At 34.3% G+C, this 72,089-nt stretch overlaps 3 protein-coding genes across 12 annotated transcripts in view; all 3 read left to right on the top strand.

Moving 5' to 3' along the window:
- Window positions 1-32,944: 32,944 nt before the first annotated feature.
- On the top strand, window positions 32,945-51,695 carry LOC132707034 (phospholipid phosphatase 3-like). 9 transcript variants are annotated; one of them, XM_060678683.1, is made up of 4 exons: window positions 32,945-33,441; window positions 48,205-48,382; window positions 49,946-50,427; window positions 51,167-51,695. In XM_060678683.1, the coding sequence occupies exons 1-4, from the start codon at window positions 33,379-33,381 to the stop codon at window positions 51,455-51,457; spliced, it is 1,014 nt and encodes a 337-aa protein (XP_060534666.1). In that variant the 5' UTR covers window positions 32,945-33,378; the 3' UTR covers window positions 51,458-51,695. The 9 variants fall into 9 exon arrangements, with proteins under 9 accessions (XP_060534666.1, XP_060534680.1, XP_060534671.1 ...); XM_060678697.1 differs by lacking the exon at window positions 32,945-33,441 and adding an exon at window positions 38,496-38,654; XM_060678688.1 differs by lacking the exon at window positions 32,945-33,441 and adding an exon at window positions 42,457-42,507.
- Window positions 51,696-54,363: 2,668 nt separating this feature from the next.
- LOC132704086 (phospholipid phosphatase 1-like) lies at window positions 54,364-61,152 on the top strand. Its single transcript, XM_060673844.1, has 4 exons — window positions 54,364-54,454; window positions 55,552-55,711; window positions 56,235-56,722; window positions 60,852-61,152. Exons 1-4 carry the CDS (start codon window positions 54,425-54,427, stop codon window positions 61,104-61,106), a joined length of 933 nt encoding a protein of 310 aa, XP_060529827.1. The 5' UTR covers window positions 54,364-54,424; the 3' UTR covers window positions 61,107-61,152.
- A 5,163-nt stretch (window positions 61,153-66,315) lies between these two features.
- LOC132702169 (putative phosphatidate phosphatase) overlaps window positions 66,316-72,089 on the top strand; it is a 17,690-nt gene continuing 11,916 nt past the window's right edge. Inside the window, exons 1-2 of one of the 2 annotated variants that reach the window (XM_060670648.1) lie at window positions 66,316-66,447; window positions 66,603-66,690. In XM_060670648.1, the coding sequence (XP_060526631.1) occupies window positions 66,364-66,447; window positions 66,603-66,690 (172 nt within the window). In that variant the 5' untranslated portion in view covers window positions 66,316-66,363. Of the gene's footprint in view, window positions 66,448-66,602; window positions 66,691-72,089 lie in introns of those variants that run through there. The other variant, XM_060670665.1, reaches the window with a different exon arrangement.

Here is a 72,089-nt window from a genome sequence, read left to right as displayed (position 1 = left end):
TAAAGGAACACTAGAACATCGATGAAAAAAAAAGTATGTTTTTCAAGAATTGAAGGAGAAGTTTGATCAAACAAAGGTTTATGTGTTCCATATTTCGCTTCGAAATGTTTTTTATATACCATATCGACACTTTTGTCCAATAAATCCTATTAACTGAACTGAAACTGAACCCTTTTGCAGACTTTATTTCTCGTCCAAACAAATAGAACAGCTAGAACATTTTATTTACTTATAAAAGTTAAATTTTAAAATCACGAAAATCGATTTCGATGGCACATCGCCATCATCGTCGCGTCCTCCCGTCTCTCTGTGGTTTGCATTTGCTATTCCCTATGAGGTTCCAGAACCGTACTTAAGTATTTCGTGCAGCATACAAATGCTGAAAGCTGGCGGATTTGTGTAGAGTTTTATCGATGAGATTCCCCAATTATTAGTAGATGCAGTGAAAAATGTATTCTTACTTTAAAATGTTTATTATAAATATAAATGAATGAGTAAATTTAGCTATTAAGCAATGTTGGAATATTTATAAAATAAAAAAGTTATTCTATATATAAATAATTACTATCGTCAATGGACTCGTCCCCCACATTAATAATTAATAACTAGTAGCAGATATTGTTTCTAAGGGGTGTTTTTTTTCGATGTATAGAACTTTAAGTTGCAATAAAACAACTATGGATTATTCGATTGACATGAATTTTATTTATGCGAAAGATAATCTTGTGGCATTACATTTGAAATATGATTTCTGGCATATGACCGCCACGGCTGGCGCGGATGTCGTCCAATCTGGACGTCCAATTTTCGATGACTTTTTCCAACATTTGTGGCCGTATATCGGCAATAACACGGCGAATGTTGTGTTCCAAATGGTCAAGCGTTTGTGGCTTATCCGCATAGACCAATGACTTTACATAGCCCCACAGAAAGTAGTCTGGCGGTGTTAAATCACAAGATCTTGGAGGACAATTCACAGGTCCAAAACGTGGAATTAGGCGGTCACCAAACGTGTCTTTTAATAAATCGATTGTGGCACGAGTTGTGTGACATGTTGCGCCGTCTTGTTGAAACTACATCTCCTGTACATCATAGTTATTCAATTCAGGAATGAATTGAATAACCATGATGAATCAATGAATGAATCATAGCTCTATACCGATCACCATTGACTGTAACGTTCAGGCCATCATCGTTTTTGAAGAAGTACGGACCAATGATTCCACCAGCCCATAAAGCGCACCACACAGTCAGTTTTTTTGGATGTAACGGTGTTTCGACATACACTTGAGGATTAGCTTCGCTCCAAATGCGGCAGTTTTGTTTGTTGACTTAGCCAGTCAACCAGAAGTGCGCTTCATCGCTAATCAAAATTCGCTTATGAAAATAGGCAACAACGGCAATATCGTTTTGGGCCCATTCGACGAATCTACGCCTTACTTGATGATCGTTTGGCTTAAATTCTTGCACGAGTTGGATTTTGTAAGCACGTAAACCAAGATCCTTCCGCAAAATCTTCCATAAAGTGGATGGACACAGATCCAATTTCTGTGCTCGATGGCGGATGGACTCATTCGGGTCTTCCTCGATACTACGCTCTACAGCAGCAAAAGCTTTTTCTGTACGCATCGTATGACGTCTCTGGGGATCCGAGTTATCAATAAGAGTAAACGTAGTGCGAAAACGTTCCATGGTTAATCGAATTAACTGCTCTGATGGACGATTTTGTGGACGATAAAATGGATGTAGTGCGCGATAGGTATTCCGCACAGAACCATTATTTTCGAAATAAAATTGCACTATTTGAATTGAAATTGATCGCCATTTTGAACAGTAATGCTAACTTAAAGTTCTATACATCGAAAAAAAAACACCCATTACTTTCCGGATCTAAATTTCGGCGAGGTGTTGTTTCTTCTTAAACTGGATCTCTGCTGTCTTCATATCAGTTCTATAGGATTTAAAATTGCAGTGATATGGTGGAAGACGGACAACAAACAGCTTCTTTGTGCAGTAAACAATTTTGAATGACTTCTTTTGTCGATGTTAAATTCCGTATTTTTACAGCTTGTGCGGAATGGTAGCTGGCGTTGTCCATCACAACACTGTTTGGTGGAATATTGGGAAGCAAATTTTTAGAAACCATTTTTCAAAGTCTGCTGTCATGATTTCCTGGTAGTCAACCTTTGCAGTAAGCAACAAAGGGTTATCTACCCAACCACTTTCAGAGTCCCCATGTACCATGATAATTCGAACATTTCCTGCTCTCATCATCAGTCCAACCTTTCTTGACGGTATCGTGACTATCAAATCAGATCTCATCCATATATTTGATCGGAACGTTTTCCGCACGAATTTCTCGGTTTTCTCTCAAATATCTTGTCCTCCACTCCGAAATTCTTCTTGAATTCACCAAAACTGGTCTCTTGATGGTTTTGTAATAAAAACCAATTCTTCGTACGGACGTACCCAAAGTCTCTTGGCAACAGTCAATATTCAAAACACTACGTTACTCTTCATGTAAAGTTTTAATTGTTAAAACAATATTCTTCTGATACTCATCATATATCTTCGAAACTTCCTTAAACAGTCTTAACACTCAAACTAGGGACGGGGTGCGATCGGAATGTTGCAATATAATAACTAATTACAAAAATAAATTCAACAAAAAACCAAAAAAAACAGATCAAAATAAACAAAATTCAAAACTATGCGCTAAAATTAAAAAAACCAAACGTTTCCTGAAACAACATAAAGAACTCAAAATTTTGATACCAGATAAAACAAATAAAACAGTTATTATGACGGACGCTCAGTATGACAAAAAAATGCTAGATCTACTAAAAGACAATACCACCTACAGAGAAATGAAAAACGACCCAACAGCTATTTTTCAGAAAAAGAACAACGACTTAGTGTCCTCCTGGGAAAAAAAGTTATACATTTCCCATAGCACAGCGCAAAGCTTAAAAATTCTTAATTCTCAGCCACCCAGAATTTATGGATTATCCAAGCTTCACAAGGAATCCATCCCTCTAAGACCAATAGTATCATGTATCCAATCACCATTTGAAAAACTCTCAAAATTTTTAAAGAACATCTTGCAAAACGTTATACATAAAAATAGATACTATATTAAAGACTCTTTTGATTTCAAAAACAAAATTAAAAATATTTCTCTACCCAACGATTACATCCTAGTTTCATTAGATGTTGTTTCTCTATACACCAACATTCCAATAAATATTGCTAAGCAAGTAATCATCAAAAAATGGGATAACATCAAAACCTTTACCGATATTCCGCTCCATGACTTTTTAGAAGCACTCGAAATAACACTAAAATCAACCTATTTTGCATACAACAAAGTTTTTTATCAACAAATCGACGGATGCGCCATGGGAGTCTCAATTTCCTGCGCCATCGCACAAATTGTACTGGAAGATTTGGAGGAGTCGGTCCTTAGCAATGCCCTTTTTGACATACCTTTTTTCTACAGATACGTAGACGATTGCATAACAGCAATACCAAAAAACAAACAACACGAAATTCTTCAACTCTTCAACAGCTACCATCAGAAATTACAATTTACAATAGAAATAGAGTCCCAAAGTAAAATCAACTTTTTAGATTTAACCCTTCATAATTTAAAAAAAGGAATTAAAACCGAGTGGTACACTAAAGAGACCTGGTCTTCCAGATACGTTAATTTTAACTCCCAGCACCCTATATCGCAAAAAAAATCCGTAATTATTGGCTTGGCTGACCGTGCAATTAAACTCTCTGATCCGGATTTCAGAGAAAAATCGATTACTAAAGCAAAACAAGCATTAAAACTAAACAACTATCCGGAACGATTAATTAACACCATTTTCAAAAAACGTATACACCTATTCTATAACCAAACTAAACAAAAAAGCAACACCCAACAAAAACAAAAAAATAATTATCTTTCGCTTCCTTATATACCCAGTATGTCCGAAAATTTTAGCAAAATTTTTATGAATTACAACATTACTATTGCTCACAAAGGATACAATTTGGAAAAAAACATTTTCAGTAAATTAAAAGACAAGATACCGGATGAAAAGAAGAGTCACGTCATTTACGAGATACCTTGCAACGATTGTGAGGGTGTGTACATCGGTCAAACAAGCCAGTATCTTAAAAACAGAATTAATGGTCACAAATACGACAAAAAAAATATGACTGCCCTGAAGAGTAATTGCGCGGAAACCAAGCATTCTTTCAACTTTGCAAAAGTAAAAATTCTAAAAACCGAAAATAATACAAAAAAAAATGGAAATTCTGGAAATGGTTGAGATCCAAAAAAATAAGAACTCCATAAATTCGAAAACAGACACCAACAATCTCAGTAAGTTATATCGCAACATTCTGAAATAAAACAACAATGAAAGATACAACATAGGAATATATTAATATAAAATTATAATATATAAAAATAATACAAAATAAATAAAAGAAAAAAATTATAAATTAACAAAAACACTCTGTATATCCTCTGCAATTTGCACCAAAACAATTGTGCATCGTACGATGTTTTTACAGTAACGTCGACGCGAGCAAACCTCGCGTATCGGTATTATTGTTATTATTATTTTTTTAAACTCTTATATATATTTTAACTGTTTCGTTAAATTTGTGTGTATTATGTGTGTGAGTGCCGTATACAAATCATTTTCTGTTGGACTTTTATCTTTTATCAAGGGTATGACTTTTTTATTCTCATAGTTGGGAAAAAACCAAAACAATAATATTTCTAGGCACTATGACAAAAGCAAACGCTTTTAAAGTATAAACTTCCATATGATGCTACCTCTTCAATTTTAAGATTTGTGTTTGTCTCTTTTTGGTAAGGTTCTTTGTAATTCCGTTGTGTATATGTAAAAAAAAGAACTGTACTATAACATGATTTTAGACTGTATCCCTTTCTGAAGAAGGTCATAGAAGACCGAAACGTCAATATATGGACAAAAAATTTTTAATCGCTTTTAATACAAATACTCCGTGGATCAACAACGCAACGTGAATACGCTACTCGGTGGCCGAACATTACATTATCTGTGGTTTAACTGAAAAATGTTACAGTATATATTGCTTATTTGTTGTGTATCAGACTTGTAATTAATTGAATCTTTGTTTTTGTTAATATGGCACATTTCAAGAAACAATCGGGCTTTATAATTATTGACACATTGCAAAATTTTTGGATTGCTGTAGTCAAATTCATGTCCTGTTTTTATGTAATGCTCAACCACTGCACAAGTATTCTTATGAATACGGCAATCACTTTTGTGCTGTGTTAAACGTTGTTTTAACCACTGTGAGGTCTGTCCAATATAACAGCCTTGACAACCCAAACACGACAATCGATATATGACATTACAGTTATATAGTAGCGGAGTTGGATCTTTCACTCTAGAAAAAAGTTTAGAGACTTTTTCAGTATTATATTTAGCAATTTTTATTTCCTTGAATTCTTTGAAAATATTTATGATAGATTCTGTGAGGTTTTTAATATAAGGTATCTTTCTGTAACACATCCGAGCGTCTGGTTCCTCTGTTGGACCGTCAAATGTGTTGGAGTTATAGATTAATCTCTTAAGTATATGTTTTGGATATCCGTTATTGACAAAAACGTTGAAATTTTTTTTCAGGTTATTTTGAACAAAACTGTCATGGCTCAAATGTGTAACTCTGTTTTTTATGCCTACAATTGTATTATATTTTTGGTTCTGTGGATGAGAGGAATAATAATTAATAAATCTACCTGAGGCAGTTTCTTTCTGGTACCAATCCAAAATAATTTCATTTTTGTTAGTTCTAATAACCTTGGTATCTAAGAAGGGGACATAGGAGTCTTTTTCATGTTCAATTGTGAATTGTAGTTTGGTGTTGAAAGAATTAAAAATACTCAAGGTTATATCTGTTTGGTCACATGGTACCGCACAAAGAAGATCGTCAACATATTTATAAATAAAAGGTAATTTGAAAGGTAATTTGGGTATAATTTGATCTAGTAAATGGTCCAATACTAGGGTAGCAATTATTGGACTGATGGGAGAACCCATTGGGGTACCAAAAATTTGTTTGTAGAATTTTGAATTGAAACTAAAATAGGTGTTATCAAAAATAAATTTTATAAGTTTGAAAAAATTTGTCTTTGTAAGATTAGTGTGTTCTTTTATCTTTTTCCATTCATTATCCAAAATCTGATTTACCAATTCGAGAGGAATATTAGTAAAGAGCGATACGACATCCAATGAAATCAAAACATAATTGTCAGGGAGTACGTAACCGCTGATCATGTTGGCAAAGGTAAATGAATCTTTTATATTATAGTCATTTGTGTTTGTAAACGTAGTTTTAAGGATATTAGCCATAAATCTCGATATGTTGTACGTAACAGAGTTAATCGAGCTTACTATTGGTCTCAGGGGGATATCTGCAACCTACAATTCACAATTGAACATGAAAAAGACTCCTATGTCCCCTTCTTAGATACCAAGGTGATTAGAACTAACAAAAATGAAATTATTTTGGATTGGTACCAGAAAGAAACTGCCTCAGGTAGATTTATTAATTATTATTCCTCTCATCCACAGAACCAAAAATATAATACAATTATAGGCATAAAAAACAGAGTTACACATTTGAGCCATGACAGTTTTGTTCAAAATAACCTGAAAAAAATTTTCAACGTTTTTGTCAATAACGGATATCCAAAACATATACTTAAGAGATTAATCTATAACTCCAACAGAAGTGACGGTCCAACAGAGGAACCAGAGGATGTGTTGCAGAAAGATACCTTATATTAAAAACCTCACAGAATCTATCATAAATATTTTCAAAGAATTCAAGGAAATAAAAATTGCTAAATATAATACTGAAAAAGTCTCTAAACTTTTTTCTAGAGTGAAAGATCCAACTCCGCTACTATATAACTGTAATGTCATATATCGATTGTCGTGTTTGGGTTGTCAAGGCTGTTATATTGGACAGACCTCACAGTGGTTAAAACAACGTTTAACACAGAACAAAAGTGATTGCCGTATTCATAAGAATACTTGTGCAGTGGTTGAGCATTACATAAAAACAGGACATGAATTTCACTACAGCAATCCAAAAATTTTGCAATGTGTCAATAATTATAAAGCCCGATTGTTTCTTGAAATGTGCCATATTAACAAAAACAAAGATTCAATTAATTACAAGTCTGATACACAACAAATAAGCAATATATACTGTAACGTTTTTCAGTTAAACCACAGATAATGTAATGTTCGGCCACCGAGTAGCGTATTCGCGTTGCGTTGTTGATCCACGGAGTAGATTATTTTGATGCCCTTTTTTTGTCATTATTTAGATCGATTGTTTTTTCTTTTTTTGATTGTTTTTTTTTTGTTTTTTTTCACTACCCCCGTTAGTGCAACTTTTGCCTACCATTATTAAGAATTGTATACTAAGTGTTTATCCGTTTGTTTCATTATGTCGCTTCGTTCATTTACCTTAACTGTAAAGTATGGTTTTTGAGGAACTATGTGGTAGACTCTAATTTTGTAAGTATTTCTCACGATTGTTTTAATTGTCTGTTATATAGTTTGACCTGTTGTTTTCATAAAATTTTAGTTCACTCCTGAAGAAGTCAACAAATAAATTGACGAAATATTGAGTGTTAAAGAAAAAAGGAGCTTTCTATTCTAACCACGGACCGCTACCCGATATCCTTTGAATTCAATATATATATATATATATATATATATATATATATATATATATATATATATATATATATATATATATATATATATATATATATATATATATATACAGGGTTTTTCACTTAAAACTCCGCACGCCAATAAGTCCAAAACGAAAAGAAATATTTAATTTATGTAAAAAGTAGTCAAAGTGTGGGGTCAAGTAGATATTTCCTAAAGTATAAAAAATTCGACGCCTGCAAAGAGCTGGGCGTCGCGACGCGTCGAAAAATTATTCGATTGCAGAGACTTTGGAAATACGCGCATACAAAAGTACATATTATTTAAAAACTTTTTTGTTATTTACTCAAACTTATTTACTTTACCCGTTTCTAAGTTATACCGATTTAAAGTAAACATTTCTTGATTAATAAAAAATGTGATTAACGCTTATTTTTACAAGTATGCCATGAATGTCAGTTATTATGGCAATCATTGTTATGGCAGTTGTTTTAAGTGCAATTACAAACGTAAGTTGTTATTGCTGTATCAAAAAATCGTCACATTTTGTCACAAGAAATATCCAAATTTGTTCGGTTAAAAAAAAACTAAGAATTATTATGTGAAAATGGTGCAATTTAGCAATGAGGAAAAAGTAGACATGTTACTGGTGTTTGGAGAATGCAGATGCAATTGTAGAAAAGCAAAAAGAGTTTACGCACGGCGTTATCCGCATAGAAGAGTCCCCGATGCAACAACCTTTTCAAGTTTATGTAAAAACTTAAGAGAATATGGCAGCTTCATAAAACCTAAAAGAGATAGGAACAGGACGGCTACAAATGATGAAAATACTGCTGCTGTAATTCAGCAGGTTGATAATAACCCCAAGATATCCCTATCAGAGATAAAAGAAAATACCGCTGTTACCATAAGTTCTTCGTGGAGAATTCTACATAGAAACTCTTTTCACCCGTACAAAAGTAAACTAGTTCATAAACTAGAACCAGGCGATTATGCTAGAAGAATGTATTTCTTAGTGACATTGTCCGATTTGTATAGCCAAGATGCAAATTTTCTCTCGAAAATTTTATGGAGCGACGAAAGTCGATTTCAAAATAATGGAATCGTTAATAGACACAACCGTCGTTTTTGGCCCGAAAACCATCCTCGTTGGATTACAGAAAGAGGTAACCAACAAATTTTTAGTATCAATGTTTGGTGCGGCATATTAAATGGATTCCTTATTGGACCTTACCTTTACGAAGGAACTTTAAATGCAGATCGCTATTTAAGATTTCTTCAAACTACACTTCCGGAACTATTAGAAGAAGTGCCTCTTGACACTAGAATGAATATGTGGCTACAGCAGGATGGAGCGCCTGCACATAATGCCCAAATAGTAACGAGGTATTTGAACCGAGAATATCCCAATAGATGGTTTGGTACTAATGGACCGGTAAGGTGGCCGGCGAGGTCCGCGGACATTACACCACCAGATTATTTTCTTTGGGGCTACCTAAAAAACGTTATCTATGAAGAACCTATCGAAGATATGGCTGATCTCATTAACAAAATTAGTGCAGCGTGTGCCGCTATCACAAGAAGGACTCTCCTACAAGTGACCTAAGCTCATCTGTTAAAAGTTTTTGATAGTTGTGTTCGAGCAGATGGACATAATTTTGAACAAAATTTTTGAAATGTCTTATTATGTAGTAAATTGCAATAATAATTCTGGTTATTAACTTGTAGGTATTTTACTGTTTTTTCATTTATCATGTTATCAGAACTAAATCGATAAAAAATAATAAATAAAATCATACTAAAATAGTTGAAATCTATTGTTTGTAATTGCACTTAAAACAACTGCGATAACAATGGTTGCCATAATAACTAACATTCATGGCATACTTGTAAAAATAAGCGTTAATCACATTTTTTCTTAATCAAGAAATGTTTACTTTAAATCGGTATAACTTAGAAACGGGTAAAGTAAATAAGTTTGAGTAAATGACAAAAAAGTTTTTAAATAATATGTACTTTTGTATGCGCGTATTTCCAAAGTCTCTGCAATCGAATAATTTTTCGACGCGTCGCGACGCCCATCTCTTTGCAGGCGTCGAATTTTTTAAACTTTAGGAAATATCTACTTGACCCCACACTTTGACTACTTTTTACAGAAATTAAATATTTCTTTTCGTTTTGGACTTATTGGCGTGCGGAGTTTTAAGTGAAAAACCCTGTATATATATATATATATATATATATATATATATATATATATATATATATATATATATATATATATATATATATATATATATATATATATATATATATATATATATATATATATATATATATATATATATATATATATATATATATATATATATATATATATATATATATATATATATATATATATATATATATATATATATATATATATATATATATATATATATATATATATATATATATATATATATATATATATATATATATATATATATATATATATATATATATATATATATATATATATATATATATATATATATATATATATAGTATTATGTAGATAATTGATTTAAAATGGATATTTTCCCAGTATTTTGTTTGTAATTACCAACATACTGTTATTCAAATGTTTTTCAATACTCAGTGTGCCATTTTTATTGAGGTACCATATACATTTTATTACAATTTATTTCTTACCAAATGCTAACATCATCCAATTTTGTTAGTCACCTGCGATGTCCAGCGACGAAGAAGTTGAGTTTGTTGTCGATGACTTAATAATCGTTGATGATGAACATCCGTCAAATTCAATTGGATCAAAGACTCGGATACATTTAACGGTTGCTGCCAAAATTATAATTTTAAATATGTTTCTGTTTCTGAAATCGACAGCTGGGGAAAGCGGAGCGATAAAATTAACGTTCGAGATGACTATAACACCGTATGCCACAGTACGTGACATAGTTGTGAATGGAGTCCAAGACAAAAAACGCTGAAAGATCGTGGGGTCCCAAAAAGTCTACTTGACATGCGCCATGCCGGAATAGTGAAGGAGTGAGGATGTGAGTGAGATATATGATGAGTATCAGAAGAATATTGATTTAATAATTAAAACTTTACATGAAGAGTTACGTAGTGTTTTGAATATTGACTGTTGCCAAGAGACTTTGGGTACGTCCGTACGAAGAATTGGTTTTTATTACAAAACCATCAAGAGACCAGTTTTGGTGGAATCAAGAAGAATTTCGGAGTGGAGGACAAGATATTTGAGAGAAAACCCAGAATTTCGTGCGGAAAACGTTCCGATCATATACTTAGATGAGATCTGGTTTGATAGTCACGATACCGTCAAGAAAGGTTGGACTGATGATGAGAGCAGGAAATGTTCGAATTATCATGGTACATGGGGACTCTGAAAGTGGTTGGGTAGATAACGCTTTGTTGCTTACTGCAAAGGTTGACTACCAGGAAATCATGACAGCAGACTTTGAAAAATGGTTTCTAAAAATTTGTTTCCCAATATTCCACCAAACAGTGTTATGATGGTCAACGCCAGCTACCATTCCGCACAAGCGGAAAAAATACGGAATTTAACATCGACAAAAGAAGTCATTCAAAATTGTTTACTTCAAAATATATTTTAAAGATTCCTGCACAAAGAAGCTGTTTGTTGTCCGTCTTCCACCATATCACTGCAATTTTAAATCCTATAGAACTGATATGAAGACAGCAGAGATCCAGTTTAAGAAGAAACAACACCTCGCCGAAATTTAGATCCGGAAGTAATGGGTGTTTTTTTTTCGCTGTATAGAACTTTAAGTTGGCATTACTGATCAAGATGACGATCGATTTAACAGCTGTCAAGTGATTTATTCGCAGTTTGGTTTGGCAATTCATCATGAATAGACTCACGCCTGAACAACGTTTGCAAATAGTGCAATTTTATTTCGAAAATAATGGTTCTGTGCGGAAAACGTTTCACGCACTACGTCCATTTTATCGTCGACAAAATCGTCAATCAGAGCAGTTAATTCGATTAACCATGGAACGTTTTCGCACCACGTTTACTCTTATTGATAACTCGCAACCCCAGAGATGCCGTACGATGCGTACAGAAAAAGCTTTTGCTGCTGTAGAGCGTATCATCGAGGAAGACCCGAATGAGTCCATCCGCCATCGAGCACAGGAATTGGATCTGTGTCCATCCACTTTATGGAAGATTTTGCGGAAGGATCTTGGTTTACGTGCTTACAAAATCCAACTCGTGCAAGAATTTAAGCCAAACGATCATCAAGTAGAGGCGTATATTCGTCGAATGGGCCCAAAACGAGATTGTCGTTGTTGCCGATTTTCATAAGCGAATTTTGATTAGCGATGAAGCGCACTTCTGGTTGACTGGCTAAGTCAACAAACAAAACTGCCGCATTTGGAGCGAAGCTAATCCTCAAGTGTATGTCGAAACACCGTTACATCTTCAAAAACGATGATGGCCTGAACGTTACAGTCATGAATATGTCATGGTGATCGGTATAGAGCTATTCATCATCATGGTTATTCAATTCATTCCTGAATTGAATAACCATGATGTCCAGGAGATGTGGTTTCAACAAGACGGCGCAACATGTCACACAGCTCGTGCCACAATCGATTTATTGAAAGACACGTTTGGTGACCGCCTTATTCCACGTTTTGGACCTGTGAATTGTCCTCCAAGATCTTGTGATTTAACATCGCTAGACTACTTTCTGTGGGGCTATGTAAAGTCATTGATCTCTGCGGATAAGCCACAAACGCTTGACCATTTGGAAGACAACATTCGCCGTGTTATTGCCGATATACGGCCACAAATGTTGGAAAAAGTCATCAAAAATTGGACGTGCAGGTTGGACTACATCCGCGCAAGCCGTGGCGATCATATGCCAGAAATCATATTTCAAATGTAATGCCACAAGATTATCTTTCGGATAAATAAAATTCATGTCAATCGAATAATCCATAGTTGTTTTATTGCAACTTGAAGTTCTATACATCGAAAAAAAACACCCCTTAGAAACAATATCTGCTTCTAATTGGAAAAGAAAATGTTTACAGAAGTCGACTAGTTATTAATTATTAATGTGGGGGACGAGTCCATTGACGGTAGTAATTATTTATATATAGAATAACTTTTTTATTTTATAAATATTCCAACATTGCTTAATAGCTAAATTTACTCATTCATTTATATTTATAATAAACATTTTAAAGTAAGAATACATTTTTCACTGCATCTACTAATAATTGGGGAATCTCATCGATAAAACTCTACACAAATCCGCCAGCTTTCAGCATTTGTATGCTGCACGAAGTACCTAAGCACGGTTCTGGAACCTCATAGGGAATAGCAAATGCAAACCACAGAGAGACGGGAGGACGCGACGATGATGGCGATGTGCCATTGAAATCGATTTTCGTTGAAGCGAAATGTGGAACATATAAACCTTTGTTTGATCAAACTTCTATATATATATATATATATATATATATATATATATATATATATATATATATATATATATATATATATATATATATATATATATATATATATATATATATATATATATATATATATATATATATATATATATATATATATATATATATATATATATATATATATATATATATATATATATATATTGAATTCAAAGGATATCGGGTAGCGGTCCGTGGTTAGAATAGAAAGCTCCTTTTTTCTTTAACACTCAATATTTCGTCAATTTATTTGTTGACTTCTTCAGGAGTGAACTAAAATTTTATGAAAACAACAGGTCAAACTATATAACAGACAATTAAAACAATCGTGAGAAATGCAAACCACAGAGAGACGGGAGGACGCGACGATGATGGCGATGTGCCATTGAAATCGATTTTCGTTGAAGCGAAATGTGGAACATATAAACCTTTGTTTGATCAAACTTCTATATATATATATATATATATATATATATATATATATATATATATATATATATATATATATATATATATATATATATATATATATATATATATATATATATATATATATATATATATATATATATATATATATATATTTATATTTATATATATCGAACTTGAAATCGAGCTACTTCAAGTAGGGACTGTTTTAGGAAGGTTTATGAATTAATATAACAGTTTAATCAAAGAAAATTTGCCTATTCTTAAAATACAACAGTCCGCACGGAACAGTTCTTGTCGGGTTCTCCAATACGGCCCTGGCTTGTGGTATACGTGCTGAAAAGAATGATCTGTTCCGCTTTACAACAGGCGGGTTTTAAACTCATTCTTAAGTCAAAACCATAAAAGGTTGTAAAAACGGTATATCGTTCGGCGAACTTTACCCTTTCATCGATTCCCAAAACAAGGACCACTGCACTAAATGCATTTTTTTTTATCCATAGATGGACAAAGACGATCTGCACGTCTCCATTTGGCCCATTTAAAGGAAGTCTCAGACACAGAATTCATGAGAAAGTCCTCCGGTTTATGGTCTAGTAGTGTAAACTACAGACTTTGTGAAGGTCATAAAACTAGTATCTAAAGACAATAACGGCACATATAAATCTAAAAGTGGATCTAAATAGTAAAGCAACATCTTACAAACGCATTCGTTTTGCTTTTAACGAATTTTTTATGTCTACCCACCGAGATCGTTTCAATCTGTAAAAAATGTTCCCGTATACGAAGTGACCTAATTTTCTAATTCGACCAACACGATTTGACATGCTTGGCAATTGTTTAGAGGTCCGTATAATTAATGGTTAGATTATTTTTGTTATTTTGGTAGCGTTCTTGACCTACACACGCGGCCATTGTCTACAAACAACAGCTAAGGTCCTCAGGAGTTGCGGGCGTTGATGTACTCCGATTTTTTCCGAGAAATCGTGCTTACAACTGGAATACAAATACACTCCTTCAACCAATCGAGCGTTCTGGTTATATGAGATTCACCGGAATGTCAAACGTTTGACTGGCCGACTGCCATTTGAAACCAACCGTACGAGAATTTCGAGATCGTTACGCGGCTCGCTTTACACGCAAGTGGATTTTATTTAAACGGAAAAAAGATGGTGCCACACATTTGTGCGCGGAGCATACCGTAAATGGACCGGTTGCGAACGTGATAAGCTGAACAATGGAACGATTTTTTTAACATAAATCAAGATACGAGAAATAATGTTGATCTATCCGAAAATGGTACGAATAGAATTTTTTGACCGCTAATAACAATACACATACCCTTGGCGATCGTCAAACGCTAGCCATATTTATTGTTCTTCTCAACGAGTGAAAATTGTCGAAATGATGGTCCTAAAGTTATTTTTCTACAGCTGGCAAAAAATGGTGACATTTTTTAATAGTTGTCAGTGTGACAAATAGGTCATTTTTACATGCAATGAGCGGAAACAGAAATATAGAGGCCATTTCGAAATATAACGTTTCAATGCAAAATAATGTGTTCCGTATGTTTTTCTACTCCTGTCTGTAAAATGCCTAATTACACACCTATCTAGCGTGCGGAAAGCGTCACTTTACCACGTCAGTTTCGTTTCCCACAGATCCGAGCCACTTCGGATATATCCGGGGTTTTACCGCACGGATCTGGGAGCAATCGAATGTTTTCGGAAATATTTCCCACGCTTTGAATTTTAAAGTTGCGCTCTGCTCGTGTCAAATAAACCCATGACCCAAATGCCGTTTGCCGCACTTGTTGTATAATACTATTAACAAACCGAAACACATACTAATTGTATATTATGCAACAAGTGTGGTAAACGAGTGACTTAAAAAGTTTACCGAACGTGTTGCATACAATACTTTTTCTACGGCCGTTAGTTTTTGGGTACATTTTCGCAAAACACGAATACATTCACTGACATGACCGTCAGAATTCACAAACGTCAAAATTCAAAGCGTCGGAAATATCTCCGAAAACATCCGATTGCTCCCAAATCCGTGCGGTAAAACCCCGGAAATGTCCGAAGTGGCTCGGCTTCATGGGAAACGAAAATGACGTGGTAAAATGACGCTTCCCGCATGCTAGATCGGTCGGTAATTAGGTATTTTACAGACGGGAGTAGAAAAAATGTTTTATACAACGTGTGAGCGAACAAGTTTCAAGCATTCGACTGATATTTTGACTCATCTTCAGCTCAAAATACTTTCAGTCTTACGGGCGAAATTCCCGCCATAGTGACATACCGTGACTCAAAGCTTAAATGTTGCAGTTGCTATAGCTAAAACTAACTGGTCTGAATGTCTCTCTATTTATTCGGCAAAAAATAACTTATTGAAATTAAATAATGCAAAAACAATAACCGAGGCAAAACTTATAAATTAGAAATTTACCAACTATTACTGCATTTTTTTTGTTTAGTTTGACATTTTAAAAAACGATTTTTTTTAAATAGGTCGTCGGACTACAATTTCTGAGAGAAATTTATTTATTACTCATCACAGAAATGGATACAACCAAAGAGACATAGCCAACATAGTAAACAAATGTCCTCCAACTGTTAAGCATATCATTGAACGTTACTGTAACGAAAATAGGATCGAGTCAAGGTTAGCTCCAAATAAGATCTTTAATGTGAGGAAATATGGATTGTAAGAGAGGTATCGAATTATCCAAAAAAAAAGTGCTCAAAGATATGTGTCGAGGTGGAAAGACAGTTTGGAAACAATTCGACGAATCCTGCAAAAAAATAATTTACATAGTTGAACTGCCAGAAATAAGCCTTTCGTTAGCCGAAGAAATAGACGCGTGAGGTTGGCATTCGCTAAAGATTCCATAAAGATTTGAACTTCTGGAATTCAGGAATATTTGCCGATGAGACCAAAATAAACTTATTTGAATCCGATGAAAATATATTAGTATGGAGAAAGTCTAGGGCAAAATTAAAACTGAAAAATTTAAAAGCTACGGTAAAGCACGGTTGAGGTGGAGGGATGTTATGGGGCTGTATGTTATCTGCAAGAGTAGGAAATATGCATTTTATTGAAGGAAATATGAACCAATATGTGTATTTGGATATATCAAGACAGCATCTGGTTGCTAGTGCCCAAAAATTAAATATGGGTAACAATTATCGGTTCTATCGGTTCTATCATGACATCCAAAGCACACGTCATTTCGGGTCCACAATTGGTTGCTTTATAACTGCCCAAATGTTATTAAGACACCAGTCCAGTCACCAGACTTAAATGTAATTGAAAATTTGTGGTTGACATTAAAAAAAAAGTAAATAGTGATTAAAAGTAAAAATTACTGAGGTATGGAACGCAATTTCTCTGGAGTATACTAGAAAATTAGTTGAATCAATACCCAGCCGTTATCGATAATGAGGGAGACCCGACTAAATATTAGCAGGAGTATTTCAAATTATGCAGTTGTTTTTCTCTATTCATTTGGTTATATTTTGTTCTGCATCATTTAAGCTGTGAAGTTAATAATGTATATAATTTAATTAATTCTTTATTGTTAACTAAGTAAGGCAAGTAATTCACACATTTTTAGAAAGCTCTTTACTAACTTAATTATTTTTGTTAAAAATACTTTTAAAAATCCTAGTCCTCGCATCGCTTGCAGAATTTTTACCACTTACAGTCTGGAACCCATCGCTATTACGTAACTGTGATGTGCTGGAAAGAGTGCAACGAGCCGCGCTGGCCACTTCAACTTAGACATACACCTTACGATGACCGTCTCAAAATACTTAGTCTGCCAACATTAAGTCAGCGTCGGCAATGACCAATTTCCATCTGACGTGCCCTTTGCGGTCTTAAATAAGTAAGGAACAATTCAGGACACATCGTCTGCATTTTATAAGTAACAGGACTTTCGATTATTGAAACGGAAACTGTTTGTTGTGTGTGCACCGAATTTGTCTATATTTAAACGTCGCTTGGACAGTGTATTATTTCACAGCAATAACTAAATATTTATTATATGTATAACATTCTCATGCTACTAATTACCAATCTGCATAATAGGTTCTCCTCTGCACTTAATTCTTTGTAATATTAATAAATAATAATAATAATTATTATTATTTCAATAGGTTGTTTTTTTTTGTCAAATAAATAACGAGATATTCAGACCAGTTAGTTTTTGTTATAGCGACTGCATCCTTTATAGAAATAACTGTATAGAAATAACTATTTTCCAACAAGGTCAAAAAGAGGCATTTTTTGATAACAATGTGCGAAGTAACCCACTTTTTCCTATGTTAGCATGACACTACAACCAGGGATGAATTTTTGTGGTCCTCGGTCAAGTAGAAACCTAAGAAATTTTTTAATAATTAATAATTTTCACAAATTCGCACCATCTAAACTTATTAATGGTACAGCCAGTACGCGAACCAATATTTATTCACAAATCAGATAATTCAGATTGACATTTCACAGTCTAAAATTTTATTTGATATTTGAATTTGAATTGATCGAATCTTCCGCGTGTTATTCGGCCATGATCGAAGGTCTACGCGCCGCTTCAAACTTCAAAACAAGATAAACATGTATATCCTGGGCATATTGGAAATCATAAGAGATACAAAGTTGGTTAAATTAGAAAAAAACTTTTAGCAAAGTTAATAAGGTGCTAATTTAAAAAAAAAACTTCCACAGGCTACTGTAATACTTTTTACAAAATTTCTAACATTTCGTCAATCATCCTTTTGGCTTCTTCAGAGCTGTTGGAGACTGTGAAATAATCTGTCACGCTTCATGACTGTAAAATTCCTCGTGTCTACGGATTCGCAAAGATTCACAAACCAGAATTACCCCTTCGGCTTATTGTCAGCATCATTGGTTCTCCAGCATATTCTTTAGGAAAATAAGCTTCATTATTAAAACCCTTTACAGGGAAAACTGATAGTTTCGTACTTAATTTCTTTCACTTCATGGAACCATTAAAAAACATTACATTAGATACACAAGATATTCTGATTAGATTCGACGTAGAATCCCTCTTTACTAAAGTTCCTATTCCTGAAATTCTCAACAGCATTTCAGATATATTAAAATCCGAAAATCTGGAACCAAACCTTCTGACTTTAATTGGAAATTGCTTATCTGGAACATATTTTTCTTATAACTGTCAAATTTTTGAACAAACGTCGGGAAAAATGATGGCTTCTCCACCGTCACCAGTCATCGCGAATATATTTATGGAAGCCTTTGAGAAGAAAGCTCTCGACACCTTCCATCTAAAACCAAAATTATGGAAACGCTACGTCGATGATACTTTTGTTATTTGGCGTTATGGTCAAGAATCCCTAGTAGATTTTCTTAGACATTTAAACTCTATAAACCATAACATACGTTTTACCATTGAATTAGAAACTAATAATAACCTCCCATTCTTAGATATCAATAGTTATCAATAGAAAATCAGACCTAACATTGAGGCATCACCATCCGACCCAAAAATCATCGGTTATTAACTCTCTATTAATTAATTAATTAAGCGTTCTATTAAAAAATACACGTCACCACAACTTTCCAATAGCAATGAGGCTGAAGGCAATTCCACACTTGCCACTGTTGTCCTTCCTTACATTCAAAACCTCACTGACCACATTTCAGAAGTTCTAAAGAAATATAACGAATTAGGAATTATATGCGGCAATGAATACATTAGGAGCGACCGGACAAAAATATCAACTAGGCTCAAAAAACATGAAAGCTCCTTAAGGCTAAGACAAATTAACTCATCAGCATTTGCCGAACACAATAAATAAAATTAAAGTTCTCGCATGTAATCAATTCTACTACCAACGAAAAATCTGAGAGTCTATAAAGAACTTAACAATCTTTACCGCGAGTCAAGTCTTTACCTCTCACCAATATGGGAAGCAGTCACCCGAGCCGGTTTTTGTTGAGTCGAACTTTAGCAAGTTCGACTCAACAAAAACCGACCCAGAAGGAATTCAGAAGTTTTGTAAAAAGTGTTAATATCGTGCTGTTGAGAAAACTAAGACCATGAAAAAACTATACCATGTATTAAGAAGCTCTTTTTCTTACCAATGCAACGATGTACGACACAATTTGGTTGTTTAAAACGCAGAAAAGTGATTTTATTAAATTCTCAATATTTTGGTGTAGTAGGCGCTAATATGATGGTGTGGAGAAAATGTGAAAATAATTTTATTATGGTAAATGTCGTTTTTTAATGTTGTTGCGCCTTTTTTGATATACAAAATGGAACGGGCTTTTTCATCTGAGAATAGTTCGATATGCTACAATGTTATACTTTATACTATAGCAACGCCGTTATTTAAATAATTACCCAGAGAGGAGACAAGAAAAAAATTTTGGAAGATAAAGTACAAATCATTATGGTGCGTTTATGAAAAAAGTTTTATGCAGTAAAAAAGATCTTTTAATGAATAAAAAGTAAAAAAATATAAAATGTAGTGTTAGTTGTAACTGAAAAACCGGCAACATCTGTTAGAAAAATAGAAGTACTGGAATCGCGAAATCTACTGCTCATTTTATTTTGATAAAACATAAATTTCAGGCGTTCAACGCGTTGAAATTTAGAATTTGTCAAACACTCAGAACTGGTGATGAAGAAAAACGAAGAACATTTAACAAATGGTATACTAGGCAGTCGTAGAAAGATGAAAACTTTCCAATAAGATTATTTGGTCAGACGAGAGTATGGTAAGAAATAATGGAATTTGTAAGCGGCGGAATGCTCATTATTGGATAAGAGATAATCTTTGAGTACACCGAAAATCTAGACACCAACATCGTTTTGGGTTTAATATGTGGGTTGGGATTTTTCGAACACATTTAATAGGCCCTTTTTTATAAAGGTTCTCTTAACTCCGAGCTTTACCGCAATCCCCTGGAGCACAGTGTAAACAATATATAAACATATTGTGTCGGACATCGTTGTATTCGTATTAAAAAATGTTATTTAATATATGAATTAGTAATTTCACACCATTTCGCTGGAAAGAAACGCTATAGGGAAACAGCGTGCAAAATGTTATGTGAGTTATGTTAAAGTTATGGTCAGCATAAAAAAAAAGATGAACAACATTTTTCACAGACTGAACTTATATTTGTGTAACGTAGTATGTTTCCAGGATCATATTAAACAAAAATCAAAATAAGCAATTACGGTTTATTTAAAACAGTAAATCATAAAACTACATTTGGTCCATTTTGCCTTCATATTAAGGTACAACGGCAACCGCATGTACCTCAATACAATACAGCGCCAGCGAAAGAACAGTGACCCCAACGTTTACAGCCTTCCGTTGACGTTGAACACAAATAGTGACAATACGAACTCTCTACGTCTTCTTCTTCACTAGAAGAGGACTCGTTTTCTTCGAAAAACTTCTCAGCCTTCTTTTTTTTCTATTTTTATTATATTTTACACCTGCATTGTGAAAACTGATTTTTCGTTTCACTTGTTCAGCGTTTACTTGCGATATTTCCATTTCTTTTTGATAGGGCGAGGATGTAATCATGGCGGTCTTACCTCTTTTTCGGGTCACTCTTTTTGCTTGTTTTGTTTTTGGTACCGGCATGATCTGTTCAGGCGAAACGATAAAGTTTTAATTACAGAAGTCTGGCAGATGGCGAGGAGTGCAAGTGGTTCATTGTCGAAATCAACACTTTCGTCCTGGTTTGGATTTGGAGCGACAGTATCAGAAAAATCTAGCCGCTTTGGTACCAAGAAATATGCTTCAATAAATATATAGGGGTCTGTTGGCTATATTTCAGTTGCGCGAAACGAATTATGCGCAGAAGCTGGTTTTTCAAAAGCCTTTCCCACAAGTTCTGCTATTTGAAATTGAGTGACCCCCGCAACATTCTGAGTCGCCGCTTCACCACATCAGCAAAATACGTAAACAGTGGTTTCATAAAAGGAACGTCCAATGGCTGCAAACGGTGGGTAGAGTGTGGTGGAAATGAAAGAATATGAACACCATGGTTTCGCCCCAAATTAATGATATCCAGATTTTTTGTATGACTGCCAGGTCCGTCTAACAAAATCAACATTGGATATTCCAAGGAAGATATGGAAAATTTAATGAACTTCGCAAATCAAATAAGCAAAATACAGTAGTTACTAATTGGCCAATATCTTCCGATGTTAATACACCAAACTTGCTTTTTACCTTTTGTGCTGATTATTTTCGGCAATGTCTTCGACACCGCAGTCGTGCCCGTCTCGTCTACGTTATATATTCTATCTGGTGTTAGTTTATACTTATCAATAGCTTCAACTAAAAGTGAAAAGAAGCTGCTAACAGAAACTTAGCAGCAGCAGGTGACCTCTTGTTTGCTAAAACTAAGATCGGGATTTCCATTTAAAAAATGCTCAATCCAGTATCCTTGTACTTGTTCAAAGTTATGCTGAATGTTATTTCGTTCTGCCAAGTGGTACACTAAAGATCTCAATTCTTTTGTTGGAACGCCAAAGAACATGACCTCCATATTTTTTACGTTCGCACTTTCTCCTGAGTTTTATTAAATACCGTATCAAATCTCCCCACTTTCTGGTTGTTGCTGTATCAATATCTTAACTGTTTTCGTGGTAAAGCTGCAGGCGACGTTTGAATGTTGTCCTAGGTACATTGTCATTTTCAGAAGCCTTTCTAAGTCCCACGCCTTAGTTGCAACTTTAATTATTGCTTGCTCGGTCTTTCTTTTATAGTTCTAGCCATCTGAAAATATTAAAAGGTTTGTTTAAAAGAAGTTCTTTAGGCAAAACGGAAAGGGAATTCAAAATGGTCCAAGGGGTCCATTTTGCCCAGCCTCAAAGAAATATGAATAGTTTGCCCTTAAAGACTTCGACCAGAAATATATTGCTTTTAAAACCGACCTCGTGATTAACTTTGCCTACTGTTTATTACCCCAAAACTGCAGCCCGTTAGGGAACACCTTGCCGAGCAGACCCTTACCCGTAACCATTCCAGGACCGTCCTAGGAATTTATCTACCTAGACTAACAAGCGGTATATAAGTATGTTTACAATTTTTTTCACCTTTCACGTTTTTGGCAGACAAAAATAATGCAGCTTCCACGCAACTATTTAAGGACCCAGCATGAAGAATTATTATTCATTTTCCATGTGAAAGCTGTACGTCTAATGCACACTTGTTATTGTTATCACACCATTCTTTTTTTAATGTGCCGTGCGTGTCGAACCACTTTTCGTCTAAATACATTATTGGCCCGTTTCACTCTCGAAATTTTTCAATGGCATTTAAATAATCCACCCTCGATTCTTTGAGATGCCATTAGCACTTGACGTTTATTAATTGTTTGGAACTGAAAATTCATTTTCACAACTAATGTTTAAGTCTGTCAGTACTTTTTTATGCAGGTTTCACTTTCACTTTATAAGGTAGATTATAAGTATAATTAGACTTGCGTATTGCTCTTTAAAAACTCGCAGTACCAGCATCTTCTCTCAATTTCCTGTTGACTATCCCATTTGCAACAATTTTTCTTACAGTTGACTTCGTCACTTGTTTTTATTGCTTCTCCTACTGAATTTCTTATAAAATTGTAAACATTCAAAACAATTTATTTAGCATCCGAAGACAAATGGATCCGATTTTTATTTGCTGATGTAGTTTGCCTTCTAAATTGTCATTAGGTTCGACTATCATCTCCACTTCGTCTTCAAATGTTGCGTTCTTGCGTCATTTTCCAGAAGAATGTTGTTCATCGGCAGGCTCACAAGACAAAAACGATTATTTTCAAACTTACCTGTAAGATAAATAGAGCACAGGTACTTAGCGCCTTTAAATTATCCAGTGAAAACAGCCCCGCAGGGTCAAAGCTCGAGAATCAGGTACATAAATACGTGCTCACTGGAAGGATCACAGTCAAATACATACCTCCGTAATGTATACGAACATATTGCAATTTATTTGAAAATACCCCGCAGCATCAATCAATGCTGGTTTTACCCCGGTCCTGCGAAGGTTTGCGGTTGAGGTAGTGTAAAATACTTTAAACGTCAAAGCAATAAATAAATGCGCTACATTTTTGGTCGTATTATATCTACGCACATAGTATAGAAGTAAAAAGTACAGGCATTCAAATATTGTTTCATTGCCGAGTTGTGGCTTGTGCAACAAAATTTGATGTTAACAACTTTGTAGAGATGGTGCAAATAGTATTTAAAGGATTTTAGTGGACCGTTTTACCTGCAGGGTCCGCCATGCCTCCCTTTCCCCTACTTAAAATCTCTCTACGCTATCTGGTAGAGTTCAAAAAGTGTCAACGAAAAAGTTACCTTTATTTTAATTTCTCTTTAAATAACACCAGAAAAATAAAAACGAAATCGGCATATTTCGGGTTTTTTGGCGTGTCTTCGGAAGTGATGAGAATTGTTTTGTTTTCTCAACAGCACGTTATTAACCCTTAAATTTTACAAATTGTTTTTCATTTAACCATCTCTTATAGTTTCCCATATCCCCGTGGTAGACATCGTTATCTTGGACGCATTGGTCCCATTTGGTCATTTGCAATACATGTTATTGCCACAGCTAGATTAAAACGTGTCTTATTTTTATGCTTTAAAAACAATCGACGACTGGTCGCGCAACAAATATCTTATTATTATGAATACTATGAATACTAAATCTTGCAAATAATTAGCAAGCAGATAATCAAAAAACTATATGAAATTTGAAAAACTTAACTAACGCCATAGATAGTTTTTCAAAGAAAAAACAGACTACTGTAATACTATTTACAAATCTTCTGGATTCTTAAAAAAAATTCATCTATAAAAAGAAAATAGAAATTTTGTAGCCTAGTCACATATCAAATACGTTTTTTTCTGGTTATAAACGTAAAACCAGATGACCCAACGTATTTATTATTCTGCATTTTTGTAATTTGAAAAATCATTATTACTAATTTAAAGGATTTTGATATAACAACGCTTGACTAGAGGGAATACACAGCATGGGGGGGGGGACATACTTTGGTTCTGCTGGAACGAACCCAAAATGAACGAGAATCCCAGATTTCCGAACCGCGAATAATAAACCTATTCCAAAATTCACTAACAGTTTTGACAGTTCACCTATACGTTTTTGACGGAACAAGAAACAAAGCATTATCTAACGGTCAGTGACTCGGGACGAATCTCCCTTCTCGATATTACGCATAATCCTAGTGATGTAAGAAACCGTTTTGGACTGCGGATGGAACGAACCTAATATCTGTTAAATGCGGTTTGCAACGGATGCGAAGTGAGTAAAACAATTTCATTTTCTAAATACAGGCGTGACCGAGCATTAGCATTCGCGATATATTAATGGAGATAAAGGCTCGAAAATACGAAGAGGAAATGCATTACGCGACGCGAGCGACGACGATGACTCTCGTTTTATCAGTTTCATTATTACACTGCCGCTGCACTTCAATGGTCTGTCAAGAGTCAAGGGACGGGCTTAGTCACCAGAGGACAAAGACCTGGTATCGGGAAGCGGACTTGGATACCGCGAGGGAGCTAAAATAATGCGTTCGCTTGTTTTGTAAATTTGCACATTCCCGATGTTCATCACTCTCTCACTCTTGTATAAAACTGATTTTGTTTTTAAAAAATAATCACGAAAACGGATAAACGGCATTCCGAAGTCTCTGAAATCGAATTCAAGCGTAGCTTGTTCAGTTCCAATTTTAATCTTTTAATCGTATTTAAAAATCATATAAGCTTTTACCTATTAAACTTGAAAAAATATGGGTAAAGTTCAATAATAATGAATTCGTTGACCGATTTTATTTTACGATAAAGTGTAACTTCTTTAACGGACGACGAAATAATGGCTATACGGCGGTGCCGGTGTGTAACATTTAACAGCGATAATTATTACGAAAATTTCGTCACATCTGGTCGCTTGCCATATGCTGAGCGATCTTGACGATTTTTTTGTTATCACTTCTTTTTTCAACTTTAAATTTATTGCATAAAATTTGCGCTTTTAGCGCTCGATTGTTCCTTTTAATGACTTTGATTTCCTAAGAATAAGACGGTGATTATTCAAAGGGGTGACACTATATTAAATTGCTAATGAAACTTATATACTGGCCATTTTATAATGGAAAAAAGATTTAATGCTAATATTTCGAAATCTACAGTTTTTTTAATTAGGGAACATTATACAAAGTCACCTTCTTTAAATGCTAAATATACTAAAATTATAAAGAAATTATAAAAAAGAGGCCTTTTAACGTTTTTTATTGTAAAAATTTAATGTTTGTTTTTGAACACCCTGTATTTATTTATTTTCCAAACACCTATACAGACCACCAAAGTGTAACCAAACAAAATATAACGAAAGCAAACTCAAATATATTACAAAAGCTTTCAGTTGAGAAATCGATGGATATGTTTAGATCGGCAAACTTAATTCCTGACAAGCATACAGAAAATTCTGCACAAGAAGTGATGTTGATTGGAAAGAATATCAAGCTAGGACAACCAGAGCTACTTCATTAAAACCTACTGACGAAAAAAAATACTACGAAAGAACAATAGTTAAACGTAATGTGGTGAACACTAGAAGGTCTGGTAGGGAGAAAGAGACAAAGCACAGAATTATCTAACATAGACTATGGAAATTGCAATGTACAAAAAAATTTGAACAAATTTTATGCCTATAGCCTGAGGGAGATTTGTATAAAAGGGCAGTGGAACTTAAGTGTAGAGAAAAATTTAGTACATGGTTTATTAAAGTTTAGAACTGTTAGCTTATCAAGACAGATAACATATGGTTTTAAAAATAAAAGCACCGGTGATGATTCGCTTAATACTAGGTTGGTAAAGGATCTGTTCTGCGTCATCGGATGTCCGTTTCTGTGCATATTAAATACTTCTCCAGTTACTGCCAAAGTATCCAATGTAATTATAAATTAGTGTTATCATTTCTACACCAATAGTGCCTAAACCAAAAGTTCCCTCAGAGTTCAGGCCTATAAATTTGCTATCTGTTGTCGACAAAATAATAGAAAGAATCATTTGTCAGCAGCTCAAAAACTATCTAGAAACTGATAATATCTGGCTTTTAGAGTAACCATTCATGTGAAACGGTTATACACTAAGTTTGCGCAACATAGAGAAAACAATTAAATGAAGACAAAGTGGTGCATACTATGTCTGTGTTAATTACTGTTCCTCTCTGTTGATCTCATGTACTTAAGAAAATATACTTAGATTACAACTTCAGCAAAATAAAACAATGCGTGAAATACAAAATTGCAGTAGATATCTAAACGCATTGAATTGGTTAACTGTTGAGCAAAGCGTTAAAAGGGCGAATTTAGTTTTGATCTACGAAATAGAACATCATATTTTAATACATTTTTTTATAAACCGATCTGGTTTGCATAGTCACAATGTGCGTTTTAAGCAGAACTACAATAATGAGACGGTGCGAACAGCTTCTCGACAGTAATCTTTGTTTTTTGAGGGTGTTTATCTTTTTAATGCTCTCCCTGAGGAGAATGAAAATGTACCTAGTTTAAAGGTATTTAATAAAAAAGTCCACAAATATTTAAAAGATCTGGGTGTAGCTAGCTACGAATATACTTTGTCTTTTTCTTTTTTTATACTGACTAGCCAGCTGCTAAATAAGCAACTTATTATTATTATTATTATCATTGTTATTATTATTATTGTTATTATTATAAAGTTCAAAACATGAGGCGGTGTATATAGAATATGTCTAACAAATTCCGAGGAAATCAAAAATTATTATAAAATTAAAGTTTAAATAAGAAAGTTGTTACTTGTCCGCCAAAATTCAAACATCCTGTATATATAAGGTCATAAGGTCTTTAAGGTAAGTAAGTAAATCCAAACAATTTTCGTCTTTAAATTTTTGTTGATATTTTATGCAGGTATTTATGTGATCATCCCATGATAAAATAATAAAATTGTAAAATTGGCAAATAAACTATTTCAATCCAACAGCGAAGATCGACTTTTTCAATGATCTTCCAAACAGTGAAAAATTTATACGCTGTGCCTTTTATGCCTTAACGTTCCGAGCGAAGAGAGAAAAGTTTAATAGCTTCTGAAGGGAATTGCCTAAAGCGCTATCTTGGAATAGATTGTAAATACAGTTGGAACTCTGAGCGCCATCTATAATCAGGTAGTTGTAACACAGAAAGTGAGTTTTCTAATTAGTACAGGCATCTTTATGGATGTTATTCATATTTTGGGGATAAATAAAGTAAACGGATTCAAAACGTCCTAAGCGCAAAATTATTTTTAAGCTTGCGAATTATTACGAATTATTAATAACTGTTTAGTATAGATTCGGCTTTATACACCTCCAATAAAGAAAGTTTATATCATGTCATGGTTTAAAATACACAAACATTTTAAAATCAAGTTTGTAGCTTTTTACAAAACTTCTGGATTTCTCTGAAACTGAACTATTAACTGAGACAGTTTTAAGTCAAGCTCTGAAGAAGCCAACAGGATAATTTGCGAAATGCTGGCAAGTTCGACTCAACAAAAACCGACGCAGCAGGAATCAAGAAGTTTTGTAAAAAAAACTGGCCTGTGAAAGTTTCATTAAAAAAAGTTTGTAGCTCTTGGCGCCTTCTACATTTAAGTAGTTGTAACCTATCATTTTCAGTACACATAAGTTATTGGGTATTTTTGAGGATTTGTAAAATAAAGCTATTTTTATTTGGTTCTGTAACATGTTTTATTGTTCATAAACTAATGCTGGACAATTGGGCCATATTGGGATATATTCCGATGGTTCTGGATGAGCTCCTAATTCATTTTTAAATGATTCCATTGACCATAAGTTGGCTCCTAATTGCTACCATTGGCTGTGAATTGACTTAATTTCGGGTCGTAATTGGTTAGTCGTTCAAAAAACCGTTTTACGCAAAAACTATTGCCTGCAGATAGAAGAAAAATCTGAAAATTCTGTACAACTTTCAGGTGGAAAACTTCGCGCCATTGATCCTTAACTGTACCATCGGCTGTGAATTTCATAAATCAACCTACGAAAAATAAAATAACTAAATTGAGCACCATTAAATTATTCGACAAAATTAATAGAATATTTAAAGAACTGTTGATTAGTTACAAATATCATTCATTCATGATATTGTAATATTGTACCACCACGTCGTAATCCTCGGTTGTTTATTTCTATTTTAAACAATCTAATTTCACATTTTATGGCATATAAAATGATGATAATAACGAGTCTGTTTTTCTTACCGGAGCCAATGTGTTAAAAGGAAATTAAAACCGAATTACTTCCTGATGATGCAGAACGTTTGTGTATATCTCGTTACTAGTTACCTTTTTCCTAAAAAACTTTCTAATAAAGGTTCTTAGATTTATTTTAATTGTGAAGATATCGTATCCTAAAAGAAACCACGTTTTGAAAAACACAGACAAAGAATAATATAAAATAAAGTAGGTTGTCATAACAACGAGTTAGGAAAAATTAATTTCAATTTCGTAATTTGATGTTACTTTTGTTCCAGGCAAAGAAGAAAAATTTGTTTCAAGATGTTTTCAAGGATTTGTTGAAATTATTTGCAACGTTGACGCTATATATCTACTTAACAAATTATAAGAAAATAACCCTTACATCTTTTCAACAGTTATACTGTGTGAAATGTATAACTTCAATGTGTAGTTTGTAATAATTAGTTTCAAATTTAGCTTCACACACACACACACACCGGGAACTTCGTCGATCTGTTATCTGTTAACTTCCGGTATGGGTGTCAACTTGCTTTTTTTAAGTAAAATGCTCTATATATTGTTACATTTTTCCATTGTAAATTATTCACTCTCATAGCTAAACCTTGCCGTTATTTCGTTTTTTGTTCTGCGAAAAAACGTTATGAAAAGTTCTGAATTATTTCAAACTTGAAATACAAACGTCGAATATAAAATTTCTTAAGCTGTATACGCGACTTGTCAAAGAATATGATTTTTATGCAGAAGTAACGTATCTACGATGCTCTGTCACATTCGGTACAACACGAATTTGTGAATAATAATAAAATGAACTAACGGCAACCGGTAACTCTACTAACTTGTGAGGACACGATTAAAATAGTTTTGATTTAAAAATTGTTATGAACTATCTTATGTTTCTTATTACTTATTAGTTAATTTATTTTTTCAAAAAAGTATAGGTTTCCTTATTTTGGTGGTTTTACATCTTTTTTACTTTTGATACTTAATTAACGTAGTTTTCAATATTTGGTCGTTTTAATACAAATGTACAATAACTCATAATTACATAATTCCAAAATTAAAAGCGAAAGAAATGGGTAAGTATAACGTTTAAAGTGATGTATAAAATTCAATATTGTATTCTCTTACATTAGGTGTAATTAAGAATAAATTGAAATACAGATTTTTTTTAACATATTCTTAATTAATATTGAACCTTGCATACGCTGATAATACAGCCATTTTTAAAGTATAAAAAATTGGGAGAAGCGTCATTCGGTATGCGCATGTTCGAGTTATTTCAAAAATCGCTTTCAACCAATAAGACCTGTCGCTTCAACTCTCGGTTTCAACCAATAATATCATTCCGTTACCGAAATGGCCGCTAGTTGACAGTTCCTGATTTCGGCAGTTTTCTTTGGATACAACTTTTTTTCGTCAAAATATGTCCAAATCCGATTAAATTTTCTGGACAAAAAGCAGTTAAAGTCTGTGCAAATCAAATTGGAATTATATTCCACAATTGACCGCATTCTGCGGTGTTAACTGGTATTTTTCTTTTACTTTCTTTTCTTCCTAGTTTACATTCGTTTTTCTACCCTAAGACTAGTTAACAATTAGAGTGCGTCAGATGCGGGATACGACACAATAATAGGTGCATTTTTTAGAAACAGTCAACTCTTTTACTCATAATCTCATTACTCATTATCTTGTTTCTTATTTTATAGAATGGTTTATGTCTTAATAATTCTCTTTACATATTAGCATATTAGCATATTATAGATGGTGGAAATTTTATAGGACAAGGCTTTGTTGACCATTTGTAGACGCTTTTAGGAATTGTCGCATTTTTTTTTTTTTTTTGCTCGCATTCAACCAAATATACTTGTTTGTGAATAGTTTTTATTTTTAAATATATACTAATAAAATTAGCGTGTGTTGTTTTCGCGACTCAAACCTGCTTTTTTGTAGTTCGTTTATGCATTAATTTATCGAAACGGTTAAAAACACTCACAAATTTTACTATATAAACTAAACTTGTGCTTCTTTAATTTAACACCATGTGATTAATAATTTTATTATTCATGTTATGAACTTTTCAAAATTATGTAACAAGTAAAAGGTATTTCAAACGCAAAGGAAGGAAAGTATCTTTAAATTTAATTAATATGCTTAAACTGTCAAACGGTCATGACATTTTGTAATTATTCTTTTAATTTCAGATTCCTGCTTCCTTCTGCTATGGCCATTAATATTAAAACAAAATGCGACATACGAGTTAATTTTAACAGGCAACTTTTTGTAATAAATTATAATAAATTATTATGTACGATTTTTATTTAAAACAGTTTGTAAGATATGTTATAAATTTTTGAAAAACGAATTACAAGCATAATAAAATTATTACAAGAACGGGTGTTGCATTAAAAATATACAAGTTTGGTTGATATAGTAAAATTTAGGAGTTTTAAAAGAAAACTGGATCCTACGGAAAAAAACCATATCCTTTTCCCCTTTTCCGTAAGTTTAAACACAACCGAGTTACAAAAGCTGTCAAGAAATGAAATACTTTCAAAATTCATTTCATTTCTGTTTGTACCATCCTTTCATCTTTTCATGAAAACATAGGAAAAACAATCTAGCTTTATTAATAAGGGAGATATGTTGAACTGAGGTGGCTTTTACTTGATGGAAATCCATTCTTAATACAGAAAATTACAACAAAGAACTTAATATCAATAAACAAATTGCGCTGAACAACGGCTACAATCCGTCCATTATCGATAAAATTATAAATAAAAAACAAATACAGACAACAGTAAACTCTATTTATCCAAAACCTAATACAGAACACGAACAATTTAAAACAATTACATACATAGGAGAACCCAGTGAAAAAGTTTCAAAACATTTGTCAAATTGTGGTTTAAAAATAGCTTTCAGAACTAACCACACAATAGGAAAATTTTTAAAAAACAATAAAACGAAATGTCCAAATTCTCAAAAAATCAAGCGTCTACAGGTTGAAATGCGGATCTTGTCCTAAAATTTATATTGAACAAACAGGTAGATCTTTCAAGAAATAGTTTAGATTCTAATTATGATACACACTTAAAAACAGAAAAACACATTTTTGACGACAATTTTGATATTTCACATACCGCCACAAAAAGCAGAAAATTATTTTTTTTTTAATTTAAATACCTCTCCCTTATTAAACTTAATTTCCCACAACATTAATTAAGGTTTTGTCATTTTTCGGTATCTATCTATATCTATAGTAGCAGGCAGTTTGTAAATATTACATTTGATAAAGGCACGGTGTTGTCGTCAAAATCTGAACTTATTTAGGAAGATATGTCATAATACCTTAAAAAATGGGACAACTGATTAATTTTTAGTGTTTGTGTTTGTCTGAATAAAGCCTCCGACGAATACGGTTTAGTTTTACTTAACATATACTGCGCGAATCTAATGAAAACAAACGCTACGTCTGGATTTACAAATTGCTTTGTTATTTTTTCAAAGGAACTTTCATACAGGCTGCTATAATCTGTTACTGTAATTTAAAAATCTTCTGAAATTTCAGTTAAGCTTCGAAAAAGCCAACAGCATGATTTGTAAATAGTAAATATTTCGTTCGTAAAAATAGCTGCCAATTTTATCTGTGCAATTTCGTAGGCAAGTTATGTATGATATTTTCATGAAAAAAAATCCATGCAGAAACATACACACACCGCGTTTATACGGCGCGGATTTTGTTTCCAATTTTCGCCGCAATCCGGGCGCGTCTCCGTCGACCAATGTGCCACGTGTTTCTTTCGAAAAGAACATTACTATTAATTTAAACTAATGGGTTCAATAGGGTCTACAGGAGGCAATAAGTCGTCCCGGCCCATCAAAATGCCGAGAGCGCGGCAACTGTCAGTTGTTAGTCAGCCGACAGACACCATTTGCCTCGCGGTGGCTCGGAGGCCACTTTAATTAATTTCCACCCGAAAAACGAAAGTGTTCAGCTGCCTACCCACCGTCTTACGAACGCGGCGGACCGTTGCCGCATATTTAACATTTCTTCGATCGAGCCGAAGAAGAAATTCCACACGCGGAATGAATCCGGTCTACCACTTCTTCGAAAATGTGACTCAGTCCAATCGATGGTCGGTTTGAATGTAACGCGTTCGTTGTTATACCTGTGGTGGTTCTTTGGTATTTACCTTCGGTCGGCGCGACGGTGTGCGTGCTGCCTGTTCGATTTCACCACTACAACCGTTTAGGCAAATAACATTATTTGCGTTTCGTTATTTAAAAAAGTTGCGGTGAAGATTCCGAGTAACCACCGATTGGTTGGACGCCACGCAACAGAAGAGGATGATGAACAATGTTTACGCTCAAAAGGGAGAATTTTACGGGTCCACCGGCAATATGTGTTTTGTAAGTACTATTTATTCAAGCGTTGTCATTTATGCAACGCACGCGATTTTGGTTGTGGTTTAATTTATTATCTGTCGGGCAGTTCGCGCTATGCCAATAATTATGGAATTATAGAACGCGGAATGTTGCCGATGTGGCAAAACGATACGCAAGCTTGTAGATACAGATTTTTGTGCCACAAAATTATTACCGGAGGGTAAAGTTTGTTCATGGATATAAGAAAGTGACTAACTAATACGAATTAAGGAAAGACCCGGCAAGCTGTAAGAATGAAATATGGCGAACAGGGCCGTACTTTGCTTAGAATTTAATTATTTAGGGTTTTGTTAGGAAAGATACTAAACAATATTTATTTATGTTTAAATCTAAAATAAAATTACATATTATTTTTATTACCTACTTAAATTACTTAAAATTATTCACATAATATATCAGTATCACTATCGCTATCATCGCCTTTTCTAATTAATATTTGTTCTATATTATTTGCAATATGGATATACGATTGTTCTGCTTGTTCTATATGTTTAACAGAATTTGCCCAACTTTGTGGAGGGATGTTAAAAACTTCGGTTTCTATAAGTTTAAGGACATTGGAGTTAACACGGGGAAAAACATTGTTACTACGAATGGCAATTTTCAGTTAGTACCAAACATGTTCAAGGTGGAAGCGTATTCAGACGTATTCCTTTTGTAGGTTCAGGTTTTGTAGAACCCCAATTAATTGCTTTTTGGTATAATCTTCGTAAAAAAAAATGGCGTTATTATACATGTAGTTTTGGATTGTTAGTTTTGGATTGTTGTTTTAGTCAACTGTCAACTGTGATAACTTGCATTGTCCATTACAATGACGCTATTAGGAGGAATCTTTGGAACTAGTTTGTTTTTAAAGCAACTTTCAAATAAAAGCGGTGGTGTCTACATGGTAATCCAGTTGATGTTGGAATTTTCGTCAATGTGGCCGTTTCTCCTAAAGATGCTTGCTTGCTGGCACCACGTTCAATGAGAGTCAAATAAACATTGTTTATAACTTCCTTAGTCTCAATAGAATAGTGTTTTCTACATTTGGGCGGGAGCATCTCCTGAGATACACTAGACTCGCACATATTGTACTTTTAGCACCGTATTCGAAGTAACAAAAATTGCAAAAAAAGTCAGTTTCTTTAACAATACCATTGGTTGAATTACCTCCCGGACTGCACTGGACTTTGAATCTAGTTCAAGCAAATTGGTCCTTCATCATTACAAATGACGTTGCCAAATTTCAAAAAAATAGGTAAAAATTATTTGACATATTGTTAAAAGAAGCAGTTTTTTAAACAGTTTAGATGAACTTTTTTGTTTTTTGATAGATTGATGAATCTCCAGTCGACCGTTGGCGCGCGTCTTTTGAAACACCCTCTATAATGCACTGAAGATATCAAAACGTAAATTATCAGAGGTGGACTAATAAACATTTTAGAAAAAACAACAGTTACCTCCAATTTTACATCCTCCAGACACAACAAGTGAATTTTAAAGAAATCATTTAAAACACCGTCTGAGTGTTATTTACACAGGGGTGTTTTTTGAGGCGTCTAATGTTTTAATGCAATTCTCTAAGTCTCTAAGTTTATAAGAAACAATTTCTTATAAACATTGGCCGGCAAGGGCTTCTCATTTTTGAGATATCGGATCTCTGGAATTCATTTTTATTTATTAACTTGTAGGCTACTAAAAATATAGAGGCCCTCCCTATGCTGATAATACAGGAACAATGAACTATGAAAACAATTTTGAGAAGGTCCATTCAGCATGCACATGCGTGATATTTAAAATCTCATTTTTAACCATTGACAACTGTAATTGCAAATTCTGGTTTTTGACTAGTAACAAGCAACATGGCCGCTGACAGATGGTCAATAAGTTGGGATACGGCATTTTTACGGAGTGTGTTCTCAAAATATGCCCATCCAGTTTGTTAAATGAAAAATAAATATACATCACTCAGGATTCATCTAAGATCTTATTAGATTCTCGTATTTGCCAAAAATCCAAAAAATTATAGAATTTGTCAGTGGGAGTCCCATATAAACCACTTTTAATTTTTTTATATTAAGTTGTACATAAAGCAATTTACCCTTCTTTTCCTTAGCAGTTTTACAGTGGGCAGGAATTTTTGTCATAAAAACATGGAAATATACACCAAAAATCAAAACAACAATGGCACAGACTCCTAGTATCCTGTGACAGTAGCAAATAACTCTGAAAGGTGTTACCAATAACATCCTACTGATATTGGGCCTCCGGTGGCTATGATATTTTCGTACAATTTTTACTGTGGTAGGGCACTATATTATTTAATAGCTATATGCTTGTATGCTTTCTACGATAAAATGACTCCAAGTACCTATTTCGTTTATATGATTTAAGAGTAAAATGCATTCAACAGTTTCTAACTATACAATGTTGTCAAAAGCTAACAAAAAAAAGTCGTTTACTTTGTTTTAACCATATCGCAGGAAAGGTTTACTGAGAAATGGTTCTCAGTTATTTATTTGTTCTTCCGGTTGACTCAATGACCTCCGTTATTGTAGAAGAGTTAATTGTTTACTAATTACAGCGCTTCCATTCATTCGGTTACACACATGCAGAGTTCGTTCCAAATCGTTTTGCTTTTTAAAAAGATTCCGGAGATGTAGTCGGTTTTGGCTTACTTTATCGGAAACATGATTAGTCATAAATCACCAAACAGATTTAAAAATAACTACGGAAATCAACAACAATGAAATCATCACCAAATTTCCACATCCGTATCCGCAACGAAGCTGATGCATTAATTTAACTTTGAAGTAAATCTTTAACAGAAAATCATTTTTTGTTCTCCGCCTGAAAATAATTGCTGGTCATTACTGAGGGAGACACGCAACTGCAATGCAAACGAGAGTGTCTAAATATAATCGAATTAACAAGTGTACGAATTACTCACACCCATTTAGCTATTTAAACGAAATAGCCATGCATAAATGATTTTTTACGCTATGTAAACGATTTTCATAGTTGCTAGGCAAGAACATGTGCGTAAAAATTTGGAAAATTGGAACCTGACTCACCAATCATTGAGAGGCTGAAAGAATAGGAAATAAGTAAAGTAATTCTTATAGTTTTTTCGCTGATCATAGTTATGGCAGCATTACCCAGAATTACTGACCACTAGTGATCCTTCTTTTCTTCAAGGGTAGGAGTGAGCTTCTCTCTTTTTAAATTTATCTCTCGCTTTGACCTTTGTTTCTCTAAAGCTGGCTGCTGTTTTAAACCCCTTTGATGAGCTCAAATATTTATTACTAGAGGCTTACAGAAAAGGAGCGAGGTCTAAACAGAGAGGTTTAAAATGAGAGCGAGATTTTATAAGGGAGATGCTCACAGTTATTTCTGAGAAATGAGAGTTCACTGGTGATTAATGATCCACTGATGCACTGAGCCACTACTAATCGCAAAATCATAGAAAGCATGTCATTGCGTGCACACATAAATAATAGCGGTATCAAGGAAAATGGGAAGTTACTATTTACTGATTATCAAAAAAGTCTTCTATATGGACAAATGAAAAACTGATTTGGAAAGCAGTTTACGCTAGATACGAAAATTATTTTAGTAGCCACTTTTTAAAGACTTAATTAAATTTAAAAGGGTTAACGTAATACCTTTTATAAAACTTGTGGATTCCTCCTGCGTCGGTTTTTGTTGAGTCGAACCTGAAACAGTTTCATTCAAGCACTGAAGAAGCCAGCAGGATGATTGGCGAAACGGTAGCGGTAGGAGTCAATAAAAACCGACGCAGGAGGAATCCAGAAGTTTTATTTATAAAAAGTATTACAGTAGCTTATGGAAGTTTATTTGAAAAAAAAGGGTTAACGGAATTTCTTCGACACGGTCATGATTGAGCGTATGTATTGGAGGTTTAATGAGGGATCTGGTGTTAGTTAACAAATTTTTCTATTTGAAAATCGAATGTAGGGAAGTAGAAAAATAAAACAGCTAGGAGTTTAGGTCTCAACAAAATATTCCAAATACAACAAACAAAAATAATAATATCAATAATAATAAACGTATAGTTTAATTTTAAATACTTAGGTTACATACTGAGAACTCATGTTTGATTGTTCCATGTTTTCTACAATATAATTTTAATTTTAAATTAATTTGTTTGCAATTGCACCAGTTCTGGATTTTGATTTACCAAGCGTCTGATAAAAACGTTATTGGTTGACACATCCCTCTTCTGAGGGAGAAAAAAATGCAATTCTTTGCACGGCTGATGTCCGTAAAGGACAAGGAAATGAGATAAAATATAGCTGCTCTCTGAGAACACTGTCATATTGTAACATACAATTTTGCAATTTACATAATAACTTAGAGTTTTCCAAAGGAGATAATGTAAGAATGCATGGACTAATAATAATCGAGGAATCTCATCGATGAAACTCTACAAAAATCTGTCAGCTTTCAGCATTTTTATCGTGGGGTCACTAAGAGAAACCGAAGCGAGATAGGCCAGCGGTTACACCTTCATAAAGATTTACCAAAATTAAATACCGGATTATGTCGTAAAAACGTTATATCGATAGGAGGACTCTAATATAATACTGAAGTGGCATTTACTTGATGAAAATCCATCCATCCATCCAGCTGTCATTTAAATATATTTATGTGAAAATCTGAACAACGTCTGTTCTTATTTAACTATTGTTCCTAATTCTTTGATAACGTTTTAATATCAGTCGTATAAACTGCAGATGCTGCACTCGTATTTTAGAAAAATTAAGTAAATTTAATAGTTGAATTTAGTCTTGACTTTGGGATTGATGGTGTCGAACTGTTGTTTAATTTCGTTAATAAACATTAGATGTAACAATATATTTGACGTTATTCAGTATTATCGATGAAGGAGCAACGAAATTAAAACCGCAACAAGTTGCAAATAATCATAGTAATTTCAAATACATAAATCATCGTTACGTATTACGCATTTTATTTTCTGCGGTAGACTACATTACTTTTGTAGTTGGGTTTTTATCGTCGCGGAAAACAAACGCCGATAATGACAAACGACTGAACACTGCTAATTAACTTGGTACGTGAGGAATAAGTTTTTTCGATTTTGGAACGTGCTTTTCGTTGTTAAGTTTTTTGCTGCTTTCGGGATGTGTTTCGTCCGTAACACAATTATTAAGGTAGGTAATAGTAGAAGTAGTAGTTTTTATTGTATGTAGGGTAAAAAAAATACCATTAAATAAACAATAAACCAGTTGAATGAAACAAGTAATAAGAAATATAAATATACAAAATATTTTTTAAAAGAATTCCGAAAACTAGAAAACTAAGATGTTCGTTTATGATTTTTGAAATTTATTCTTTCTTCTTTTAAATAACAAGGAATAAAATTTTGCAATTGATCAGGCCTGTGTACCTTCATTGAAAAATATTGTATGTACACTCCTGGATTTCTTCTGCGTCGGGTATTGACTCCGTCCCGCAGAGCGGTTTTAAAAATATGGTTGGTTAATTTAAAAAACAGAGGATGTCATATCTCAAACTTGGGATCCGCTGTATAGAATGTGGTCAAGTTAAGTATCCGAGCATATTTCTGAAGTTAAAGACTCGCCCTGTAGATATAAAAACACTGTCACTATCGTCATTGACATTGAAATAAAAAAAAAGATTATTCAGAAATGGTTTTAAAAATATGGTTGGTTAATTTAAAAAACAGAGGACGTCATATCTCAAACTTGGGATCCGCTGTATAGAATGTGGTCAAGTTAAGTATCCGAGCATATTTCTGAAGTTAAAGACTCACCCTGTAGATATAAAAACACTCTGTCACTATTGTCATTGACATTGAAATTAAAAAAATATATATTATTCAGGAATGGTGTTAAAAATATAGTTGGTTAGTTTTAAAAAACAAAGGGCGTCATATCTCAAACTTGGGACGTGCCGTATAGAATGTGGTCAAGTTAAGTATCCGAGCATATTTCTGAAGTTAAAGACTCGCCCTGTAGATATAAAAACACTCTGTCACTATCGTCATTGACATTGAAAAAAAAAAAAGCTTCAGAAATGGTTTCAAAAATATGGTTGGTTAGTTTTAAAAAACAGAGTTCGTCATATCTCAAACTCGGGATCCGCTGTATAGAATTAAGTATCCGAGCATATTTCTGAATTTAAAGACTCGCCCTGCAGATAAAAAAACACTATGTCACTATCGTCATTGTATCGAAAATTTTCAATTTTAGAACTGGCACCCATTTGTCGGAAAATTCATTGTTCAAATGTTAAGCCATTACGGTCTTGACAGTTATCATATGATTGTTATGTAAAAAGCTTTAAAAGCTCTTTTGTGCGTCATTCGGAGTTTGTTTCACCATTGTTTCGTACACGGCTGGCGTCGGTGTCACACAATTTGTAGTCGATGTATATTTTTATACCAGTTAACACTCCCCGACTTATTTGCATAGGACCGAAACCTATTTCATTGTTTACATTCCACAGTGTCTAAAGATTAACAATCAGGAAGAAAACGGTTTGATTTAGCCGTTGCAATCATTGTCCATCCGTTTTTTTTTTCCTTTAGCTGGGAGGAGGGGGTGTGTTACAAGACAAAATGTCGCTCCGTCTTCTAAATTTAACCAAATTTTCAAACAAGTTTGAAATTTGGTAGATTCCCCTAAAACTCCGACTTGTAGTATATTTTTGATATATCGCAATTGCGTTGAAATAGTAACTGTAGTCAAATTTGATAAATATCCACTTCAAATTGCATTGTGAGTAATAATGAAAGTTGATACCAAAAAAATTCCGAGTGTGAAACTGGGAAGTTAAAATTAACTATTTTTGACGTTTTCGGAACTATGAGTTTTTGGAGATAGGAAAAAATAATCTCAATTACAATATAAAAACGCGTTTTACATTTTCTCGGACGTACATCGCTAAAGAATTTTGGTCGCCTGCAAGCAAAACTGTTATTCAAAACAAACCAAAGATCACTGTCAAAATTTGGTTTTTGTAAGGGGAAATCGTTTCTTGTAACGTGATGGAAAAATATTATTTATTTGCGATTGGTGAAAATGGCTAAGTTTACAGAAAATAAGTGCTAACTAATATTGAAGATACGAGGTCGGTTGAATTAATGATAGTGTAATTTTTTTCCGCCGATCAAAGCGGTTTTAACGGAAAACAATCGAAAATCGCGTTTTCGATTAATTTCAGAAAAAACTCTGATATAAAGAGTTATTTTAGGCGAATTGGTGGAATTATTTATTGTTTAGGCTATTAAAGTTTTGAATAAATGTTCGCATATGAGATTATTTACTGCCGTCTGAACATTTTCCATATTACCGTAATCATTTTTACATGATAGCGAATCATGGCTAGCATCCATATCGCTTAGAAATTGATGCGCCACAGGTGGCTATAATATTTTCATAGAGAAGGTATGGATCTTTTGCGCATGCATCACCCCCCAACTGTCTGAGTTGCGACATTGCCGTAATTTTTATGGAAAATTGATTAATTTTGATAAGAACGCAGCATCAATCTCTGAAATCCGAACATAAGTAGCAACGCCGAGCAGAACAGTTTGTGCCGTACGGTACTCCCAAACTTGTATAATTTGTGCGTTCAATACTCTTAGAGATACAGTGATGCCTATATATTTCACATTTAACAAACTGGAAAATAGACTTACGCAAATATTTACATGTGAATTTACCAAACAGAATTCCCTACATTTTTAGGTACACTAAAATGGCTACGAAGGATGTTTGGCTAATTTGTTTTAGTGTACAAGAATTACAGGAAATATAAGAAAGCAATTAAGCTACAAGTTGAGCTTTTACTTGAACAGTCATAAGAAATATCCCTTGTCAATTGCTGTCTATGCTTCTTGAACATTTTTTCACTTAGATGTTTCATGTGCGACATGTAGCATCTCAAAGTTATTTTCAATGAAGCTTAAACCTATGAGTTTATGAAAACTATGGCTTTGCGCCGATTTACAAAAAAAACTAGCTTACATAAAAAAATACATGTGAAAATTGCATCGTATCTGCAGAGCTTGAAGGACAAAAACGCCAAATTAATTACAGAATTATACTGCCGCCGACGCGGATGCTGCAATTCTGCACTGCTTCTCCAGACCTGAACTCCTTTTTTGCCTGAAAATGTAATAGGATTTCGACATATTTTGAAAAAATACTGCCACGAAAATGTCGCATCCAAACATGGACGCTGTCAGCGACCATATTGTTTGTTGAAAGCTGCAAGGTCAGAACTTGTCATTAGTTAAAATTAGTTAGTTAAATTTTAAATCTCGCGCATGCGCATATTGAATGAACCTTTTCAAAAAAAAATTACATATTTGCGTTGTGAGTTCCTGTACTGTCAGTATATGGCTAGTAGCTATAAGATGCGCGTTTAAGCGAGCGCAAAAATGCATTGAGCACGAAGGAAATGCTTTCGAATATTCAATATAAACATTAACAATATAATCTCTTATTAATTTATTATTCTTGGATGTACCATTCAAAAAACACAACAACGAGTCTTTATGTTGAACAATTTCTAAAATATCGAGTAAAATCAAAATTTACCAAGTTAAACACAGCCGAATCGAATTATTTTTACCAAAAACACCCCGTATAGTGTTGGATCTTAAAATACTTTCTCCAAACCCAAAAAATTTGCGAAAGATTGATGAATATTTTTTTTTATTCGATGTCAAACCGCTCACTGCTAAAATCTCCGCATGTCGAATTAAAACGATGAATACAGTGAGTACATATTTCTGACCCTTAACGAAACGAAAGTTTAATATCCACATCCTCTTCTCGAATGCAGTGGTAGAACAATTCGTGTACTTTTATCAATAATTACTTCAGTCCCCCTATTATTTTAAAACAGTGTGTACCGTGCGTGGATTCGTAAGTGGTGTTCATAATTTAAAAATTGGTATAGTTTTGTTTCTGTGACGTTTTTCGTGTCGTGAAAATTATGAACACAATCATAAAAACCGAGAATGATGAACTGGTAAGAAGATAGCATCCAGTATTACATATAAGAAGGGAAAACGTCATAATAATTAAACACAGATGGAAAAAGATTCTGAATTGTTCAGTTATTGTTTCTTTTATAAAATTTTATTTTAATTTGAAATTCCCCAGCTTAAAAGATAATTTGCACATCATTAGCAATTTTGCCACTAGACCTTTTTATTATTTCCTAAATAAGACTCTAGCACGTTGGGAAGAGTTATGATGGGTTTAAAATTAGTTACAAATTTGATTGTTTAATAAACGAGTAACTGAAGACGTTTAGCAACACACTAGTTGCATACACTAATTTTTCTCCTAAAATAGGGTTTGGCATATTTTTTGCGTAATATGCTATTTTAGGTACGATATAAACATGGGTATTGAAATACTAAGTTAATAAGTGGACTGAACAGTTGCTCCCAGAAATTCCTCAAATTCATTGTGCAGTTGATATATTTTTTAGTATATTTTCTAATTTTCGTTATAGAAAATGCGGGTCATTTTTGAAACATTTCCAATTAATTTTCATGATTTTTAAAAATGAATATATTTTTACTTTCGCAATTTTTTTAATTATTTATTCTTAACTCTTCTTACTCATTTACCTGTACACCCCTTTTGGTCGATAATATCGTGGTGTTTCGAATTGAAACTTGACTGTGTAGCAATTTTTTTTATTTTTTCGTTTCTCTATTATCACCAAATTGTAGCACACTATGTGCAATTAAATAATTCCAAGCACCGCGTATTGACCGGTAATGACGATTAGTCATGAACTGGCTCTCGAAACTGATTACTATTAAAGAAAAAATTTCACGGACGAATCCCAAACCGGACTCTCCGATTAAGATTTACACATTTTTAGCATTCCTGCTACCCACGGAGCGAGACAGTCTAATGAGCAGCATGTCCTTCGGTTTGGCCGATAATTATTTTACGCAAGGATGTTAAAATCATATCTACCGAATTTATTTTCAAAAGTTAAATACGAACATACAGTAAAGTGTGAGAAGGCAATTCTTATAAATTTGAACGTTTCAAAAATATAAAAAGAAAACTTTGAATTCGCAGATCATTAATGTTGGTCAGATATATTTATCAGATTTCTATTGTACCGGTAGATTTAGTTTAAACTCTACGTTTTAGTCTAAGCTAATTTGGAACAGATTTTCTTATACCCACCTTTTTGGGATTCTGAAATATTTAATGCATGCAGTATGATGAATTTTACTAACCCAGAATTTTACAATAAAATTCTTTTTCTACTCCCGTCTGTAAAATACCTAATTACATACCGATCTAGCGTGCGGGAAGCGTCACTTTACCACGTCAGTTTCGTTTCCCACGAATCCGAGCCACTTCGAACATTTCCGGGATTTTACCGCACGGATTTGGGAGCAATCGGATGTTTTCGGAGATATTTCAGAGAATGTATGTATTTTTGTTGTTTTGCGAAAATGTACCCAAAAACTAACGGTCGTAGAAAAAGTATAGTATGCAACACGTTCGGTAAACTTTTTAACTCACTCGTTTATTAAAAACGCGCTCCGCTCGTGTCTAATAAACTCGTAAGTCTAATGTCGTTTACCGCACTTGTTGCATAATATACTATTAAAAGTTTTAAGTTAAGTTTAAGGTGTTGCTAACTGCGTTTACCGAAATACAGTGAGCAAGTTTTCCTGTTTCAGTTCATTTTGTATGTATTGCTTATATTTTACTCGACTAAAAATTTTTTCTCACGTAGTTTGAGAAAAACATTTACTTTTAATTCCTAAGACTGCTCAAGATAATAACCTTTGTTTTTTAAACGAATAATAGGGGCCCAAACTGACTGAGATAATTTAAGAATAGGGATTTGCTGATCGTGTCTACTAAAATTATTATATCAAAGTTATGAATGACCTATTGCTAACTATAAAAACTGAAATTTCTGCTTTTGTAACAATCAGTACACTTTTCTGATATTTTCTGATCAGCTGCTGCACTATACGATAGACCACTACCCCAAAGATGTATAAAGTAACGCTGGCAACGCTGCTCTGATATAAATCCGCTCCATCGCACTAAATTTTAAGCACTTCTTCGAGATATTGGCTTAATATTTTGCTAACCTTTCTAGTTTATTTTTATTTTATCGTTTATTATTACTACTAACAAAATCGCAGAGCTAAGAAAAAATGGAAGTGAACAACCGATTAAAACCTAGATAATTGCAATTTTTATTAATAAAAACAATTGATGGTCTTTAAAAGGCGCGTTTTTATTTCTTGTAATATGCAGTACCTACTTAACTCTTGTATTTCGTGGTACCGCCTCTGAATTAGTACACAAAAGGTTAATATAATTTATGGCGTTACACGTTAGGCACAAAAGGTGTAAATATGCACCTGTATGCCATTTCCTGGCTTAGGTTCATAATTTTAAACCTAAATTTCTTAATGTGTTTACCTTCGCACATCTTCAGCGAAGTTCTAACAGATATTTATTGCGTATTTGGTTTGAAAATGGCTCACCAACATTTGTGTACAAACCGCCAAAGTGTGAACATGCCGGTGAGGAGCTCGAAGTGTATCCCTGGCTCTGTGTTCGATAATGGCGATATAGAGAATCTGCTCGTAAGAATTTATTTAAATATTAAATATGGCATGTAATGTATTGTAAATATTTATTGTTGTTATTTATTGTAAATGTATTGAAAATATACGTGTGTACTCGAATAGAATAGTGGTTGTACCCACTATAAGTTTTCATGCCTAAATAGAGTAGTTTTGTGATTTGCTTGATTATTAACTAAAGGCTATTTTAAATCAACTTTTTGGTTTTGGTTTGATTAAGATGGTGAGAATAAAAAAAAAATAAAGTGTTGTATTGTAGATTTAAATAAATAAATGTTAACTGGATCCATGAATTTTGGGCTATTTTATGAAAAAGGATTAAGGTAGTGGAGGTAAATATGGCTCACCTTAATTAATTTATATTTTTAATTAAACTCAAATATTTCATGCCACATTTTCTTTTGTGGTCTGTGTACTTATATAATCTAATTCGGGACGGTAAAAATTCTTATGTTTTGAAAGAATAACAGAATTTATGGCTGTATGGCTGTTTTAATAAATAATAAATTATAAATTAATAAATAAAATTATAAAAATTATAAAACGCCTTAAAAAACATAAGAAATATAAAAAAAAAAACGTTAAACCATGACGTGGCTGGTTCTTGAGTGGACTGAGGGATATTATTTTTCTGCTTGTAAGTTGATGGAAGTAGAAGTTTTGAAGTTAAACACCCCATGGGGGATCCGCCGTATCACTCAGAGAAAAGGTTACTCACTAAACTTTGTAATTCAAAGCTTTACTCTTTTTGGTTTTCTTTCTTTCGGCAGGGATTTGGAAGCAGTTATGAAAATATTTTTCAGTGCAATTGGAGAAAGATGTCGAGAAACCGTATTGATTTTTCGAGCTAAAGCTGTTAATCGAACATCACCGTTTGAAGAAATCTTCGTTGGAAGACTTTCATTTACCTGCCGTATGTGAAGAAGGCGCAAAAGCTGCGATAATTTTTATATTTTACATAATGAAGCAAAAAGTAACTTTTTGACATTTCAATCTCATTTCGGGGAAATAAAAACTTAACAAAACTAGAAAGATTATCAAGTTTAAAACATATTTAGTAGTGGTAGTGATAACTATTTCACATTAGTTGTATGAAGTAACACACAATTTGTCATAACATTGAATTGATGTTAAAACCACCTAACACACACACAACACACCGCATATTGATTAAAGTCTGCAAAAGCACTTTTAAATTTTGATTGTTGTTTAGAACTTATAAGAAATTGAAAGACATTTAATGCAGCCATTGTCAAGATTAGTTGATTATACTGTACGTGGGTACCGACAAATTTGTTCCTTGTATGGAACACGATGTCGAAAGATTTTGGTTTCATTGGAAGTCAGACCGTCATAAAATATACAGATAATAGACACTGAGTAATATCACCTGTGTGCGGGTCGAACAAAAATTAGCCAATCCTATAACGTTTGATTATTTGTTTATCGAAATATCTTATAGTAAGTCGTCGCGCTGAAATCTCACTATCAGTGAGGTGGGTATGAAAGTTATCTTTATCGCGTTAAAAATGCAAACAAAGAACTCTCGCACACTTATTTTTCCGTTAAGGAAAAATTGTTTCTTGGCAAGTGTCAATGTCCAAATGTTCGATAAAGTGAAATGAAAAGCATGCAAAATGAGCTTGTTGTTAGTGATTCCGTCGAAGTGTTGAGCTATACGAATGAATTTCACAGTGACGACTCGAGGGACAAACTTCTCGTAAGTTCTTTTGGTCTGTAAATGTCAAAGTTTTGACTTTTTAGCGTATTAATGGGACGCGTAACAAAAACTCGGTTTAAAAATCAAATTAAAAATCGATGCGATCGCCCAGTGGTCTCCGTTAAGTCTTACAGCTTAATTTTAATGCTAGAGTACAACTTTTATTGGGGTTAGAGATGAATGGTGCAATATAACTTTGATTGCCTTTTGTTGATTGTAATTAGGTTTGTTTTGACATTATAGTTAAATATGCAAGATGGTTTAAAAACTAATTATTAAATACCGCAGAGAATTTGTAACTTGCTCTTCAATTTTTAATTAATTAATTCAAACGTGATGTAATTTTTGAATATATTTTAAATGAAAATGAATTTCACGGATTGAACATGTAATTTGCGCTCTTTTGAATTACCAATATTTAAATTAATCCAGTTAAATTAAAAAACAATTTAATTAAATTTTACTTCGAAATGAAAACAATAAAAAGACCTGCATAATATGTACTCGTACTTATTTTCTCTATGTATTTTCACTCGGTACTGTATACCTATTTACAAAAAGTCTTTTTACGTATCTCCATCGATTATATTTATTAAGAAAATTACAGACATAATAGATCCTGTAAGCCATTGATATATTTTAAATATACTTAACCTTAAAACAAAATTGTGTCAGAACTTAACACAAAACACAAAAAGTGCCAATTACTAACGCCATGCTTTGATGGTACTTTACCCTCGTCCAATTAAAATGGTGATCCAATATGTACGTCAACTTTAAAGAATAATTGTATTTTGGTGGAGCAATGAAACAAAATTAGATAATTATTATATAGATAAATCTTTAAGAGGTTGATAATATTTTATTAATTGCGAAGCAATATAGTTTGTACTGTTGATTATAGGAAAAAGCAGCTTTTGTGTCCAAAGTTGATGGTTTTAATTAATTAGTCGCTCTGCTGTATTATCCTACTGTGTCATCCAATGTGCGGCATGGAGTCTTCGGAAACGGTAAAAGCTACGGGGTCGGTTAAATTAGAGCAGTGCCAGGGGACATCCAGAGAAAAATTAATGTCATTTTCCCTTTCCGCTATATGCAACGGCGGAACACAATTAAAATGTAACTTAAATTGCCAATTCTCAATGAAACTGCTAATTGGTTCCTTTTGTTATTTTTCTGAATGCTTTTTAAAATGTTAGGGATTATGTCTTTGAAACGAAATAAAACAAAGATTCAAAGAAAGCTGCGAAAGCGCCTCAAAAATTAGTCAGTCAAGATTTAGGTTATCTACTGTTTTGCGTCCGCAATTTGGAAATCACAGTTGCGTCGTCTAATTCGCTTTGTGCTTCTTTTTCAGGACAATAAAGGAATGGTGACGCCGGCGCACTCTGAACGCGCAGCTCCGCAACCTATCGTGAGAATAAATATTACAGATCCCGACAAAACCGCCACGACCGAGAAGGCGACCGCTAGGTTGCGATTGCGACAGAGATTCCGCTTGCCCTACGCAATCAATTCACTTATCTGTGTAGTAGGTAAGTCGACAAACAATTCTCTTAATTGTTCGATTTCACACATCATCGTTCACAAATATATCAATGACATACAACACAGACATAAAGAAACAATGAAACCATATTATTGGCAATTTTGGGGACTGTCAAAAATACGACATGAGGATCTTTCGTATTTTCCTAATTTTTTGCAACATCGCGATTCTGTTATACTTTTCATCACTTCACAATTTTTAAGCGCGTATTGTTAAGGCTGTGAATATAATATTCAAATTCATACATATGTAATTGAAATCTGATCAATTTTCAATAATAGATAAAAACACTCGACTTACTTGGATGTTAGAAATACATTTTGCAGCGTCACAAACTAAAATGTGCTGTATCTATTGTATTTTTATTTATTATGCTGTCGAATATCTACCTAGAGAAATCGATAGTAGTTTACATCCTAGGCGACGAATATCAGCCAAATTCGTCTATCCTATCAAAAAAAAAAAAAGGTAAATTGGCACCCGAAAATTACTTTACTTGTAGAGGAAAAAAAATTAACAAGCGCCATCAAGTAAACTACTTTCGCAATTTAGGTTGTGTAACCTTGAGCCCGTATATGTTTTGTCTATTGGAACTAATTAACGTTTAATGTTATATCTAAAGGAAACACGGCTCCTCCCGGCCATGGGTCGTAATAAATTCTTTCATTTAAACATTTTATTTTTAATACTGAAATAGAACTAAATAATTTATATGAAAAGATTCCGGTAACATCATAATAAGGTGAGTTTTTATTTAGGTGCTCTGCACTAATTCATTAATTGCGTCTATAATTTTATCGCTCTATCCGATAAATCAGTAGATTAATGGCGAAGTTCTAGTTCATTTTTATTTCGTTTTCATTTGTAAACCCAGTTTATTGTATTCAGCTGACTGTGAACAGGCACCAATTTATTAGGATCACAGAAACGTTTGGATGCGTTTTCTGACGTTGATGTGATTTTTAGGTTCTTAGAAGTCATATTTTCAAATTTTAAAATAAAACATAAAGGCCGAGAGACGAATAGTCTTGGGTCAATTGTTTTTAGCGGGATATACACTAAAATAACGTAATAAATAAGTTGGCGGGAAAATTTGTGGAACTTATGATTAACAATTAACAGTGTCTGACGTAATGTTTATTAATAACTCTACTAAAAACTGGTAGACGCTCTTCGAAACCAATATTAATAAAATAAAAAGACATGATCGAAATTTCTGTAGTTGCTGCACGGTATATTCCATAAAATACATCGCCAACAGGTTTCCTATATTATCTTATTAATTGGTTCTTCTAATGCAGGTTAGCGGATTCTCTAAATAATTTTGCAATGCGAATCCACAGATTTCCTGCCTGTAAGTTGTTTTTCAATTCGCAAATGTAGAATGCAAACCGGTACATGGGTTTAAACATGTCATTGGTGTTATCAATCTATTTATAATATTTTTTTGCAAAAACTTTATTCTCAATTTCTGCACTACCGATTTGCAGTTTACGAACCGAACTTTCTTTTAGCGTTTTCCCACTATGAAAATTAACTTTTTTTTCAGTTTTATCTTGCCTTATACTACTAGAATTTGGATTTATCCCCGGCTTTAAGTCGGGTTTCTACTGTCAGGATCCATCGCTCTCCCATCCGTACACCGGGGACACTATAAGCACTTCAGTGTTACTCATAGGCAACCTTCTAGTGATACCCCTCTTCGTTCTCTTTTTCACCGAATACATTAGAAAAGGAAGCCCGTCGAACGTGTGCATTACCGAGCTGTGGTACTTCTACAAGGAGTTCCTGACCGGGTGTGCGTTGGTGCTGTTGTTAACGGAAGTCGGGAAGGTGTTGATAGGTGAACACAGACCGAACTTTTTTGACGTTTGCCAACCCCACACTGCAGCAAACTGTTCCGCCGGATCCTACGTGACTACTTACGAGTGCAGGAACAATAAATTTGGTCACTATTTTTTAACGGACACCTCTAGGAGCTTCCCGTCTGGGCATTCATCGCTTTCAGTATTCGTAGCCCTGTACCAAGCGGTAAGTTTTCTGTTGGTTATAGCCGCAAACCGAATTACATTGAAAAAACTGATTTTTTTTTAAACATTAGTGATATAGATGAAATAATGAGTTTACAATACTAAAAATTATAATAACATGATGGAAACTAACCCAAAACGTTTTCATTAACTGTAGAAGAGGAAATGATTTACTTATAGCATGAGCATGTTGGCGGCAATAGATTGATAACTGGCGTTTGTTGGTTAAGTTTTTACAAATTTTACGAAATTAATGGATAATATTCGCACTGCTAATAGTTTATGATGTTATATAATAATGAATTGTTGGAACGGCTTCTGAGACTGCAACGGTTAACCGATACGTTTTCGTGACCCAATTTACGTTGGGTATATTTGAAGTAAGACAGTCCGGTCTATTACCGATGTCTATCTAAGCTAAACATACGTGTCAAGCGTGGTTGTAGTTGCTGGTATGATGATGCAGTCCCCTAGGAGGTGGGAGGGGTTGGGATAGGATTCAAACACCTCTACACTAGTCATCAGGAGTGTGATCTAACTATCATTAAACTGAAAACAATGCTTGAAAAAATCTTGGCGTCATTCAATCGGATAAGACTGCGAACTGTCAAACTCTCCATTTTGAATAGTGTATATGGCGACTCTTGTCAGAGAAGAAAATTTTCTTGTGCCGCTCTTCATTTATTCTTAATTAAGACGTTGAATAATCTAATTTTCAAATATATATTTTTTCTTTTCAGTACATCATCCAAACACGATTGCCAACAGTGAAAACCGGAAGGCTGTTCAAACCATTTTCGGTATCACTTCTGGTGATTTGGAGCCTAGTCTGTTCACTAACAAGGATATCTGACAAACGGCACCATTGGTGGGACGTGGCTGCTGGAATGCTCCTAGGGGCGATGTGCGTTGTCTACAGTGTGTCCATCATACACAAGAAATTGTTACCGACGAGCATTCCTAGAGTGGCATGTTCAACGACGACATTACTAGATGTTAAAAATAAGGACGCTAGAAGTGAAATAATCTAAAGTTAATGCCAGTATTTTCAAAGTAGAAAGGACAACATGGAGTTAGTAACAAAAGACCTATGAGCTTCTTTCACTGTTTTTATTTTCGAGAACAGAGCTCGTCTTTTAAGATCTTTAAAAAAATTCCCCATCCACATTCGTGTAAATAATTTATTCACGGTGACTGCACTATTTGTATTGTATTTATTCCGTCTGATGTACATATATTGTGATGTAATATAGTATTATTTTTTTCGTATTCTGTGTGTCTTAAAAAAATGCGAATTAAACTCACCAGACCAATATTTACATATTAAATAAACAAAACAAATCAAATTAAATTTAATAGCACATCGAGTGTAAACCAATAACGTTATATCAAACAAATATAAACAAAGGCGTCCGCCTTCATAAGAATATGAATGAAAAATTACTTTTGGGGCGATATAATTGGTTTTAAATTTTGGAAGGAATAAAACTTAGTTTTTACATATCGTAGTAATATCAAAAAGCAACGTTGGTAAACAAATGATGCCATAATTGCACATTTGATTCTCACTCAAAAATATATCTTAAAGGTGTCCAAGTATTACAAATTGATCAATTGTATATAAAATCAGCGGTAAGATTTGATTTTTTAAATCATACCAAAAATATATTTCCAGTTGAATTTAAGAATAAACCATTTCATAAAATAAAAAGCAAACTGAAGCAGTGGCTAATAAATAATAAAATATCTTGATATCTTGGTTCTATGCTTAGCACGAGTTGTATAACCTAGCTGGGTATAGTCCCTGCCTATTATTATTGTTATAACATTCGACTTAAAATCTAATCCATAATCTACGCCACAAATTTGTATTGTATTGTTTTCTAACGTGTTTTCAGCACCATGTTATTAAGTGCTCGCACAGACTGTGAAGTCCATAGTGCATATTATTGTTCGGCAATGTTAATTAATGTTGTTATAAATAAATTATTATTTTTAATAATAATAATTTTGTGTAACAGACAGATTCTGTCCAATTAGAGGACAATGTTTCCGACACACTAAACTAAAACCACTTAAATATAAATGAGAAAATGATAACAATAAAAACTATAAAAACTATTGAACTATTGAACATGCACAAGAGACAGCGCCAGCCTGCGAAGAAACAACAAACATCACAGACCTTTCAGGCATTCATTAACAGCCTTTTTAAATGCGCTCAGACTGCTGTTGAACAGATCTACGTCTCACTGTTAAGCTGATTGAAATTCCTTGTCGCCTGAGAAAATGGAGCCCTCGTTCCAGCATTGCTAGATGTAGTTGGTCGAATGAAGCAAATTATGTCGTACATCAAAAGAAGGTACACTAAAATTGACAATCGATGAGGTCATTGCATAGTTTATATACAAATACTACAGGGCGCCCAGTCTCCAAGGACAAAAACTAAAATCGCCTTAGCAGTTCTGTATGGACGCAGCCCCTGGGGTCGAAACCAATCATCCAACTTGAATGTTTGGTAATGTGCACGCCATAAATGGGAGACCAAATTATGGAAGAATAACCAAATTTAGACTTAACTAAGCAATCATATAACCTCTTTAGATACTGAATATTGTCAAACACTTGGGTAGTGCCGAAAATGAAACCGACGTTCCTGATTGCTGACTGGGCTATGCTCCAATGTGAATGTTAAAATTTAGATCCATATCAACAGATACCCCAAGGTCTTGAATCACCCCACTGTCCACCACCAATACGACACAAGCAGGAATTTTATGACATTTTTGCATACATTAGTATATTCCTGGACGATCCCTATGCCGAGTTTCCCAGTGGTGATGTTTCGGACAGTGAAGCTAATGCAAAGATTCCGTCAATGTTAGTTGATGTTGATTTGGTCTTGACAGCATTTGCAAATGCATTATTGTTATATATACTCTTATGCTAGTTGCAGTTTTGGATGTAGGTAAGCGGAGCGCCGCTTAGTTTCGATATTGTCAAGTCTTATAAAAAAATACAAAAAATATTTATTGAAAATAGCTAATATTTAAAAATGAATGGTAGAAAATTGGGCATCTAAAATCGGTTAACCCAAGAAACCAAGACATAAAAGACGCAACTTTAGCGTGGTCACAGTGTCACATAACTTTTTCTTTTCTTTTGTTATAGGTACTAAATGAATTCGTATATTTTTTTCCCTTCTAGTTCCCCAGTCTATTGCAAAACTTGCTTAATTTACTGACAATAGATTTAGGTATAACATAACAACGATACCATTGATTCGTTTATTAAAGGTAAATACTATTTAAATTATTTCAATTTAACGATTGGAAAGAGAAAAAGTCTTTTAATATTGCTGTAAAGTAACAGCTTACTGATACGCAAAAAAGAACCCGCGATTTTTGCCACACCTATTCGTATATTTTAACGCAATTTTTATTGTTGTTGCATTGTATATTTATGTAAAAAGGATCATTTTTTATTCAGGGCAGTACAACTAATATAATATTAATCTTCATCGCATGGGATGAGTGTTCGTATTAGAAAATCGAAAGAGATTAAACAGGAAACCAAAAATCATAACAAAGCATCGTTTAATTAGAGAATTAACCAGACCTTGGAGTTACTAAATTTAGAGTACATTATAAATTAATTTAAATCTGTAAATGTTAAAAAACACGGTTTAGGTTTATATTTTATCTATATTTCACTCATCTCTTCTACATTTAAGTATAATGAAACTTCATACTTTGGCACAGCATTCAGGGTGCATATACCTATGATTTCGCAAAAAGCTATTTAAAAAAAACACTAGGAGTGGACTTTGACACCGTCAGTGCGGTAGTAAACGTAGAAACGCAGGGGTTTAGACCATTGTCGAGGACAAGAGGAAAACATGAATATTTATAACTGCCAATAACGTTTCTCCTTTAATTAATTGGTTGTTCATTCGTTATCAAGATATTGAAGTGATTGTAGAGACCAAATCACGACTAATGATGACCGAGAATGGGGAATTGTTGGTGGTAAGTATGTTTCCGTAGTAAGATAATATGACTAGCTGAGTTCACAATATTTATTGACACTACTTATCTAACTTCATAATGTGTTCATCCCTCATCTACATTTTAATAATAATAATGCCATTAATAAAAAAATCCAGTTGATGCAGAGAGTCCGAAATCTAGCTTGCAGCTACGCACATCTAACGACTAAATGCAGTTATTAATACGGCAGCATTTCCAAAAAGTATAAAAAATGAGATTTCGGAAAAATGTCGAAGGGTAATTAATATTATTAAAAAATAAGTAAATAAATTAAATGTAGGTGGTCCCTTTCCTCTTACTTTAGAAGGATATTTTTTCCCCGTTAAAGGTTTGTTTTTGTTTTTAAAATTGATATTTTTGTATTTTATCTGTATTTGTAAACAAAATTAGAAAGAGAGTCGGTGATTGTCTTGAGCCGTCAGAACCTCAAATCATCCGAAACATACGAATATCGGGAAATAGCGAAATGCCTTTTCTGAATTTCCAAGTATTCATGTGACTTGCGATGTTACCGAAAACATCTGTTATTCTCGTTTATGTTGGTAGATATAAGAGTGTATTCCAGGCGGTAAAGAAATTATTGAAAATAAAAATATGGAATAACACATACGCAGCGTGTGAGATAAAAAGTACGAAACGACAGTGGATGTGCAATTGTGCAAAAACCATATGGATCATTAACTTCTTATACTTATTCTAGTACCTTTCTGTTGAAAGAAAGGCAATTAGCTTAGAGTTGGATTATAAAATGTTTTTAGGAACAAAAAAATTATACCAATGACAAAACTGCGCAATAAGTATTGGATATTTCAAGATCAAAAATCGATCGAAATTGACACGTAATGAAGCGTTTTCGTCATACTTAAACTCGAACTGCCAATTAAGCATAACGCTTTTAATATTTTTTGCACGAAGGATTAACGCATTATTGTCATTTGCAAATGCGTTTCAGTTATTACGGGTAATATTATATAAGGACAACAGCAACCCACACGACAACCTTAGGCCGTTAGAATTTTATTAGAACGTAAGCGTCACCTCTACTCTATACTTAATAAAAATATTTTCGATTTAAGGAAAAAGCCCCCGTGGACGCTTCATTGGATGAATCCAGAAATCGGAATCAAAACGAGCAAAACAGCTTCTCAAACAGAAGTCGATCTGCTAATATTAAAGAAATACTTGTGAATCGCGTGCCATTTCCGTTGATTATTGACGCTATTTTGGTATTAACCGGTAAGTTTCACTGCGACATCTAAATAATGACATCAATCTTTACTCGCAATATATAATATTTGCACTTATACTTTAACAGATTTTTTTAAAAAGAGTTATGACGATACAAAATGTTCATAGTAATGTGAAACGAAAGATGGCACAAACGAATTTTCATTTTCGGGAAACCTCGAATGTAGCTTTGATATTACCACTCCCCCCTTTTTTGAGGAACATTTACAGTCAAAATGAATGGACAACTATCCTTCGCATTGCTTTTGAGGGGCTCAATTTCCGTTATATACTTAATTAAAGTAACCCCAACAGACAAAGTCAGGGGCAACAAAATATCCGGTGTTACAAGATAACAACTGTCACGGAAATGATCCCTCTATAAAACGCCTCTCTTCAATTTGTTAAATATTCGTTACCGAAATATGAGGTGAATTTAAATTCTTGTTATATTTGTCCATTAATTTTGACCTCAATGGCAAAAAAATTGTCGGTCGTTGAGCTGGTGCTATAACTGACCTATCATTTTTAGTGTTGATTATATTTCTCGTCTTGCACGAAGATCTGGTCATGTATCCCCAAGTTAAAGTAGGATTTTATTGTCAAGACCCGGCTCTATCGAAAAGCCACAACAGTAGTACCATTGCAGTCAAACACCTGATGGTTTCGACGTTCGTACTCATTCCCGTCTTTACCATTGCGGTGACGGAGTTCTTCAAAAACGTCTCATGGAAACAGAAAATTAGAAATTTCTGTTACCTCTATACGGTATCCGTAACTACGGCGATGATGTTGTTTATAATCAACAAATTCACAAAGTTTATGTTCAGTGAGCACAGACCTGACTTTTTCGCAGTATGCAGACCAGATACAAATGAAAATTGCACGGCTGGCACCTACGTTGAATCGTTCGTTTGTTTAAATAAAGACAAATTTCCAAGGATTGTCGCTAATGAGATATCGAAAAGTTTTCCTTCTACTCACGCGACGTTGTCAGTGTTCGTCACTATTTATTGCAGTGTAAGTAAATGAATATTTTAGTCATATAATGCATTATTACTTTCGAAAAATCGATGAAATCGCGCTAGACAACGAAACTAATTTATCGGCAACGGTAGGTCCTAGGGGATCCCCATTGCTACAGAAATGATCAGCTTCAAGAAATACATTTTTTTTTAAATTTGTCTCTGTCCGTTTTCCGTTTCCCTGTTCCCCGTTTCTTTGTAGACGGAGCATTAAATTGCGATAACTTTCGAAACCTTCAGCATTCAGATTTGGCTCCTTTTACAAAGTTTACAAGACACATAAGCCAATAGAAAATGGTTCTGTAAAAATCACGGCGTCCATCTTTTTTATAGATTTTCGACTGTTTTTTGGACATTGCTGTGAAACACGATAAGTGTCCGAAATTTGAAGCCATCAACTTGAAATTTGACACACTTATTGAGATTAGCACCGTAACAAAGCCTATGTACTGAAAAAATGCAAATCAAGCCCCAGATCTGGACAAAAAACCTTTATTCTCGATGATTATTCAAAAATATACAGGTAATTTGTAAAAAACTGAAAATATAATGATATTTTTTTTACATGGCAATATAGCCCATATGAACAGCTATAAGAAATATTCTTCAAAGATACTTCCACAGGCTACTGTAATACTTTTTATAAAACTTCTGCATTCCTCCTGCGTCGGTTTTTGCTAAGTCGAAATTTAGTTTCAGTCAAGGTTTGAAGAAGCCAACAGGATGATTGGCGAAACGTCAGCAATTTCGACGCAGCAAAAACCGACACAGGAGAAATCCAGAAATTTTGTAAAAAGTAAATATGTAGCTATCGATTTTAAATTTGGCAAGGAAGTAAAAGTCCGTAACCACTTCTTAACAGTAGAAATTTTTGATTTTTTTAAAATTATTTTCGCTTCCAGAAAAACATGATTTTATCAAAAACTATATAACCGATCGGCAAAATTTTAGAACCGGGAAACGCGGGATATCCGGGGCTATGACTTTCATTTCGAGCATGTTTTCGATTATATACAGCATTTTTCAATTATGGACAAAAATTTAAAAGACCATGAAAATTGTACTTTTCGGGAATAAATTATAAATCAAAATTAATAAAAAATATTTCCAATTGGTTTAAACAGTGTTATATACCACATCGAGAGCTACAATTTTTGTATTTACGGTTTTTGCCTATCACATGCGCTGTTCGAGATATTTGGAAAAATCCAAATGAAAATCATCATTTCTCGCCCTCAATTTACACGCGATGACGTCATTAACTATTACGACGTACTGCATTGTTTCATAAAACAAGTATTTTCTCGAAAACCATTTACTATATTAGAAAAATTCATATACCAGAAGACTTGGGAGATCCAGGGCTATAATGTGCATTTCGAACATTGTTTAAACTATATACAGGGTGCGTCGTTTATTAGCCCGAATTGGCTTCTTTTTAAAATAAAAATCTGGTCCGCGCCACACGCTACCAACTTGCCCCGCTCACCGACGATTTTTCGAAAGCAATCTTGTAGTTAATAACGTAACGGAAATTAAATACTAAGTCTACATATAATTTCAATTTCAATTTTATTTCACAATAATTAATACACAGCAAACCTTATAACTACTAACTACTAACTATTATATAAGCCTCCTAGTTCGAATAGCCTGTAATTAAAAAAAAATCTTCAAGGTCACGTAAAAATTTAGCTTTGCTATATATAAAAACATTTTTCTAGAATATTTTCAATTTTTAATAATACCTACATGTGCAACGCAATGTATAATATATAAATCCACCAGAAAAAGTAAAGTTGATGATAGCTTGAGACGAACGAAACGTGGACAGCGCTTTTGGAGTTCAACAGAATACGAATAATTTGTCCCAACTTTTGAAATAAACTCGTAATAAAAGTCGAAGACAACTTAAAATTTGCAAATATTATTGAAATATATATAATATGATATATTATCCATAATTACTGATTAGAATTTTTGCAACAATTTCGCTCCCCTCGTCGTTTCTGAAAATCTAAACTGGTGGGAGTCCAATTTAGAATTGCAGGTTGGAAAATAAAACTAGGGCTCGCACCAAGGTGGAGATGTTTCTTGATGGTGAGTCAATATTGAAAATTATTCTCAAATTCATTTTAAGAAAAATATTTGGTAGGTATGATTTTTGAGATATAGTAAATTTTTCAGGAAAAGATTTTGATTTTTTACTCGAAATATTTACTAAATTATTATAAAAATTTTTGCAAATGGCCACCATCAATTGAACAGCCGTTCTAATATTTCATTCGAATTCCCCAGGAGGTAACTAACTAAAACTAGATTTGTGTCTTCAAAAATTGTTAGACGGTGGAGCTAACTGTAATACTTTTAATTTATTTTTTTTAATTAACGGTAAAGTCTGTTCATAGATATAAGAAAGTGACTAACTGATACGAATTAAGGCAAGACCCGGGCAAGCTGTAAGAATGAAATATGACCGAATTTTGCTTAGAATTTAATTATTTCGGGTTTTGTTAGGAGAGATACAAAACAATATTTATTTATTTATGTTTAAATCTAAAATAAAATTACAAATTATTTTTATTACCTACTTAAATTACTTAAAATTATTCACAGAATATATCAGTATCACTATTGCTATTATCGCCTGTTCTAATTATTATTTGATCTATATTATTTGCAATATGGATATACGATTGTTCTCCTTTTTCTACATGTTTAACAGAATTTGCCGAACTTTGTGGAGGGATGTTAAAAACTTTGGTTTCTATAAGTTTGAGGACATTGGAGTTAACACCGGAAAAAACATTATTACGACGAATGGAAGATTTCAGTTGGTGCCAAATATACAGTGGTAAGGTGGAGGAAGCCTTAAAACTGTATGCCCTAGATTTTTTGCATAATTATCACAGACGCATTCCTTTTGTAGGTTCAAGCTTTGTAGAATCTCAATCAATTGCTTTTTGGTATAATCTTCGTGAAAATAAATGTCGTTATTATACATGGAGTTTTGGAACTAGTTTGTTTTTAAACCAAATTTCAAATAAATCAGCGGTGGTGTCTTCATAGTAATCCAGAGTAAAATCTTTAATATTTTTCGCAGACAGAGAAAGTCCATTTGGAATCCAACCATCTTTAGAGCCAGCATGCAAAATAATTATTCTTTCACCTCTTTTTGATGGCGCGATTGTTTTACACTTATCAGTTGAGTCAACCCAACCATTTTCCGGGATATCATAAGTGTCGAACCAGGTTTCATTGCCCTTTGTTGTTCTCTGTAAATCCTAATTTTGTCTAGATATTCCAGTAGCCATTTCTGAATTCTAAAAGATTCCATTTAAACTTGCCTTTTGTCAATTTTTTCAAATCTAAACCCATGTGTTGAATACACTTCCATAAGGTATTTCTGCCACATTTAACACCGGTTTCATCTTTTTCAAGCCTCCTGAAATGGGATTATTCACAATTTTCCATTCAGTTGATGTTGGAATTTATGTCAATGTGGTCGTTTCTTCTAAAGATGCTTGCTTGCTGGCACCACGTTCAATGAGAGTCAAATAAACATTGTTTATAACTTTCTTAGTCTCAATAGAATAGTGTTTTCTACATTTGGGCGGGAGCATCTCCTGAGATACACTAGAGTCGCACATATTTTGCATAATTCGCACTCGATTCAACACACACAGAATGATTACTAATAAACTTAAACTAAGTAGCATACCAAACCAAAGAATATTAAACGCAAGTAGGTATAAATTTATTTTCTATTATAACCTTGTTGCATTGTTGTTAATGACTACCCTTGGAGAATCCCATGCCAAAGCAATTGGTCACTTTCTTATATCCATGAACAGACCATACATTTGACAAGAAACGCGGTATAGGGAACTTTTATGCAGAAATGATTGGACTATCCAACGCAAATATTTGCCTTGAAATATGGTGGTGTATCAAATTTACGAAATTTTACAAAGATGTTTAAAATCGTTTCTTAGATAGTGTAAACAAATTCAGGAAACTGAAGCATTTTAAAATATGGTCAATAATTATCCCCGTCACTATTGACTCTCCACTAAGGAAAACCCAGGTACCAGAATAATAACCACGTTTTCATTTACTTTTAGTACATTGTACAAGGGGTGCCGTCCAGTAAAACGGGCTTTCTGGTTAAGCACTTGTTCAGTGTGGCATTGTTTATGTGGAGCATCGCAAATTCGGTGACGAGAATAACCGACGGCCGCCATTTTTGGTGGGATGTCGTAGTCGGTGTTCTCTTAGGTGCGTTCGCTGCGTGGTACGTTCTAAGGACCACGAGCCTAAAAATCATGGAACGTGTCTATTGCGGAAAACAATGCGAGACAATTCGAAAAATGTATTAGAGTGGAGTAAAAGTTGTTTGTAATTTGGCTGTGTAAATAAATAGATATTTGGAAAATGTTCTGGCATTTTTAGTAAAGTCCTTCTTGTAATTTTATGGGCTCCAAAAAGTTGTTTTTCCTAGGGAGTTATTTTATCCTCAAATTTATTAGACAAAATGAATTACAAATTACTTGCGGCATGTCCAGCATGTCCAAATACGATAATATATACAGGGATAATATATAGATGGAGATATGTTAGAGCTCAATTCCTAGTTAAAAAATATGATTCTTTTTTTATAAACATGGTTGCGCATGACCCTTGAACACTACCAAGGGTGTTAAAAACAAAAAAAATTCATTAGTGTCTAAATAAATAATCACTCGATTCTCTTGAAAGTTGGTAATGTTATTTGAGGTATTAAGTGGCTAATTTCACCCTCATAGATTAAAATTATTAAGTGCAGGGGCGTCTCAGGGCACCTTGGCGAATGTTATTGGTAAAAAAATGTACGCTACTGCCTTTTTTGTAACTTTTATATTTTTTGCTTGATTAAGCATGTAAGTTCTAAAATCGTAAATACTTACGAAGAGATAAGAAATAAAACTCAATTCGTTCAATGATTCGTCCAGTGAGAAGGTGTACAGAAATGGATAATGGTCATCTTCAACATTTGTTGTAGAGTGAATTTGGCGCTATCACGTGACCAATTACAGACCCTCGAACTCGAAGCCAGTGACGGTGCATAATACATATTACCAATCGTTTTTGGAGTCATATTTGTACAAATTGTCAAGACATATAAGAGCAATCAATTACAAAATACTTAATACTACAGAGGCCTATAAAATTAACACGCACAAATGAGGACACAAAATAGACACACGCCACGGCTGGGAGACGAAGACATTCACTGGTTGCCTAGGCAACGGCATCGGCGCTCTCCAAAAAATCTCCGTCTAAGAGCAGCTATTTTGCGTCCGCGTTTGATTAATTATTCATAATTTAAAATCATAAAAATCCATCAATAAAAGTATAAAGCCCGAAGATTATAATTTTTTCGGAACTCCTTAAATATGTAATCATTTATTTATAGTTTGATTAATATAAATGGCCCATAATCTATTAGGGCTATTAATCCCGTAGTAAGTTATTATTTTTTCCACCTTCACTGAGTTTCACACAGCATTATGAGATGTGGATCAGTTTCGGATTACCAGAATATCCGTTTCCACTGAAATTTCTATTGATGATTCAATTAAAACTTATTCAACAATTCTATAGAGGTTTGTATCCTGCATTGTAAGTACGTTTTGTAGTAAATGAAAGAGGTAAATAAACTTTCGTTATAATTTCCTTATGAACAATATATTTTATAATAATGTACGTATTATATTTATGAACACCACTTTATTTTTAACTCTATAACACGATGAAAAAGGGGACAAACACAAAAAAAAAAAATACGAACTAACCATAAAGGAAACAACCAGATCTTTCATTATAATTCAAAAATAGGTCACGTTTAAGATATAAACGTCTTAATTCAGATATTACTTTAAACCAGTATAGAGAATCGAGAAATTTTGTGAACTCCTGTGTGAGAGCCGAGAAAAGGGCATATTTGACAAGCACATTTAGTTGATTAGTTCTTTTGAAGCTGTTGGTGGTGTTGACCCTGGGTTGGTGTTTTCAAATAATACTAATAAAAAATTTGGTCCTAATTCATTTCATTTTGCTACAGTTTTCCCGGAGAAAGTTAATAAAACTCTGATTAGTATTAAAACTAACGCTCATGGTTCAGACAATATTGATATCAAAATGATTTTTTTCACTACTCCATATTTAGTCGATCATATCACTTTCCTCGTGAGTCTTTTGTCTGAGGTTGTCCCTGACTCTTGGAAGCAAGCTGAAATTATAGCCGTTCCAGGGAGAGAGTGTTTAAGTGACATTAACGATTTTAGACCAATTAATTTGTTGCCAACCATCTCAAAGGGCTAAACAACTTCCTCCTAAACCAAATCCACACTATTTTTGTTTTGCTTCATATTACTGATGATTTATTGAGAGCGGCGGTTTATAAATTAAACTCTTGTCTAATACTCTTGGACTATAGCAAAACGTTCGAAACCTTGGATCATTTCCTACTCTTAGCGAAACTGAAATACTTTGGAATAAAAACTTTCTTTGTCAGAGTAGTTAGAGTAGATTTAGGAAATCTCATCCGGGTGCTATTGCTTTGGAAAGGTGTGTTCCCCAGGGGATTGTTCTAGGATCTATTTTTTTTTTCAGTTTATACAGATGACTTCCCTACTTTTCCTATATTTTGTAAATCTCATCAAAACGCCGATGATACTCAGTTATCTTTTGTTGCTAGTGAAGCTTTGAATGCTGTTACTAAAATAAATTCGGTTCTAAAAATAATTTCGGAGGTGTCTGTGGTTCATAACCTCTTATTTAATTCTACCCAAACGCAGATGTAATTATTTGGAAATAAAAGGGAAGAAATTGTAAGAAACGCCTCTTTAAAGATTACGCCAAATGATCAGATTATCTCTCCTTTTTCGGACGGGTGTAAAAATTTAGGATGCTTTGAAGGTGACTGGAGGGTTTCTAAACGTGTTAGCACGGTGTTACTAAAATCCTTCTATAAGTTGTACATTCATAAACATCTTCTCAGTAAGGAATTCTGCTTAAACTTATTTATTATTTATTGCAGTATCAGCTAGCTATACTAAATCGAGATAAGAGACCATATTTCCCAGTGCCTCACTGATTGGTTCAAGCTGGACGGCCGTTATAAAGTTCAGTTAACTACCTTTGTTTTTTTGTGTTTGTGTGTTTTGTTGACATTCATGAAGAAGAGCGCAATACGTAATATATTGTAATATTTTGATTTTTAATAAAGACAGTTTATTATTATTATTATTATCTGTATGACGTATCTGGGGTTATTCAGATCATATAGATTCAGTTGTGCACCAGACTAGTCGATATCGGTGATTTCAAAACCTTTAACCGTATTGACACTGCGGATCTTAGAGGTGGGTTTCTCAGATATGGAATTTACCCGCAACGGTCCTTGAGTTACCCTTGACTGTGCGTCGTGACAACTGTGAGATTGTACTGCCGATTTCTTTTGGAGCAATTATAGTTTCATGTTCCCGTACAGGCTTTACACATCACCATACGTTCTCTTTGCAGTTGCAGTTGCATGTTTGAAACCTCTTCGGCATATTTTGTGACAGTCTTAACTTGCGCAATCTATCTGGTTGTCCCTTTTGGCTCTAGTTTTTGTTTTCGTTTTGTTAATGTTAATTTTAGTTTTCTCTTTTAAACCTTTCTATTTTAAATTAAAAATACAAAAAAGCAATCTCAACATATGATTTGCGTTTGTAAGATTTGCTTATTTAAATTGATTTACTTGTTTGAATTTGAAATTAAGAAGATACCGTTTGAATTGCACTCTCCTTCTGAAAATTATTCCTGCAATCAAACACGTAGACTAGGCTTCAAAAACATCTTACACATGCATATTTTGCTTGTTGTGCTTTATTACTCGCATTATCGTATATTTATTTAATTATACACAATTTCGAACATTGACCATTATCTACTGCACTACACCAGTTCCGAAGATTACTACACATACGAGATTAGCGCCAAAATTTCTCGGCCTGACATAGATGGAGCTCCAGCATCATGATAAAACTTTTTTTTTAAATATATATCTTAGTAGGCTGCGAAAAAAAAAATTGAAGTCTTGCATCAAATAGTTTTTTATTGACAACATTTTAAACAAGACGTGTCCGAAAAAATGTCGCAAATAACGCAAATTGAGTATAGAGCAGTCATAAAGTTTTTGACAAAAGAAGGGTTAGCACCTAAAATTATTAAAGAAAGGCTGGATGGTGTGTACGGCCAAAGTTCTCCTTCGTATTCTGTAGTGAAAGAATGGGCAAAACGTTTTCGAATGGGGCACGAGTCCCTTGAAGATGATTCAAGAACTGGTCGACCAGTGGAGGTCATAACGGAAGATATTGTTGCGATTGTGGAAGAGGAAGAGTGATCGACGTTTAAAGGTCAAGGAAATCTCAGAAATTACTAAGCTTTCTGATACAAATGTTCGTCGAATCCTGCATGATCATTTAGGTATGCATAAGATTAGTGGAAGATGGGTTCCTAAAAACCTTTCGGCTATTCAAAAACAACGCCGTGTTGAGTGTGCGCGGTCTTTTTCGGAACTCTGTGGGTCGGAACCGAAGCTTGTGAGAGAAACTATTGTGACGGGAGATGAAACTATGGTTCTCTATTATGACCCTCTATCGAAAAAAGAATCAATGGAGTGGCGTCGTAAGGGTGAAACAACTCCAAGAAAATTCAGAGTCTGCCAGTCAACAAAAAAGGTGATGGCCACGATCTTTTGGGATTGTGAAGGAATTATTTTGATAGATTTTAAAGAAACTAATACTTTTGTCAATGGTAAATATTACGCAACATTATTACATAAATTGCGAGACTGCATGCTTGTAAAACGTTGAGGAAAACTGACCAGAGGCGTGCGTCTTTTGCGAGATAGTGCACCTGTCCATACTGCTGGATATTTGAAAAATGGTTTACGTGGGCAGCGGTTTAACGACGAAGTTGAATTAAAGGAGACTGTTTTAGCTCATTTTGCAGACAAACCAAAAGAATATTTTTTTAAAGGGATTGAGTTATTAATAAAGAGATGTATCAAGTGTATTGAAGTACAATGAAAAATAATAAAAAATTGTTACTCTACTTTTTTTCTTTCATATTCAAGCCGGGAAATTTTGGCGCTGCCCTCGTATATAAAATTCGTTCGTGTAGGACCGCGCTGGCTGCAGTTAATCATGAAGTTGTCAATTGCTAAGGATACCAACCCTGGAGCGCTTTATTGGGAGTTTCTTATAATAAAACAGGACTTTTAAATTTGTGTTTCTTTCAGTGGGTAACACGGGTCTCTGACTATTTTATGGAAAGTTGTTTAAGCCAACCGCTTCTCTAAGATCTATATGATTCGCTCTTCCTTGTACGTTTTTCATATTTTTCGAGTACATTTTGAGGACATTTGATCTCTTCAATATACAACCCACCACATTCACAAGGAACAATTTTCAATTCTCCGCAAATGGCAGTTATCTCGAAACCATATCTCAGTCGTATCAAGTACCTGCGTATGTCAATCTATGCCACTATCGATTTCATATAGTCTATAAGATTGCCTTCGTTTGATATTTTATATTTTTTGCAATGTCTACAAACATTCATGCCCGTGTTACGCAGGAAACCGAGAGAGAAAATGGAACAGACGGGATCGTACGCTTAAACCTTTTGGTGAGCACTTTTTTGTTTATTTAATAAAACTAGAGAGAAATCGTTTTTCCTTTGGTAGTTCAAGAGCGTTTTCAAAAGAAATTAAAATTTGTTATATAAAATAACGAAGCCATTTGGTCGGATTTTTGTCATTCTCACAAGTATTGTGTTTTTAGGACGATTCCAGAAGAGTCACTCATCAGCTTAGATTAAGTACTATAAGAAGTTTTCCAAATGTCTTCAATTTTATTTTGGCCGTTTTAGGTAAGTATAGAATGGTCCGTTTATCTTGGGATATTATACCTAATCTAGTCCAGGCACATGTTTGTTTTCTAAATATAGATTACAACAGAAATGTATGAAACATTAATAAAAAAATATTGCGGTGGTTCTCTAAAATAAGTTATGTGTATTTTAGGCAATTTAAAAAGTTGTTCTATACACTTTCTATATAAAATAATTAGAAGTAGGTATAACAATAAAAATAATAAAATAAATAATAATAATAATAATAAGTAACTAATTATTTCTTGAATATGAGTATTTATATTATACCAGAGATACTAACGATACGATATAAGACCTCGACTGTTCTAACAAAAGCAGATACGATAGCAGCAGATAAAAGGTTCACACAATTGGACTATAAAATGTAAGGTAGTATTTAATGAAAAAACAAATATTCTAATATTTACAACGAAAGGTGCCAAAATAGATGAACCAATATCTTTCATAAATAACAAAAATGCATAAAATTCTTAGAAATTATTCGAATTATTTATTTTTATTCTCAAATCAGGTATGGTATTATCTTGTATAGAACCGCGGAAAAGGTACTCAGAAAAGAATATTAATAATTAAATAATATTAACCATAATTAATTTATTTATCTTTAAAAACAATAGAGTTACAGAGAGAAGAGGCCAAGTACAGAATACCCCAGATTCTAACTTAACCGATTTACTATTTTGCTAAACGATTAGTTTTTTCGAGATGTAATCCAATATAAGTCTTCTTACAACGACTGGAGTAAAAAATTGAAAATATTGTGTATTTAAATTTATGTCGCCTGCGAAGTGTCATCATATACAAAGATGTACCGAATATTTTTTGAAATTTGTGGTTCTAGAGATTAATTACCAGATTTTTTGGAAACCCGGTATATCAATATGTGTGTAATGTACCATGGTTTACGCGAACGTAATTTCGAAATTTTTTGGTCTAATAAATTAGATAATATATAGATAATAGATATTTATTTTTGATAAATTTTATCTTGTGGGTCAATTTACGGACAGTCTCGCTTATGAAGAAAGTTTGACACACAACTTATATTACTGTGTAAAGTAATGGATGTATTAAATATTTTCATTTGTCACGCATTTATTTGACAGTTTTCTTTTTACTTCAGTACCTTTATTTGTGTAATAGATAGTTTCGTTTTTCCATTGTAAGCTTAAAACTTGTCAATTTAAAGTTTAATTCCGGTTATTACTTATTACTTATCTAATATAAAATTTTGATTTCAATTTGTAAATTTTTTAAAGACCATTTAAAAGAAGTGCCTTTTTTTTAATTTATTATTTATTTATACTTTACTGTATACATAGTCTTCTCTTCTTAGAATTGCTGCTGAAAGTCTCAGGATCAGCGCGAATAGATTCTGCGGTATCCATAATTCTAGATGCCAGTTGTTCTCTGTTTTTAATAATTTCTGCATAAACTAAAATTTTCATTCTTCTCCATAAAAGTAATCTAAGGGATAAAGGTAAGGTGACCTTAGATTAGATTAGATTAACAGTTGGAAGAGCTAGCAGTCAGCCTGTCCATCACTACGACCCAGAGGATCTATTGCTATAGGGCTTTATCCAGGTTCGTCTCTCTAACCAGACTCCACAACTTCGATAATAGCTCCCTCGTATAGCTCTCTGCCTCCGGTTTGGTATCGCCCAGCAGATGGAAACGCACTCTCGCTAGGCCTTCGCAGTGGCACAGTAATTGTGCGGCTGTTTCCTCCTCTTCCTGACTGAATCTACATTCTATGTTTTCTTCCACTTCGATCAGGCTTAGATGCCTCTTAAGCCTGCAGTGGCCCGTCAGCAGACCTACCATTATTCTTACGGCTTTTCTATTGTAGCTTAGTAGGTCCGTTGTAAAATTGGCCGATGGGCTCCTTAGGAATTCTGTCTTTGCCCCCGGCATGTCCCTCCACCATCGTCGGTATTCTTAGTCCATCCAATCCATAATGACTGTTTTTGCAACGGGTTTGGCCACCCCACAAAAGGGTTCTGGTCCAATCAGGCGCATTGACGACCCTTCGCGGGCTGCGTCGTCTGCGCCTTCATTACCTTTATTCCCTCCGTGCCCCGGTACCCATGATAGAGTAACTTTGTTCCGGCTTGCTATCTCGTTTAATGCCTTATGGCAGTCCAGAACTAACTTGGATGTTATTTTATTAGATTGCAGGGCCTTTATAGCTGCTTGAATATCGGTGTAAATTGAAATTGATTTGTTACGGATCTGCCTCGCTTTTATTTCTCTTGCACAGTGTTCTAGTGCAGTGATCTCTGCTTGGAACACTGTTGCTAGCTTACCCATTGGAATAGAATTTTCCTTTTCGTCCTGGGTTCATATACACCGGCGCCTACACCTTCTTGAGTTTTTGAGCTATCAGCATACCAGGTTATTTCTGCTTTGATTGGTGGCCCGTTTTCCCAGTCTTCTCTGGCAGGGATTTGAGTCCTGCAGTGGTTAACGAAGCAATACTTAGGTGTTGTGCTGTCCGTAGGCAGCCCTAGGACATTGTCCGCTCCAAGTAAAGCTTGTTATGTTTCGTGCTATCTCCACCAATTATTGGGGACTGGCCTTGCAGTAATCTATATACTGCGGATCTTGCTTCCCCTTGTATATAGATCTGTATTGGTGGAATGTTAAGTAAGACCTTGTGCTCATGGCCCCCGTAGCGCACAGACTCGCTAGTCTTTGCATGCTACTCAGCCGCCTTATCGCCTCCCCCTGCATGGTTCTTGTCCACCCCATTGCCCCATACGTAACATTGGTCTCACTACTGCTAGATACAACCAAAGTGTCATTTTTGGGTTTAAGCCCCAGTTCTTTCCGCACATTCTTCTTCATCTACCTAGTGCAATTGTTGCCCTAAGCGTGATCTTTTGAATGTGCGCTCTCCAGGTAAGTTTTTGGTCAAATATGACTCCTAAATATTTTAGCTCCCTGGAGAAGTGTAGCCTTGTTCCATCTACCACCGGTGGCTTCAGTCCTGTGAGGATTCTCCGCTCGTTTTGGCACCAGTTTTCCACGATTTTAATAGCCTCCTGACTTATCTCTGACAGGGTATTGGTAAATTTTCCTCGTACCACAATCACTACGTCGTCTGCATATCCTAGGCAGTAGAAGCCTTCTGCAGAGAGTTTTTGCAATAGGTCATCCACCAATATGGCCCATAGAAGAGGAGAGAGTACTCCCCCTTGTGGGCATCCCCTCCCCACTGCTGCCTTTATGGTGGACTGTCCTTGTGTGCATATTATGGCCCGGTTCCTTAGACTGTTTTTTACCTATTTGCACAGCGTTTTTGGAGCTCTTCTTCTTTCCAAGGCTTTTGTGATCGAGTTTGTTGAGGCCTGGTTGAACGCCCCTTCTATATCTAGTAAGGTTGCCACAGCTATCTTCTTGTCTTCCAGTGTCTTGGAGAGCACCCTATTTAGGTCATCCAGAGCTAGATCCGTTGATTTTCCCGGTTGGTAAGCGTATTGCCGCTCGCTTGGCGGGAAATTCTGTATTACGTTGTCCCTGAGATACCTATCCAGTAGCTTTTCCAGGGTTTTCAGCATAAATGAGGATAGACTTGCGTCTTAGGTCTATGTGCCTTTGGAGTGCGGTCCATTGTCCTGCCTACTTTTGGCAAGTATAGGACCCTTACCTGTTGCCATGACTTGGGTACTACTCCCCACGCTAGGCAACCCCTGTATATTCTGCAAAGATGGGGTAGTATGATTGCCTGCCCTTTTTGCAGTAATATAGGGTATATTTCATCCATTCCTGGAGATTTGAATGGTTTAAATTGGTTAATGGCCCATCTGATCCTTGTGGGTGTTACTGCTTCTTTAACTTATTCCCACTCTCGCCTTCCCGGTCTAGGAGACCTTTCGTAGTCGGCTGTGAGTCCCCTATGTCCCTTAATGGAATCGCTGTAGGAAAGTGAGCTTCCATCAGCACCTTTAGACTTTCTTGGACTGTTTTTGCGTAGGTGTTGTCCTCCTTTTTAAGTAGTTCGACAGCGTTGTTTGTGTTGTCTTTTGAAAGGAATTTGTGGATTCTTGAGCAAATGGGAATCTCGTTCACCTGTTCGCAAAACCTCCTCCAAAGAGTCCCGTTTACCCTTCCGTATTTCTTTATTATACTCTGTTAACTTTGACTATATAGGTCCCAGTCTTGGTTTACTTTGGCTTTGTTAAACAGCCTTCTCACGGTACTTCTCAGTTTCCCGAGCTTCCTGTTCCTTTTTGTTTCCAGTTTTTTTTGGACAGTTGTGCTTATATGCTTCGGTTAACGCTTTGCTTAGCAGCTCTACTGAATTTTCTATGTTCCCCACACTTCTGACCTCCACCGTCATCCCCTGTAGATCTTCATTGAGGGATGTTGAGTATCCTTCCCAATTTGTATCTCGGGGGTTCCTGAACAGTATTAATTTCCGTGTGGGGATTTTTATGTCGAACCTGATGTGCCTGTAATCGGAGGATGAAAGTTCCCCAGACACTCTCCAGTTGTGGATCATGTCGATTGCCCTGTTAGAACTGAAGGTTACATCTAGGGCTTCCTTGGTTCATTGCCTATGTTGGCTATGTTTAACCCTTTATTTAGTACAAACTGTAGTAAGGACTCACCTCTACCGTTGATGCCAGTGCTTCCCCACATTGTTTGGTGTGCATTGGCGTAGCAACCTAATATAAGCTGAAGTTTCTGCTCCTCGCAGTAGGATATAACATCCTCCAGAATCTGCGGGGGCACGATTTCTCCTCTCCAGGGAAGTAGGCCGAGCAGCTTTGTCCCCTTTTCCCCGTGGATGGTGATAGGATTGCTGTGACAAAATCGCCAGAGCAGAGCCCTGGGATAAGTACACAGTTTAACCTGTTGTCATGAATGATGCATGAACGAGGTCTAACAGCTGACCTATCGTACAATATCTTATCTTGTGATGGTTTAATGCTTGCTATTTTCCCATCTATAAGCCAAGGTTCCTGCAGTAGGGCAATACCAATGCCTTCCTGTTCAAATCTGCTACATAGCACGGCCGAAGCGGCCTTTGCATGCTGCAGAATTGCCTGCAGTAACCTGAGGTTCTCCTCTAATAGGTTGAAGGCTCCTGACTCGAGGAGGCACCCCCAGCCTCCGTCTCCATGGGCGCTTCGCCCCCCTCAGGGACCTGCGTCCTTTTCGGGGGGCCGACGCCTTGCGACGCAACCGGTTCTTCCGTGCCACTTCCTAGAGTGTGGAGCTCTTCAGGCTTTTGGACTTGGTCCTCTGCCTTGGCCTTTCCTGGATCACCACCTTCCTTGGCGCTGAGCTTAATTCTTCCTATGCCAAAGAAGGGTAGCATGTCTATCTTTTTAAGGTCCTCAAAGGACTCCTTATCCATTGAAAAGGTC

The sequence above is a fragment of the Cylas formicarius genome, unplaced genomic scaffold (assembly GCF_029955315.1).
Source record: "Cylas formicarius isolate icCylForm1 unplaced genomic scaffold, icCylForm1.1 PGA_scaffold_10__41_contigs__length_53128322, whole genome shotgun sequence".
NCBI classification, from domain to species: domain Eukaryota; kingdom Metazoa; phylum Arthropoda; class Insecta; order Coleoptera; family Brentidae; genus Cylas; species Cylas formicarius.
Note: the sequence above shows the minus strand (reverse complement) of the source record. Positions and strands in the feature narration are given on the sequence as shown.

What these genes read in the sequence shown, in the direction of transcription:
- LOC132704086 (XM_060673844.1), top strand. Translation starts at nt 54,425, where the DNA reads ATGATGACCGAGAATGGGGAATTGTTGGTG. An exon ending in CGCTATTTTGGTATTAACCG is followed by an intron (nt 55,712 to 56,234) that starts GTAAGTTTCACT and finishes TATCATTTTTAG; the next exon opens with TGTTGATTATATTTCTCGTC. An exon ending in TCGTCACTATTTATTGCAGT is followed by an intron (nt 56,723 to 60,851) that starts GTAAGTAAATGA and finishes ATTTACTTTTAG; the next exon opens with TACATTGTACAAGGGGTGCC.
- LOC132707034 (XM_060678676.1), top strand. Translation starts at nt 46,749, where the DNA reads ATGAAAAGCATGCAAAATGAGCTTGTTGTTAGTGATTCCGTCGAAGTG. An exon ending in ACTCGAGGGACAAACTTCTC is followed by an intron (nt 46,848 to 48,204) that starts GTAAGTTCTTTT and finishes CTTCTTTTTCAG; the next exon opens with GACAATAAAGGAATGGTGAC. An exon ending in TCGTAGCCCTGTACCAAGCG is followed by an intron (nt 50,428 to 51,166) that starts GTAAGTTTTCTG and finishes TTTTCTTTTCAG; the next exon opens with TACATCATCCAAACACGATT.